The 71490-nt window shown below is 40.6% G+C and overlaps 6 protein-coding genes across 6 annotated transcripts in view; 5 read left to right on the top strand and 1 right to left on the bottom strand.

The window, feature by feature from the left end:
* fam131c (family with sequence similarity 131 member C) overlaps positions 1–6086 on the top strand; it is a gene marked incomplete at its 5' end in the record, with an annotated part of 13427 nt that extends 7341 nt beyond the window's left edge. The window contains 3 exons of the mRNA XM_084553204.1: positions 3818–4063; positions 4350–4439; positions 5585–6086. Of these exons, the coding sequence (XP_084409330.1) occupies positions 3818–4063; positions 4350–4439; positions 5585–5853 (605 nt within the window). The 3' untranslated portion in view covers positions 5854–6086. The remainder of the gene's footprint in view (positions 1–3817; positions 4064–4349; positions 4440–5584) is intronic.
* Positions 6087–9212: 3126 nt separating this feature from the next.
* On the bottom strand, positions 9213–22164 carry clcnk (chloride channel K; the record flags this gene model as incomplete). Its single annotated transcript, XM_084553314.1, has 19 exons — positions 21768–22164; positions 20835–20966; positions 20604–20732; positions 19737–19876; positions 19547–19624; positions 18233–18308; positions 17702–17827; positions 16883–16967; positions 16482–16583; positions 16129–16213; positions 14474–14626; positions 13775–13844; positions 13512–13622; positions 12968–13184; positions 11628–11761; positions 11179–11249; positions 10683–10763; positions 9508–9594; positions 9213–9251 (listed from the first exon to the last, which is right to left on the bottom strand). Exons 1-19 carry the CDS (start codon positions 21916–21918, stop codon positions 9213–9215), a joined length of 2067 nt encoding a protein of 688 aa, XP_084409440.1. The 5' UTR covers positions 21919–22164.
* Positions 22165–28125: 5961 nt separating this feature from the next.
* hspb7 (heat shock protein family, member 7 (cardiovascular)) lies at positions 28126–34181 on the top strand (the record flags this gene model as incomplete). The annotated part of the gene is made up of 3 exons (XM_084553418.1): positions 28126–28291; positions 32485–32609; positions 33231–34181. 3 exons carry the CDS (start codon positions 28126–28128, stop codon positions 33408–33410), a joined length of 471 nt encoding a protein of 156 aa, XP_084409544.1. The 3' UTR covers positions 33411–34181.
* Positions 34182–35645: 1464 nt separating this feature from the next.
* Positions 35646–44593, top strand: zbtb17 (zinc finger and BTB domain containing 17). Its single transcript, XM_084553315.1, has 15 exons — positions 35646–35850; positions 36581–36832; positions 36959–37138; positions 37931–38266; positions 38396–38485; positions 38796–39070; positions 39175–39317; positions 39411–39711; positions 39836–39923; positions 40659–40775; positions 40895–41015; positions 41205–41335; positions 42046–42309; positions 42447–42536; positions 43473–44593. The coding sequence occupies exons 2-15, from the start codon at positions 36628–36630 to the stop codon at positions 43874–43876; spliced, it is 2745 nt and encodes a 914-aa protein (XP_084409441.1). The 5' UTR covers positions 35646–35850; positions 36581–36627; the 3' UTR covers positions 43877–44593.
* A 332-nt stretch (positions 44594–44925) lies between these two features.
* ddost (dolichyl-diphosphooligosaccharide--protein glycosyltransferase subunit (non-catalytic)) lies at positions 44926–49860 on the top strand. Its single transcript, XM_084553316.1, has 11 exons — positions 44926–45235; positions 45752–45862; positions 45958–46044; positions 46137–46240; positions 46352–46446; positions 46747–46840; positions 47313–47461; positions 47951–48098; positions 48196–48316; positions 48449–48555; positions 49136–49860. Exons 1-11 carry the CDS (start codon positions 44941–44943, stop codon positions 49283–49285), a joined length of 1461 nt encoding a protein of 486 aa, XP_084409442.1. The 5' UTR covers positions 44926–44940; the 3' UTR covers positions 49286–49860.
* Positions 49861–50283: 423 nt separating this feature from the next.
* LOC311494169 (tumor necrosis factor receptor superfamily member 14-like) lies at positions 50284–59703 on the top strand (the record flags this gene model as incomplete). The annotated part of the gene is made up of 6 exons (XM_084553079.1): positions 50284–50292; positions 56928–57021; positions 57318–57443; positions 57726–57881; positions 58937–59018; positions 59125–59703. The coding sequence occupies 6 exons, from the start codon at positions 50284–50286 to the stop codon at positions 59321–59323; spliced, it is 666 nt and encodes a 221-aa protein (XP_084409205.1). The 3' UTR covers positions 59324–59703.
* Positions 59704–71490: the final 11787 nt, after the last annotated feature.

The raw sequence follows: 71490 nt of genomic DNA on the forward strand, positions 1-71490 counted from the left end.
GCTGCTAACAGGGTTTATTTAAGGGTGGTTTAATGGTAAGAACAAACTTGTCTTTTGGAATAATCTGTAATCCCACACTGTTTTAGTCCTAATTGCTTGGTGTTTTTGTACCGTTTCATTTATTCTTATTGGTTTGGTCTGCCACTGCTTGAAATAAATACTAGTTGATTGCTTGCTGGTAAACTACAGTATTTACCAATTTATTCCCTGAGGATGACGATGTTTTTTCCAGAATTATTCCCATGTGGTTGGTGAATAACAAATGAATGCAGCTCCAGCGTCTCTGTTTGTTCATCTGTCTGTGTTTGCTCATGTGCTCAGCACCTTCCCACACAACAGTTGGGGGTCATGCTTCACATGATGCATTATGTGTCTATTTTTATAAAGCGACTCTGGTTACTTTATTATGCATGTAAGTCCCTGCTTATTGTAGCAACCAGATAAAAGAGTCAGAGAAATCCAGTAAGTCCTCACTGCAAGCCAGGAATCTCAGATAATGTGTTGAAAAGCTTGTTGTCTCAGAAATGCTGGCCAAGGCTGAACTTGTCTTATCGGGTCTTTCATTTCCCGGTTTCTTTTGTAGTTGAGTCATATTTTAAGAAACGTTTAGCCTGCACCCTGGACATTACACCCCACACATTTTATGCAGATTATGATTGTTTGATTTCTATACCCATCTCAATCAATCAGTCTGATTTTTAGTTTGAACTGGTCAGTATCAAAAATGTAAGAGTGTCTCTTTTATGTGGTTTTTGGTTACATACAATCTCTGTAGTATCAGTGTAGATCAAATGAGCCAACTCTGCAGTTACCATATGCTGTACAGAGCACTTTAGTGTCTTTCAGCCTATTGTTTTGGTGATGTTACTTTTAGCTCAGTCTCTTCGCTCTCATCAAACTTCTTTCAAGACCCAACAGGACCCCACCTATAATAAGCCCAGAAGTCCACCATCTAAACAACAGACAGGCGAATGCATGGTTTATGCTCCTACGTCAATTTGATGCCATAGCTACGGCGACAGTCCAGACCCTGACACTGTAACTTGACATGCACCTCCCCAGAGCTGTGATTGGTCCACTTGGTAGCAGCGTGTTTCCGGCTGCTTCTCCATCTCCGCAATTTTCGAAATGATTGTTTTGGATCAATAAAGATGGAACACATCGAGTTAACTGAGGAAGTTCGGAGACACAAACATTTGTATGACTTGTCTTCGGCGAACTTGCAGTGAAAGTTTCAGTCGCCATTGTTGAAAGTGAAGCAGGAAGTAGAAGCAAAAATGAACCTGACTGACAAAAAAAAGACAGCGCCGACTAGTGTTTGGGTGTTGTTTTTACAGAGCGAGCCAGACTGATGAGTGATTGCCATAGGCTACGTGCATACGTTACGCAGGTTAGACTTCGCATCACTCAGAGTCCAAAGTTGGTAGAGACCAAACATAGAACAAAAAAGACTGTTAATATACTAATTTGTCAGATGTTCTGTGTCTGTTTTATTACATTAAATTATAAAACATTGATGGTGGCCTCATTTATTTATAATATGTTTTGGGCAAATGACCCCAAGAATGACCCCAAGAAACAATATTTTAAGTGCCCCTCTCAGCCTTGCCTAGCATGTGATATTCCTTTCTGGATCTATCGCGGCAACAATCTTTACTAATAAGGGAGGTTTGTCTGCATGCAGCCAAATATGTCGAGGGGGGGATGTGTTTTGCACTCAGTGCTCTGCTCATTGCTGCTTGTTAAGCTCATTGCTTTCAGTGAACAGTAATAACTACATATGACTCAGTCAGGCATATCAGCAATATTTCTCAACTCCGCTCATCTCTTATCAGGACTACGGGGACTGAGAACATTTGAAAAAAGAATAATCTGAAACGGTAAATGGATTTTTAAGCATGTTTAGGCTTTATGTTACCTAGCTGTGAAGGCTCAGAGAATTTTTTTTTTGTGTGTTGTTCACACATAGGCTATGCAAATGTGACATATTGGATTCAAGCTGTTTATGCTGCAGCTTAATAATAGGCATGCACAGAAACATGCTGTCAGTAGCCCAAAACAGCTCGGTGTGCATCAGCCCCCTGAGGAACCAGCACTACCTTAAATACTGTTTCTCAGCTGCACTATACCTACAAATACACAGCGAAATCTTGACTGGCATTCCACAAACCACTGCGTTCTCAAATCGCATAAACATATTAATATTCTGCAACACGCCACGTCAACCTACTACAGTCTTTTTCATAATGCAGTGTGGACAGTAAGCATGAAATAACTCATTTGAAAAACAAATGGGATTTTCCTACTGTGCGCACGCATCTATGTAGATGCAAAAATAGTTTTCTCACCATCAACAGCCTCATAACAGAGTCGTCACTGTGTGAACGCAGGGTGAGATAGTGTTGGGTGTCACAAAGTAAAAGAGAGCAGAGTCTCTAGGTACTCAGCTCAAATGAAAATAACATGAATGTGATGTTCTTCTGTTCTTTTAATGAACTCAGGCATCAGACCTTGGATCAAGATACATTCCTCCTTCTGAGATGTTCTTCCCTTTCCCTTTCCATTTCTATTCCTTTTCTCATCTCTAAACATATTACCTTAACCTTTTTCCTCTGTCTCTTTTCTGACCTTTACCTTTTCAACATTTCCTTGTTCTGTCCTTTTAAATCTGGTTAATTGTCCTGTCCTGTAATGCGACCTGGGCTTGTGGTCAATATAATTTCAACTCATCCTTTCCCAAGACCTTTCTGCCCTTGTCTCCTGTGATTAAATGAAATTATGGCTTCTTGGCAGCTTTGCCCTGTGACTCTGACACAAGGGACCAACAATCAGAGACCAGAAGGACCTGCAAATGACTTGTGACTTGACTGTCCATCTGAAGACTTAGCCTACATGCATTTCTGAAAATTCTGGGTCTGGGCAGAAACTCTTAGACTTTTGGAAACAATGATGCAGACACCTAACCATGCTTCCTTCTCTGATTCGTAGACCATGCAACTTTTGTCCAGCCATGTCAAAACTGATACATTCATAGTCAACTTCTTTTCAACTAATTACTATTACACACTTCTTTTTGGAATTCACATTTATATAATAATTTATATAAAATTATGTCGTACATAAAAAAAATTTGACCCAGAGGACAACAGGAAGGTTGAAAGATGTTAGTGTGACTGTAGCCTTAACTTTAGCTAGCAACACTTTTTAATTCTGTCTCTAGGCAACCAGTGATCAGAGATGACGATCGCAACTGAAAAATATGATCAACCTTTTTTGTTGTATCTTTGTGAATGGAAAGTTAGTAAGTTAATTTCATTTTTCATTTGTATAAATACTCAAAAGTAATCCCTTTATTGGTTTTTCATCAAGTTATTGCATATTGATTTCATTATAGGTATAGGTGCCGTGAGTTATGAACATGAGAAGGTACAATTCTGTTCAAAAGCAAAAATAGGTGCTTTTTCACTCTCATTTTCAATCGTGTCTAATTTGCTTTTGGTGGGTCTCTACATCAAAAAGCAGCAAATGCTTCTTTTCATGGTTCATTTAAAAAGAGAGTAAATGAATTATACAATGACTCATGTATTTTGTCCATCTCTCGATAGTCTGACTTTTGTTTTAGTTTAGATTTGACCTACCCTGTCCATTACTGTAGCGTTTGTTCACCCTTCCTACATCTATCTACACTATTTCATGTGGCCATTTATCTTCAATTCTTCTCAGATGATCTTCCATCACCCATCTTTTTTGCCTGGTTGCCCCTTATCTAATCTATTTTATCAAGATATGTCCCTCTTCTTCTCCCCCCATTATTTAGGCTTAGTGGCCACGATAAAGGAGCATATCACCAAGCCGACAGCGATGGCCCAAGGGCGAGTTGCTCACCTGATTGAGTGGAAGGGTTGGGGTGGATGCGGCGAGGCCGGTGGAGGCGGGAGAGGTTGGAGCGGGACCTGGGGTAAAGGAGGTGGAGGCTGGGGGGGCATGGGGGCCGAGCTGCAGGAGGATGAACAATTCTACTCCCAAATGACAGATGAGATCAAGGAAGCTCGCTTCGCTGCAGGTAAGACAGCCGGATGTGTTCAGTTCTAGAAAAACAAGATGTGGTCATCGGAAATGAAGTGGTGCTCTGATCCCTCTCACGTTGTTTTTGTTTGATTGGTCTTGTGCAGAGGGAGCGCCTTCATAAATCAATAGCCCTTAAGGCGTCCCATGACAGTGACTCAAGTCTTGTCCTCTCATTCAATTTGCCTTTATTTGTGACGTTGGTGGACTTGGTGGAAAACAACAGGGGATCGACTTCTTAGAAATGTAACATAAATTGTGTTTGTTTGCCCTTTGTTTCTCAGGTGTGGCGGAGCAGTTTGCCCTGGCTGAGGCTGCCATGAATGTGTGGTCCATGAACGATAACTTAGAGCAGCCGTCCACCAGCTTACAAGGTTAGTGTATCCCTGGAGCTTTTACTGTAGTGTGGACATCATTTTTGTTTCAATACAAAATGAACCAAATGATTAAAAACAACAATGTCATTTTCCAGTTCTTCTGTGTAATAGTCTGTGCCTGGGTTTGACTGATTATAATCCTCAAGTCAGCATTTTGCCTTAAAGTCTTTTCTTTGATGTTGAAAATGGATTTCTGGGACAAATGAGACAAGATGGATTAAAGAATGAGTTTCTGTTTCACAACATAGTGGGGATGGTGATGTCAGCTGCTGTTGTTTTTTTCTTAAAAACTAAAGGGCTGCCATGAGAGAATCCTGTCTGAGGTGTACAGCAAACTGCATGACACAGTTCTTATGACCAGCATGAAACTCTTTATAAGGTTTTTGTATTTCAATGAGTGCCTTATTTCTGTGGTAAAAGTAGACTATTCACCAACAAAACCAGGCCTTTACTGATACAAGAAGGTTTATTAATGACAAGACCTGAGGGATATTTATGGAGGGATGAAAGGCGTTCAAGGGAAAGAACAAAAGGGGTGCAAGTGAAGGCATGACAGAGAACGAAAGCAGAGATAGATGAAGGTCATTGACTGGAGGAACCCAGGCAGTGAGACTTGGGATGGGTTGCACATCTCAGGAAGCTTTAGCACCTTGTCTCCCCTTCAGTGAATGAAGGATCTGGATGCAAATCAAAGAGATGATAAAGTCAGGTAGGATTAGCTGGTAGAGAGACGTTAGACACTATAGTAGGCATGGTCTTGTTCCAGCAAGTTCACATGGTTTTGTTGAAGCCAAGTCACATCTGTGTGTACCAAACCATCTTTTAACTTGTATCCATATATGGTACACCCTGCTATAAATGGGACCTCAGTGTATATCACTATCAGCTACCTGCATGCACACCCTCATGAATTTCTATGTACTTTTCAATGGAATGGCTAGGCTATCCAAGATTACATTTACAATTTGTGCAGCTGCTGGTTCAGAGCCGTGGCACATTTTCAATCCAATTCATTCCACCTAATTCAAGGACTGTAAATGTTGACGGTATGTTATTACAGAGGAAATCCAGCTGTCACTGTTTATATTTGTTCTTAGTATTCAAGAAGCAGCCATTTGACTGATATTGTTATCCCTCCTCAGCAGCACAGAGGCACTTCTTGTCTCAGTTCCTGCTTGATGGAGGAAGCGTTGGTGTTCCGCAGCACTTGTACAGCATTCACACGCAGACTTATGGCAGCAACAGCACGACCACCCTGGTCCCACCGCAGCCGGGCAACTCCATTTCCCCGATGTCCAACACTCAGCAGGACAGAGATCACCCCTTTGAGGACAGCACTGTGACTGCAGAAGCTGCTGTCCGACACGTAGACAGCAGCTCGCTCTCCGAGGATGATGTTTTTTACAACTAGACTTGGAAAGAAGCCCAAAAACAATTTTCACTGCAATCTCCAGTCTCAGTGAGAGATTGAGTCTTGACCACCAGCAATGAGTGATTCAAGAAATAAACGCAGACATCTGTGAGATATTTCAAGAGGTGACTCTACAAATTACTGGAATGATTTGAGAGCCCAGTCTTCAGACACAAAGACTTCAAATAGTATTTTCTCCTTGGTTGAGGCATATACTTTTGTGAATGTACATACTGTAGTTCAGCAGTTACATTTTAATTTTTTATTCAAAAACTTTACAATTATATGTAGAGCTGAACTGTGAAGAGTCAAATGCTGCCGATGTAAATATCTTGTTATAAAACCTCAGTTTTAATATATGTGTTGCATAAGGCTGTCCGGTTGTGTTTTGGATCATTATTTCTTTTATGTTGAATGACTGAAGAGAAGAATATGTGTGACAATAACACAGTGTGAAGCCTACAGAGAAGATATCACCGAGAAATTGAAAATGTGTCTCCTTTGAGATTTCTCATCTGAATTAGAGAGAGGCATATATCCAATTATCTGGCTGAATCTCAACCGTGATTAGCTATAATTCACACTTTTCTGTCTGAGAGCTGCAGGTGCAGGGGAGTGGTGAGGGAAAAGATGAGTGTAGGAAAGGAGAGGGGGAGGAGGACACATAATCTGTCTTTGGTCTCTACATGCATGACAGCAGTGCTGTGTGTCTGAGACTGAGACAGCTGGTTGGAGAATGGAGGTGTCAGTGTTTCCTGTCATGACATTCTTTGAGTAGAGGTTTACACAAAGTGAAGCCGTGCTGTGTTCTGGCTGTTCCCCCTTTTGTTACTACAGCGCTCGGAAAGTCTGTAAAACGAAACAAAAGGCTGCGCATGATGGCTTCCATCATGAAATCCTCGAGGAGGACAGGGACCTAATTTGAAGCCAAGAGGAACCGGGGCTGTTTTTCAGGACTGGGGTTCGGAGACATGGGTCCGGTCTTGGAAAAACAATAATCCCACAGCCAACAAGAAACAGAGCCTTCTCAACAGACACAGAGATGGCACGCCCCCTGCTGAATGGAGACTGGCCCTTCTAGCAGTTTCATGTTAAGCATACAACTAGATTAAGTACCAATGTTCTCATAAAAAAACACATCCTGTACCTTCACCACTACCTCCACTTGGAGCTCCACAGAATTCGGTGCACAAGTGACCTGCAATATGTGGCCACAAAAGATCTTGAATGGCACTTCTACTTCTTTAAATAATTCTGTAGACAATTCCAGTTTTAACAGAACTGAAGGAGCACTGGTTAGCAATAAGGTCTCATAGCAAAACGGGTTCTGAGTTGAAACCTACCAGTAGGCTCCAGCCCCCCTCCAGTCCTCTGAAGCAGGGGTGTCAAACTCATTTTAGTTCAGGGGCCACATACAGCCCAATTTGATCTCATGCAGTCCAGACCAGTTACATAACAGCACAATAACCTAGAAATAATGACAACTCCAAATTTCTCCCTTCATTTTAGTGTAAAGAAGTACATTATTAGCTAATAGCAGCTGGTGCTAGCTACATAGCTTCCTAGCTTATGTAAAAAAAAATTATTCCTTTTACAAAAAATATCCTTTTACAAAACATTTTATGAACAACCTGGAATTTCTTAAGAAAAATAATTGCAGTTTCAGTGCATTGCTGCCATCTGCTGTTTACTTCTGTGTCTCAGTGTTGTGTTATGTCCGCAACGCTTACTAAAACCATAAAACCCTTAGTGGACACATTAGGAATAGCAGTTACTTTTATTGAAAAATTGCAGTTACATGTCTTCTATGTAATTTCACATTTGCAAATTCATTCTGCTCACCAGATTGGACCCTCTGACGGGTCAGAGCAGGGGTAAAGCAATAGAAAATTAATGAATGAATGAAGTTTGTGAATACAGTAATATTACAAATATTTCCAGAAACCGACACATACCAGGAACAGACTACTTTTTGCTTCTGCATGTTCACATGTTTGCACCAACAAAAGGTAGCAGGAACAGACATGAAGAAAGTTTTCTGTTGTTGAAGAATCCTTTGCTGCCACCATTGCCCGAGTCTGTGGATATTACAGACGAATCGGACAGGGAGGAAGAAGATGAGCATGATAACGCTGTCTGTTAAGTGAGGTCGTACATGTTTAAGCTGAGACCTGAAGACAGCAATCTTGTTGGTGAAAGAGGTACGCATTGATAGAATGCAATTCATTGAGTGCAAAATTTTTATATGACTGAGTGCAGGATGAATCATCCACATTTTTTTTATTATTTTACAGGAAATGACAAACTCACACCTGATATTATTAAGAAAACCTACAATATAAAGACGCATAGTGCAAGACATAGCATATCAAATTATTTGATTTGATTAGAAATTTCAGTCAGGAATACATTTAGGGAGCCTCTAACCACAAGCATCACTGCTAGACACCAATATACTAAACAACTAAATTAGATATTATTATCTTTCTTATTTGAAGGTGTACTCAGTACTCATCCTAAGGAAGTTTGAACTGTCTATGGCAACATTTTCATACTGAGATGCATGGGAACAAGGACTATTTAGAAGTGGATCACAAACATCCTTGAGGTCAGAGGTTATCAAACACTGCGTTGAAGGGCAGGACATAAAGTAAATGTCTGTACTGGTCACAAATAGGAATTGCTAGTAATGAAAAATTACTTTAAAAATTTAGCTAAAATTGCAATCCACCTTTCCATAACTGACTTCAATATGTACTTCCTGTTTACATCTTCAAAATCTGTTGAATATGGAATTCGTACTTCTGAGAGATTTGTGTACAGTTAATTTATTTTTGATATTACTAGTGTTGGAGGGAGTGCAGTTGTCTCACTCAGGTCAGAGGAAGGCGCTACAGAGAAACACCCCCTGCTTTAGAGCATGGTCTGCCCTGAGAATACACAATATGAAGTTAAACTTCTCTAACAACCCACATGCTAATACATGGTGAACAGATACTGACTGAGGAGTGTGGTTTAGCAGGAAAAACACACCAGCAGGGATCATTGTTTTACTTGGTGTAGCTGAATGCCCACTGGATATTATCCTGCGTAGACACACTTATAATTTCACAAACTGAGTATCAGTTAATGAGACAGTGCAATCTCCTCTGTGGATAAGAATCCTGCTAATTTCAATAAAAGCAAGACAATAATTCCTGATGAATATTTATCATAGGAGACTGCAGCTAATGACAGTTGACACCTGGGGAATGAAGAAGGGTTATAGCTATTAGTCACAGGCTTTGTTTCAAGTTAATTAGACTTGTGTGTTTGCTTGAATATGGTCACCGGAACTGTTTATTTCCCACTGGTGTGTCTTAGATGTCTTTGGCCAGGTCCTCAAGTATTCTCTTCATCTGGTTGCGAAAGCAGAGAATGAGGCACAGAGGGAGGAAAGGAAGAAGAGGAAGACAGCTTTGAATCCGTAAGCAGCCATTTTTACACACTCCATAATTCGAACAAATCCACATGGGGTCGTGATCTTGTTAATAAAAAATAAAATTGTATTTGGAGTAGAGAAACAGCCCCAGAGGAATATTACAGAAAGAAAGCACCGATAAAACATTTGTGAGTGTGGGTAAGTTTGAATGCACACATAGCATGCAAACATACCTCTGGCCATGTGATGATCCCAACTAGCCTTCCTCTGTCTGTGACAAAAAGGGTCTGGGCTCTGAGAAGACTCAGTATACTGTGGGCCTGGAAGGCAGAGCATATGGTTTTAATAGAAATGTTCGACACTTTAAATATGCTTTTTCTTTGTATTTGGTTTGCTTGGTGGCAGCAGAAGCAAGCTGCAAACACAATATTGACTTTTTCATTGATGTGGCTTTTTATTTTTAACAAGCAGTTAAAGAGCATTACAAGTTATGTTCATGGCCGCCTGTTGAATTTAAGCTCCCATTTTTTAGCTGTATTTTTGGGCTCCACCACCTCCTGAGGCAGATATCCGGCCCCAGAGCTGCTGGCTGCCGCCATATGTTCATTAGCTTGTTTCAAACTGTGTCTGTGGGATGTTTGGTGTTGAGTGGGGTAAAGTCTTATTTTATTGTTGACATGCTGCAATGAACATAAACAAAACTTAATTTTTGGACTGCACAGCTGATAAACGAGATGCTTTATGCACAGACATGGAGTCAGGATGCCAATAGCCTAGCTTAGCAAAGAAACGGGAAAATGCACCCCCTAAAATTTTGCAAAAATGTAAATGTGATCAAATTTATAAATGCTGTTGTTACATAATTCTCACATCCTGTGCATTGTACGTATGTAACAATATACCCAAGTCTTTTAATGTTTAAGCTTGTCCATCCTTCCAGTCCTCATGCTAAAAGACAATAATAAAAATAACATTAATCTTTAATAATATTAATGCTCAACAAAGACATACAAATCTACAATCTACAAGAAACAATGACATAAAAAGTTAATAAAAAAATTATATATATATATATATATATATATATATATAAACAATATAACACACAAAAACTCCATTCAAAACTCAATTAAAACTCAATTATAACCAGAAAAACTCTGCAATAAAAATATGTTTTAGGTTTAAAGGATTTAAAGGAGCTCTCTGACCTCTAAAGGTAAGTGCCAGAGCATATAGTACCAAAAGGCCATGTAGAGCTTTAAAAGTAACTAAGATCTTGAAAACCTATTTTAAAAGACACTCAGAGCCAGTTGACACCTGTTAGAACCAGAATGATAGGATCCATTCTCCTGGTTGTGTGGAGGTAGTCCTCCTTTAGATTCATCTATGCTGATTGAACTTTCCATACCTCCTGAACGGTGTTATGAGGCGATAGCAGGACAGAGGCGGGATGAATGCAGCAGACTTCATCAAGCTGTTTCTCTAGTCTCTGCAGAGAACAGCACAAACAGATTCTTTTTGTATGCATTTTCTGGCATATGTACACTACATGTCATGCAACAACATTCAGTTTTAGTTGTTATTCATGTTCTCTTGAAAAAGTAATTTCATACTTTCAAAAGCTTAGCTCTGGTCTTTGCTGCAGGCAGTTAAAGATATTTTTGATAAGCAGCTCCATTTTCATCAAGTATTTTTTTGTGACCAGACAACGCTTCACAAAATGGATTTGAGTTGTCACGCACTGAGCTTTTACGTCAGCCGGCAGACCTGTCTGTACATCCTGCTCCTGTTTTGCAGCAGTTTTATATTCTGTCAGTGTCAAATGGATCGTAAAAACATGACCTGCTTTTTAAACAGCTCTCTGAACTCTGCAGATGCCTGCTGGTACACATCCAGGCTTTTACCTCAGTCTTACAGTGACGCAGGATCATCAGCAGCTCTGATCGCAGAACAAATCCCAGCAAAATCTGCGACTCTTCAACACAAGAGAGGAGAGGAAATCAATTTTCGTTGCCACAGGCGGTGTCGCAGTTTAAAGTGTGCGCAGCTTTCTAGTGCTTGTGAGCAGTCAGTTCCAAACGTAAAGTCATCCATGTGATTGCTGCTCAAAGGCTCCGCTAGACGACCGAATATTTTCTCCCAATTGTAAGCTCCTCGGTGAGGCACTTCCGCGCAGTTGAATTGGTATACCCATCAAGAGGGTTATAGTTTTTCATAATTTCTCTCAGTCGCCTTGCTTTTTCTTTCAAGTGGCTCATCAACATGTGTCTGACCAGCATTTTATGACAAAAACAAATTATGACACTGCAAGCAGAAGATCAGAGAACATTATTAACTATATTGTTTTGCGCACCATTTGTGTCCACAACAGGGATTTGTGTTTCGGTACAGCTGTTGAGAGCATGCTGGACCTCCACGGGCCCTGCAGCTGTATGAAGCTGCACCAATTTCCCTCCCAAAACCTGCCCGACTGGCGTGGAGGGAAGTCTGCAAAGAAGATGAATTGTGTCACACTAGGAACAAAATCGGCACTTCTCTGAATGAATTTACAATTATATTATCAGGTTGTAAGGATTCTTAATTTGAATCGATTTTAAGGGAATAACAAAAGCTGTTTGTTCCCAAGAGCAAACAAAACAACACAACAGTCGTCAGGTTGTGTGTTGGGTTGTGCTGATTGGAAGGTGGAAGAGTTTCAAAGCAGAAAATAAACTTTTAGTTGTTTCAAAACCAAGCGTTTTTCGATGTCTTGCAGACACAGACCTCTCTAAGGTATGCACGAAAGCCACGTAACCTTCAAACTCAGCTGCAACATGTTAATTCTTTATTTATATCTCCAAGCAATGATTTTCAAGGGTGAAGAGTGTAATAGACCCCAATACAAAGTCTCCACAAAGTGTCCACATTAGATTCAGCTGTAATCATGTAGACAGTAGGGAAGATTTTTCAGGAACAAAAATAATCCATTCCAGAATTTATTTTTTTAAATAATTAAAGTGCAATGAGTATTCTTACTTGTCCATTTACAATTTACAGATGTACATGATTGTACAAAAAGTAATCATAGTAAGTGAATCTTCTTGCAGGTGGACTGTCAGGATAGTAAATCATGTTTTGAGCATCTGGTCCACATACGTAAGTGTTATTTTCCTCTGTCTGCATATTCCTCCCTCAGAGCACAAATTAGGACTAATAGATCTCTAGGTTGCTAATAGCTGATGGGATTCTAGATCAATACCGGTGACTCAGCCATTACTTGACTGGCCTCTGAGATTTTCACAAATCTATTCAGTGGCCTGCAGCGTTGCTGTGACGGAGCATTAAACAGTCTTTATCCTGCTTACTTATTCAAAATGTCAATTACGTCATGTCTGTGAGTCAGTTATTAGTCTGTAGTTTGGCTGAGGCTGAAGACGAATTCAGACAATAGTTTTTTTAAGTGTTTTGGTGGAAATTGTGGCCAGGTCTTAAACTGAAAGTCAGGAGACTGCACAAATCATAATGTGGCAATCACCAGATAAAATATTTCTCACACATATTGAAATCGTTGATAGCCTATTATGACAAATCATCTTCAGCTCAGAGCATACTGTTTTAGTTGTCATATGGACTATGGAGTACCACAGTTAACAGTTTACTTTATCTTCATCTCTGTGTGTTCCTTAAGTCTGTCTGGCTCTTAGTTTTACTTACTGAGGACACGCCTTCGTCAGAGAGGGTAGGTGTGGGAGCCTCTTGCTGATAGAGAGGGCGTCGTAGAAAGACGGACGGTGCCCAGAGCGTGCCAGGGCATTAGCCAGAAGAGTGGATAGGAGGATGGGTACAGCATGGCTGAACTGGCCTGTTAACTCTATAGCCAGGAGAGCTGGCGACAATGTATGTGTCGCAGCTCCAGAGAAGGCAGCTGCACCTACAACACAGGAATCATAAGGGTCTAATGATGGTGTGAACTGCAGTTCATAGTTTGACCAAAAGCTTTGTTTCAGCAAACGTGTTATACATATTAAAATTCACGTTTTTGCTGAATATAATGCAAGATTTTATCAGATTAGAACAAATTTACATTACACGCTTTAATAGCTTTTTTTAGATCCTGATGTGAAAAAGATTACTTAAAGATTAGTTTTCTGGAATAAGATAACAGTAATTTAAGTCTCAAATACATGAAAGAGGGATGTTACAACTTGTCATTACTAAAAGTATCAGCACTCAAGAGCTACTGATCAGGGTTTTCTACCAGCAAGTGCATAGCCTCCAGGATTTACAGAAGGCCACAGCTGGCCTAAAATCCCTCCAGTGGATGACACATAAGCAAGTCCTTCTCCAAGCAAACGGCCAATAGCTGCACCTGGAAATGAGAAGTCAAAACAAATCAGTAGCTTATATTTCAGTTGGCCGTGGCAGGAAGAACCTCATAGTTTCCACAGTCCAAAAGGAGGATGCAGTGAGACAGACTTGTCATACTAATATTCCAACTTGAGTCGCCCCCCCTTTACTCACCGTAGATAAATACTGGCATGAAGTATCCAGCTGGCAGAGGCAGAGTGCAGGCGAGGACCAACATCCACATCTCAAAAAGAACAACAGATACACAGACTGTCAAATCTCTGCTGCAGCAGATGACTCACTGCCAGTCTGTGTGTAGGGAAGTGTTGCCAGCGCTCTCAATTTTGCAGAAATGAATACTGAATGGTGCACATTTACATTTCTCATTTACATGTGGTAATGGGAGAAAACCTAGTAAATGGTAAATGCATTTGAGTTGCTTTAAACTCGAAACTGCGATCAAAGCTGGGCTATTTCTCTTTTTCCGCATCAGTAAGAATGGTGTTCATCTTTTATCTGCTTTGAGGACAAATGAGAAAAGAGATTTGTAGTTTGGGGATCTTGATCAATAATGCAGTCATTACATTGGCTGCGGAGATGTTTTGCTGTTAAAAGTCCCTGCCACCTGCAGCGTTGCTATGAGTGAACATCAAGTATCACAAGACATTTCAGCTTGAAAGGCTGAGTTGCCTTTAGTTTGCTTTCTCTATTGTGAAAATGTCAATTACTGTATGTCAATTATGGGTCATTGTGACCGGGCCCAACACAATAAAAGGAGTGGGCGGCTGAGCCTGGTGCCTTGCTCTGATTTCTATTTATTATCAGGTGGACAGAGTTGAAAGATTCAGTAATTGACCTTTGAGTTGTTTGTACCTTCATGAGCAGAAAGAAAGCCAAAGAGAGGCAGACGGGAGTCCCTGATGAGCTCCACTCCAACAAAGGCTCCAGTTGCACAGATGCATTGTGGGATTGAGAGCTCCACTGCCTGCTATCCAGTAGTGAAGTGAGGAGCTGCGCTGTTGTGTACTGATTAACAGATTAGTGACATTTACATTGCAGCCTGCATGCATAAAAAAGCTCATATGAAACAATAAAGCACAGACAGACCATGGTTAATGTATGTGTTTGAACAAATGTCATGAAAAGACCAAAACCTCATCTTTGAAAATTAGGAAGATGAAAATTAAAATGCGCTCATGCACACTCACCCACAGCTTAATTTGAGGCAGTCATTATGTCAGATGAGTTTACAGAATCTTTAAAAGGTCACGGAAATAAAGTTTTATGAATAAAATCTGTAATCAGGCTAAAAGGCCTGTGATACTTATTAATAATAGACAAAGCTACAGTGGGGAACATTTGTCTCCCCCTTCTGGCAGTGAGAGCAATTACACAAACACTGTTGTCACATGTTTTTGTCATGAGCCAACAGTTCCTTGGTGCCCTCTGTTCTTTCAGAGATCTCCAGTGAGGATAAACTCACAAAACTGATCATCCGTGTTAATCCCTGGTATTGACTGCTATATTTTTTCTTTTCTTTTTTTTCTTTTTTCTTTTTTACGCTGTAGTTCTCCCTCTGAGTTTCTCTTTTTATCGAGAGCATACGGAAATTTTCTCTGACATCTTCCTTGGCTTTTCTCCAAGGAGGCTACTAGTTCCCTCTAACTATGATCACCTTCCTTTTTTAGCTTTTTCAAACTGATCACTGATAGCTAAGAATGTGTGACCACCGATGATCCAGTGCAGGATTGTTACAACCAACACCAGAATATAATGCTGGCATATTGTGAAATTAACACAGATTTACCTGAGGCATTGTGTGAATTTGTTTGTATGAAAAAGTCCTGCATTGCAACACTTAGGCTTCACATGTAGCTTGACAGAGACTGAAAGCTGTCTAATTTGGAAGCACAACAGAGTGAATCAGAGCTTTGTGCGGTGACAGAATGTCTGTGCCAAAGATGTTATTATTTATGTATTACAGAGATGCGGCTATAGGGGCATGTTGTTGATTAGCTTCTATGATGAGTGGAATGAAGTAGAATGCATCAGGAAATACTGCATCTACAGCAAAAAGGAAAAGAAGAGGCTTGCAACAGATGGCGTGACCCCCATAGAGCCCTGATCGCAACTTCATGGAGTCCGCCTGGGATTACAAATAAAGACGGAAGCGACCGAGACATGCTAAAATAAGAAAAAAAACTAATCAAAATAACACGTATCACAAATACAGCGTAGCACCTAATAGAGATGTTGAAATAAAATGGAATTTTAGTGAAGCTGTTGGGGAATAGGACAGCAAAAATAGGACTGACTCAAAATAAACTAATAATGAACCTTGTAATGAAGGAACAAGTCAGACGTGTGGTTTTTTTTTATGTACACAACAGGGGAGCTTTATGGCACAGAAGACAGGTTTTTGGTCTTTTCATGAGGAATAATGAAGATTGTTTGATCCGTCCAAAAACTGATTGATAATGTAGCTATCGCCACAAAAAAGCTACAGAATAAATGTTGGTGATTCCCACCTTAGATGCCATATATTGACCAGCAGAGTGGGGAAACGTCACTGATGCCAGGAAGAACGCCACCATGCCCGAGTATAGTCCCTTCCTGCAGAGAATATGTCACACAAACAGACATTTAGATAATTTCATGTTAAATTTAAGTAAGTTATGATCAACTGGTAGGTTTGTGTGGCCCCTGTGGGATTTATATATATCTTTTTGGAGTGTGGTACACTGCTTAGATTTGCTTGTGTTTGTGATATGAAAGCTGTCAAATGAGACAGAGACATCCATTTAGATGCAGACTGAACTGTCTCTGAAGATGACTCATCACTGCATCACAGTCTGTCTTTCTCACTGTAAAGAGCTCTCACTCTGTCGCCAGCATCTTGATGAAAACAGGCTTTGTTTTGATGAAGTGCAGGATCCACCGATGGCAGAAGAGGTAGCAGCAGCTCACAGCCCCACACAGCAGCCTGTTTCCAGACAGTCACACAATCCACAGTGAGAGACGAGGAGCTAATTTTAATCCAGGAGGCAACAGAGTATCGGAAGTCATTACACTTGTGGAAGTGATGGGAAGGAGGAGGAGGAGGCCAGGAAATGATCAGTACAAGAAGAAAAAGTCTAAGTGGAGCAGTGGGAAAAGAAAGCAGAACTGGTGTTCATTATGACTGAAATGAATATGAACACCAAATGTCAGTTTTGTTTGTAAGACAGACACAAATAAAGGACTTCTTGTTTAACTATGTAGATGCTGTCAAAATAAATTTACCCCAGGAAAGCAAACAGCAGTATCTCCAGCGGGTAGAAAGGCAAAGCAGTGGGGAAATTAGTTTTGAATAATGCCTGGAGAGTCTCTGTGGACATAAAACAAATTGAAGTTAGCACTCCAGTTTCTCCCACAGACTTTAGAATGTAATATTTCCTCCCATTATTACTAGAGGCCTTATTGAAATTGTTAGTCTGTCAGTTTTAATGCGTCTGCTAATTGTGGCTAAGCTGAAGTTCCCAGTCATTGTGATAGGTAGGTAAAACAGCTGTGATCATTACTGACAACGGGAAATGATCAAGGCATTAACTTTCCTATAAAATTATTTTAAAAAAAACATCAACCTTAGAGTGCCGTAAGAGAAAACCAAACCAAACTCCATATGAAATGTTTGCATTTTAAGATGACTCTTATTGGCAAACATATATCCAGAATAAAACATAAATTATTATTTATTTTTTTTATCATTTATTAGGGTAATTTGTTGATTTCAGCAGACACACCTTAAATATGAAATATTAATAGCTGTACATTTTATATTGACACCAGGGGCAGTTACATGCTGCAATAACAGCTCCCACTAAGCTTTGACAAGTAACCTGAGGATTTACTAGCACACCAGACTTTGAAAATCACGTTTAGATGGGCATGACTTTGTGAATGACCAGGGAATTATAGTCTTCATACTGCTGGAAGATGGCATAAAAGCAAGCTAACGTTTATGTAGAGGTGTCCATATACATTTTGGGCATATAATGTACGTAAATCAACATTTCACAAGTCTAAAGTGAAGAGGGGGTGAGTGTAGTTAATTGCTGTTACCGCCATCTCCACTCCACACTGAGAACAGGCGGAAAGTCAGTGCTCCACAGGCAGCTGAGAAGAAACATGGGCAGTAATGTCTCAGGGCAAAGTGAGAACACATCACCTCCACCGCGAACAGAACACCTAGAGGGCGACAGGAGAGAAGAGACAGGCGAGCTGTAGGTATTGTTAAGTATATGGAGCTCAACTTTTGAGATACCTGTAACAAATAGCTTTACCCACTGAATGTGTGGCTATAGGAGTGTGCATATATCTCAGGAGCTAAAAGACAGTCTTGTGTTTTATGTAAATTGTGACATTTTGAGTTTATCCTGCAGCATGAGCATAAAGAGAGAGGCAAAGGCAGAGGTGAGAAGATCAAAATAGGTGATCAAAGGAAAAAAGGGTAAGAGAGAAAGACTGATGCACATGGTGGGGGAGCAGACGAGGGGAGAGGAACTGTGAAAATGGTAGGTAGAAATGAGCACAACACAGACAACGTGAACAGATATATAAAAGTCATGGCCTTCTTATTACTGTCTCTCTCACCGCTGATGGGAGCTCCAAAGCAGCTGGCTACTCCAACTGCAGCAGCTACAACCAGCATTTCTCCGTCTTCTTTCTCCTGGAAGAAACGAACAGTGTACTTCAATGTGTTCTCTCCTTTCAAACCTTTAAATCCTGGAAGTAACAGTAACATGGATTATGATGTTCATGTCTTTATTTCTTTGCATATAAATAGTCATCTAAAATAAGCTACTACATTTTTTTGCCACTTGGTGGCAGGACCCAACATCTGAGAAGATATTACCACATAATGTTGCTACGATGAAACTGTTGTCTATTTTTAACATTATCATTTGTAACAGCAGAAATGTCAGCAATAAATTAGACTATCTGTGTTGTTTCTTGACTTCCAGTCTTTTTTACGACCAAAGAAACATAATATGAACATTACTATGACATATGCATGCTGCATTTCAGCACCCATGGAAGAGTTTTTGGATGCATGTATGTCTCTTCCACAAAATAGCCTTGACTCAAGGCCTGCTTGCTGGTTTTACAACCTCATATGGATGAAGTCTGCAGACGTTGGTCATTTTTGAGTTAATATTATGTGGGCAAACTACTATAACCAAGTTTAAGAATTAACTCTAATGCGATGATGTGTTTTGCAGCTTTTGTCACCAAAATGTCTCACTATGTGTACCAGCTGATCACTTTGTCAGTCGTCTGTTTGGTGTTGGGCAAGTTGAGTATTTATGGCTTTTTTTTTTTGTAGGGTTGAACAGAGCAATTTAGAGACAAAAAACAAAACAAAAATAAAACCCCAGAACAATCACCTAAAGAAGAACACTATACGTAGTAAAGTGATCCATTGTAGTAATCTTGAACATTTCAGACTTGGTGGATGTGGCACCTGTAGTTACTGATGGTAACAGAAAAGGCTTTAATCCTTCAGCTCCTAGAATTCTGAGGGCAGAAAAATGACCTACAGTTGTTTTAATTAAGAAGCTGAGCAATAAATTGTCTTTTCATATACTCCTGTCATCTAACATAACACTGTGGCTGCTCTTTCTTGTTCTGTTAAGATATCCATTTCTAAAGATTACATCAGCTGTGACTTAACAGAGGATTTTTTTCAAGGAATGCTGCCATAGTTTGCACCACAATGCAGATATGTATATGTATATGACTTGCAAGACACTTATTTAAATAAAGATCTTTGAAATATAATATAAAAACATTGATTAGCACAGCTTTATTTATAACGGAAGTAAACTTTTTCAGTATTTGTCCAACTAGAAGTTTGGGTAAAGTCTTCAAAAAGTCTTGCTTTTGAATTCCTTCACTGTGGTTTACCTTGTTGCTGGCTTGTATAAGAGAGCACAGGTTGTTCACGTAGGCTCCCAGCATAGTGGAGAGATGCACAAATGGGCCCTGGTGTTAGGAGACAAACACAGGAAATATATGTCGACACACAATTACCCACACAATTATTATGTATATGCATATTTTGAATGACAAACAGGTATGCTGATTTGTCTCTCACCACTTTGCCTAGGAAAACAGTGCTGCCGGCTGCCAGAGTACAGATAAGACCCAGGAACTTGGTAAACATATTAGTAAGAGACAAGTAATGGGGCATTTTAAAGCCAGCCAGCATGGTCCTCACCTCTGGTATCCCTGAGCCTGAGGAGAAATAAAGCAACAAGGTTTGTGAAGGGATTTGGAAAATAAAGGCCTGCACAGATCCTTCAGGAACACTGAACCATGTTTCCTTTAAATACATTAAACTTCAAAAGATTTCTATCAGACTGATAAAATGACAGTTGACTTTACACACTTCTCACACTGTATACATCTCCCCTTACTGAATTCAAAGATAACATCACACCTGACTTTTTCTCAGTGCCATTCATTTTAGATGAGAGAGAAACGTGTTTCAAGAGGAATTGAGGAAATTGAGGAAAAGAAATACATATATTTTTCCCTCTCCTTGTCCCTTTACTGTGACTTCAAATTACAATGTGGCCTTGCAAAGTCAGCTTATCTGATCCTCTTTGTAGTTTGCAGCTATGTGCCATGCATAATAATGACTAGTGTTCAAACGACTGAATGACAAAAGCAGGTATTTCTAACATCTATGAGTTCATGGAGAGCGGGACTTGATGTTAGTTCATTTAGTCAGATGAACAATTGCTCCTACCTTTTGCGATATTCCTTTCTAATGCACTTCAAATAAAAAATGCTGAGGACAAAATCTACAGATTTTTGTTCAAAAATTTATTCACAATGAAATCCGTCCTTTCAGTAATTCATTCAGTAAACTGTCTGCCTCTTGAGTAGCTGAGCCTTCAAAAAATAGGCTCTGAACAGAAATTGCTGTCTTTTTTCTTCTCTGTGTGTCAGGACAGACCTGTGGAGAAGGGACAGATGTTGTGGGAGAACGATGAAGAAACGGCACAGAGGCTTGCTGGGTAAAGAGTCCAGCAGAAGAACTGCAGCAGAATGTTTCCCTCCAGCTGCATATAAAGCCACTGGTGAGCTACAGTGAGTTGCATGAGAGAGAAACATTGATTATTGTTTGTATGCTTTTCTCACTCGGCCTGCAAATGTTACGTGTGTGTGTGTGTGTGTGTGTGTCTACCTCTCTGCAGCTTTGTTACACTGACGTCCAGGAGGAAGCTGAGGATGGCAGCCAAAATGCCAAAAGCAGCGTAACCATACCACTCTATCCTGCACACCTTTCCCAAACAAAACGTCACCTTGAAAAGGCACTCTAAGGACACAAAACATGTCAGGTTTAATTTGTATCTGAGACCGGTGAGAATACAGAGACTTTTCTGTGTGTTGCGATAAAACAATAAGCCAGAGAGCAACTTTAGTTGATTATTCCAGAGCTCAGGATCAGATAGAAGACTGTTAACAGCAAAAACAAAAAGGACAGGATCACAATAATATGAGAACCACTTCAGTGTTGTCTTTCTGACACTGCTCACTTCAGTAGTGCATAACAATAATTTAACAATTATTGGTTCAGCTGTTCCTTTTTTGTTAGGAATATATGGTTATATATCCTTTTAGTAAAATACAGCAGATTCTGAAAAGTGAAAATTATGCCACCATTTAAAAAAAGCAGTTGACACCACCCTGTAATGGAATATGCAACAAATCAGAAATGTGATATAAAACTCAACTCTTCAGGCTTTCATCATATGTGCAGAGCATGCAAATTAACTGCATGTGATCGTGATAAAGTATGAGTATTAACAAAGTATAGCATTTCTAAATATCATTCCGTATTTTGGTAAAAACACTAACATCTTCTTTCTTCTAGCAACACGTCATTAAAATACACTTTTAAATAGCTCCAGATATTGTCTCATCATTAACGTCTTCTAGCATATTTTTGTCCTTGAACTCAGCAACAATCTAAAGCTTCTGAGAGGTCAAACAGAACTCTAGTTTTTGTGTAATATTACATGCATAATGAAGATATTAATAGCTGAGTAGCTTCTCTCTGATGGATTGATTTGGTCTGTACTGATCAGATTTGAGTGATTTTTTACTTCACTCTGACCTTTGACAATTGCACGGGGCCGTCTGAAGGGCTTCCATTGATTAGAGAGGAGCGGGCTCATATTATGGGATGTTAGCGATTGATGTTCTTGCTGTTGGCCGTTGTTCTCTCCGTCGCTTTCAACCCCAGGGGACTCGTCCAGGCTTTTCATTTTGTCTTGAAGTGTTTGGTTATAGTGTGACAAATACAGTCTCAAATAAACAACGTGAATAAAGATCAAATCCAGACATACATGTAGATATCTCAAGACAGGTAGCCTTACCTTCTAGTTGCACCTGAAGCATCTGTTTTTGCGATTTTGTCTTTTTAGTGTAGCTGAGCTAATACCTGGTTGGAAATTGACCTCTGTTAAGGTATTAGCATAGAGGTGATGGAGCAGTCATGGTTGAAAGAGCAGTTAATGTTAACTCTTTGGGGGAACATTAGCAGTTGTCCTTCGCTTGTCTGGGCAGCGGAAAAGCAGCGTGAGAGAAAACATTTTCATGCTTCTTTTTAATAGAATTGTGGTGATCTTATCAGCTGGCTGCAAAAAAATAATTCATTCAATTTAATTTTATTCATATAGCGTCAATAACAATACAAATTGTCTCAAGACGCTTTACAGCAAGCCTGAAGGCAACGGTGGCAAGGAAAAACTCCCTTTTAACAGGAAGAAACCTTGAGCAGAACCCAGCTCATATGGAGGGTCCCATCTGCCTAAGGCTGGCCAGACAGAGACAGAAAAGAAGATAATTAATTTTATGGTATCTCTTCCACTATAGTATAATCCCATAAATTTAAACACAAGCTTAACAACTCATTTGACCGCCAACTATAATGATAATGTAATGTCTTTGTTACACTTTCCAAAGTCAAAAAGGAACTTTTACATCTAATAATATATCCTCAATGAGTTTTTTTGTTCTAGAAAAGTGGAAAAAAAACGAAAAATGAACAAATGATTGCTGTTTAAGATATAATGGTTTATAATTGTTACACAGATTGTACATTTACTTTATATTTTCATAAATCCATCAATTGTATTTCAGTTTATGATTATTTTCATATTAGTTTGAGTATAAGCTCTTATATCTTGATATCTTAGTCATAAAATTGTTTACATTCACATATGAAACAGATTTTTGTATAGTATCATACTGAATTTGGCGTGGTGGTTAGCACTGATGGCTCACAGCAAGAAGGTTCCGGGTTTGAATCCATACTGACAGGGGCCTTTCTGTGTGGAGTTTACATGTTCTCCCTGTGTCTGCGTGGGTTCCCTCCGGGTACTCTGGCTTCCTCCCACCATCCAAAGACATGCTGGTTACAGTAGGTTCATTGGTGATTCTAAATTGGCCGTCTATCTCTCTGTGTTAGCCCTGCGATGGACTGGCGACCTGTCCAGGGTGTACCCCGCCTCTCGCCCGATGACAGCTGGGATAGGCTCCAGCAGACCCCACGACCCTCAACAGGACTAAGCAGTTACGGAAGATGGATGAATGAATGAATGAATGAATCATACTGCATCTTGTGCACCTTGCTGAGAGATGCTCACTTGTCTCCTCTGCTGGCTCCTCCACCACTCCTCCCACTATAAAAGGTGTCAAAGGTAGCCTAAAGTAATGTGCTACACTTGAAGCACTGAGCTCTAAATGAAATGTGTTTCCACCTTCTTCCAGAGGGAAGAGAGCTGTTTTCCCCCATGCTTACTGCTGAGGTCTTCTTCTATCTTCTGGATTTACATCAGGGTTAAATTTGTTAAAATGATCGTATTTTTTGCACCACATCTTGATTTTTGGATAAAGTATACCATGAACTTTGTTGGACTCAAGCCATTGTGCCCAAATCCATCTTTATTTTGTTTTCTTGAACTCCCTATACCTGCATTTTAACCTTTGCAGATGGGCTCTTTTATAATAAAGTATTTTAACCACACTGTTTGTTTGTGCTTCTGAATACCTTCAAACCCAATATCTGACCAAAGTCACAGCTAAACTGTGAGTTCAAACCTGCTATTAAGCCATGTAAAACTTTGGAAGCTGCAGATGTGAATGAAAAGTTGGGTAATGAAAACCAATTTCACTTTTGACACTTTGTCATTGTCATATATTGATCTTGCTGCTTTAATGGTATTTTGTGGCGTTTAATGTTTCACAGAAGCATACTGATGTTTTCCCAACGTTTTATTATTTTCTAGAGTTTTCTTGAGCTTGCTTTTGTGGGATGGTTCCTCCTTTTCTTGGCTGATCAGTGGATTAGTGTGATTCAATAGGAACCCACTCAAAAACATTGCTCCACATCACTACTAGTGGTTGAACGTCACAGGATGTCTTTAAACCAAGTCACACATGAGGCACAGATGCTCTGAACAAACAAACATGATTGCACAGTTGTAGAATAATCAAACACGCTTTAGACACAAGGTGGTGAATTACACGGTTTAGCCTGATTAGTTATCCTCTGTTATTACCATGAGGGCTCGGTGTGATTAATGTTTTACAGCTCAGATGCATATGAACAGATGTCATTGCTGTGACCTTCCATATGTCATGGGGTGTGATGGGCTTCATAGAGCCTCATCTAAAAAGACAATTGACGTGAAACAATCATCAGAAATCCTCTAGATGTCTGACACTTTGTAGGAAATCAAGGTTTCGCTCCAGTGACCGGCTGAAGGTCAAGGTAATCATTGTTCACATCCTGGAACTCACACACACATTAAAATGAACCCTCAGTTAATGTTTACGTTCCTCAGGTTTGCCTCCCACTTATGCCCATAATTATCACTTGTGTTATCTTAGAGATCTGAAATAGACATGCTGTGAGTGTCACTCTTTCACACACATATGCAGATACAGACTGCTTCAGTGTAAAACTTGTTTCCATGGGAACAGCACACTAGGATGACTTGAGAGGCAAACACGGGATTACTTTACTCTTGTCAACGATTGTCGCTGAAGCTCTGAGAACTTCTCCTGTAAATAAGAAAATAAGCTAATCAATGTATGCTACACCGTTTCCAAAACCTAAAACTGAATAGATGTTTGCAGAAAAAAACATAAAGCATTATTTGGAAGCAAAATGTCATAGGTTAGATGCATATCTGTAACCTGTGAGGAGAAAAGCATGAACTGTATATAAATATGGGCAACCATGAGATGACCTTCTAGCTCAGCCACAGTCTGTCACAGTGGGAGGGATTTGTCCTTCTGTCCACAATATTATGTAACACCCAGCAGCTGAAGAAGACGTAATCCAAGCACGTGAGGTGTGTGGACTGGTCTTTGTTAGATTGTGGGGACACTTTGTCATTGTAAGGACATTTTGGCAGCTTTGCTTTGCAGGTCTAAGTTTGTTAAGATTTAGTCTTAGGGTAAAGGTTGTTTTTAGGGTGAGGGTAAGGGTTAAGGTAAGGGACTTAGTTAAGGTGGTAAGGGTAAAGAGCTACGGAATACATCATGTCAATGTTCCTCACAAAGACAGAAACACAAGTGTGAGCGTGTGTGTATTTATTGTATGTGTGGAATGTACACACAAACACACATGTAGAGGTTAGTCAATGTCAGTGGTGTGACAACATGACCTGTTCCCAGAAAGGAACAGAATCACACAATAAATATAATTTATTCTGGTTCTAAATTCACAAGACACACATTATGTATTTGTCTATCTCATATTGCTTTGGCCTGCTCTACATATCTGAATGCCTTAAGGTAGTAATCACACTGGATGTCTAAACAAGCCCATGTGTTGAACTCTACAGCACACCTCTTAGATTACGATGATGTGATTCTCTGGACTCTGTACACTTTCTGACCACAAGCCTGCTTTTCTGTTGTCAATGGCCACCACTATTTTTGTTCAAAATGTCTTCAGAAAACTGAACAGAAAAGGATTCATTAATCTTAAAATGTTTGCTGACCTGAATATTCACTATCTTAAAAATGACTTACAGTCCAGATGTAAAATGGAAAAAGGAGCCACTCTGTATAATTTTAGAAAAACACATTAGCCATTATTCATTTAAAAATGTTAATTCAAACAGGCTTAAATGTTGACTAACCTCTTGTCGTATTCTGAACTTGAGCTTCTGAATTGTTTCATTTCAGCCAGTCTGTCTCTGTTACTACGATTTCGATCCCCTCTACTATTTTACTCTTTCTTGTTGTCCGTCTTCTATAATCGCTCTATCCGACACACTCATCTTTGTCCAGCTCTTGTCGAGAGCTCACAATCATTGCTCATCCCGTTCATCCCTGGTGGAGCTTCCATACATACACCCCTCTTCCATAAGCAGAGTTTCTCTGGGATAACAGTCTGGTCATCGCCTTTATAAGAATCTGTTACTATTATATATTTTATACAAAATGTTATATAGCATATAGTTTTAACACACATTCATTCTCTACATTTGTATACAACACTATATCAGAGATATTTATACATATACACACAATATATCTCAGGTCTACTCCATACTCCTTGTATATCCTGTTGCCCTATATTTTTATATCCTTATTTACTGTATACATTGTTTATACATCTTATATTACCCTATATTTTCATATCTTTTTATGTTGCATATATGTATGTATATATATATTCTTGTATGTTCTATACGTATTTTACATACTGTATTTTCGTCTGATTATACTAGTGATTCTTCTGTATGATATGTGAAGACAGAGGGCAGAAAATATTTTTGCCAATCACTCAGAATAATGTTCCTTTCTTAAGTTTGGTTCATTTCAATAGTTTATTCCTGAAGACAATATTTTACACAAACAGTTGGAGAAAAGAGGGAAAGAGTAAATATGATGCGAGCAGAATAAATATTATTGAGTAATGGGAAAAAACAGTGAACAGCATCTTTTTGTATCTTTATATATCATACATATTTTGCCATATTTGCTTTGGTGCAAATGGTAGCTCGATCATAGGTGCAAAACACCTATGAATGATAACCAATTTTGAGTAAAAGCCCCTGTGGACCAACAATACTACTGCTGTTACCAGAGAGGGGAGGAGGTTCTGTGTGCTCCCCGGTAGGGAGGTGGTGAGTTGCTGGGCTGGATTTAGACCTTCAGGAGGGGGCTCTCAGCTCTATACCGATAAGACTGGAGGCACATAACACGGTGTCCTGTCATTTGTAATGCTGGGTAACATTTCAGACTTCAAAATGACCTCACTGTGCAGCGGACTGCACTGAATCTCACTTTCAGCGGATATTGGATGTTAAGAACTGAGGTTCTGATGTAAATCAGGCATAAAGCAGTGATGCGATGTGTGTGTTTGACAAATTTCGGTGACCTACTGTTGATATGACGAAGCAGAAGTCAAGTAAGCAACGTCAGACAGCCCATAAATGGATTTTAATGGATTAGCTGTCAGCGGTGCTAACAAGAGAAAATAGCAGTGAGTGTTTTCTAATCATGATTGGCTCTTCATGCAGATATTAATAGCCACAAAGCAACGTCACTACTAAGTCCCCTGCCCCCACTGATGGCTTTGTGTTCAAGTGCATTCTTTCCATCTTTGTTTTGCTCTTAACTTAACCTCTGAGATAAGAGCGAGAGCTAACTCCTATTTATAATTTTCTGTTTGATCCCAACAGGAGGTAAACAGCATGTTCATCTGTTGCTGTGTGTTTAACATAAAGAGATTAAATGAATGAGCACATCACTTGAAGTGGGATTTTATTTGAGAGAAAACTCTTTAATGAGAGAAGATCATGCTGTGGAAACTCTGGACTCTCATTTATTGGCAGAACCACGGGTGGATCCAATTCCAGTCAAAGACATGGCGCTGAATATTAAGAAAGGAGAAGAAACAGATGGAGCAATGGAGCACAGGGGGAGTTAAAGAGAGGATAGGAAAGCTATTTCAGGGATGGTGTGTCTGGAATGACAACTGTTGCCCCCCTCACCCCCTGCTCTTTATCTACCTCTCTCTATCAAATCCCACTCTCTCTCTCTCTTAACCTCAGTCTCTTCAATGTGCAGAACTTTTCCAACCACAGACTCTTCTCTCCATCACTCTGTGCGTCTCATGATAAATATAGAACACTATTATCCTTTCCCAGTGAGCTGTGACACACGTGCCACCTGCCAACCCGACACAGGACAGGACCGGACAGTATATAAAGGCCACAAGTGAGAGGCCCGCTGGAGAGTAGAAAGATAAGTTTGACTTGCAAGTAAGAAAACAACAAAAAGAAAGAAATAGGATAAAAGGAAGACAGAAGAACTGTATTATACATTTCTAAGTTTTGATTCTGTGGAAGCCTCCCAGAGCAGCCACAGAAGAATCAGCTCTCCCCACCTCCCTCTTTGCTTCCTTTACTCTCCTCCTCTGCCTTACGCAACATTCACAGCCATCCATGAGTGTGACCAACTCCTCTGCCTATCGATCGGAGCGTAGTTTCCACCAGACTTCGTCCTCAACTTCGTCCTCTGGTAGCCCATACATGGAGAAGAGCCGGGGACTGTTCGCCGAGGACTTTGGATCCTTCATGAGGCCCGGGAGTGACACCTTGGGTTTTTCCAGTAAGTTGGAAGCAAATTTGTGTTTCTGGAACTCATTTTAGATACAAAATGGGTTTAAAAATAGCAGGTTGAAGTGACAGCCTTGACCGTGAAGTTGATTTATGTTTCTGCTTAAAAGCTATTTGTGTAGTGTGTGGTAATTTTCTGCGTGGTGATACTTCACGGGAAGAAGACAACAGGTAGGACTGAATCCAAAAGGCAAAATGGTTCTGGTGTGTTTGATGTGCTGTTGATGGAAAGACTACAGACTTTTTGTTTGACTTTTCTTTTTCACAGAAGTTGCTTTCTGTGTCAGGTTCTTTAAAATACACAGTAAGGTAACATTTCACTGTACCGGTCATCTTCTTCTCAGTTGTGTGTCTAGTTGCTGTCAAGTGCTCTGTATGAGTTCACTGCTGGTGTGTAAATGTGCGACATTTGATCTTTAAGTGGACTCACAGCCCATGTGCCCCATGCGTCAGGGGCAGAGCACCATTGTTTTGGTTGGTATCCCATAGGTGCAGAGCAGAAGCTTTCGGGTGATAAAAGAGAAAGCAGGAGAGACACACACATACAGTACATACAAGCCCAAGAATGCTGGACTTACTGCCAGCAGTGTGACTTCACACACCGAGTATTTGGGATGACGCCTGCTTAAGGAATGACCAGATGGTTGCCCGGTGACCAGGGTACACACATAGACACACACTCCAAACATCACACTAATGTCAGAGCTAATATCACTCACACACTCTCATCTCCAGTCTGGTGGTGTGTGTTAGTGAAGTCATGTAATACCACGTAATCCATTACTGAGCTCTGAGTCAGTGAGGACAATATACTGGACTATTTTCCTCTACAGAAAAGATAGATAGAGAAGATAGCGATAAGACAAGATAAGACTTTACTGATCTACTTAGCCTCTTTTAGATTATTATTGATTAATTATTGATTTTTGTGGTATTAATTTCCACTCTGGTTTCAGCAACCATGTCTCCGAGGTTTTTTATATGGAAAACTCTGATGAACCAACTGTGTGCCATGTACCTTACACCAGGAGGAAGACAAAGTTACCAACTAACTATGTGAGAGTAGTCAAGTATTGAGAAGTTAATTCATTCATTCATCTTCTGTAACTGCTTGTCCTCTGGAGGGTCGCAGGAGGACCGGAGCCTATCCCAGCTGTCACTGGGCGAGAGGCGGGGTACACCCTGGACAGGTCTCCAGAAGCTTCTTGCTGTGAGGCATCAGTGTTAACCACCACACCACTGTGCCGCCCTACACTATATTATAGACATACACTATATTGCCAAAAGTATTCACTCACCCATCCAAATAATTGAATTCATGTGTTCCAATCACTTCCATGGTCACAGGTGTATAAAATCAAGCACCTCGGCACGCAGACTGCTTCTACAAACATTTGTGAAAGAATGGGTCGCTCTCAGGAGCTCAGTGAATTCCAGCGTGGTACTGTGATAGGATGCCACCTGTGCAACAAGTCCAGTCGTGAAATTTCCTTGCTACTAAGTATTCCACAGTCAACTGTCAGTGGTATTATAACAAAGTGGAAGCGATTGGGAACGACAGCAACTCAGCCACAAAGTGGCAGGCCATGTAACATAACAGAGCTGGGTCAGCGGATGCTGAGGCGCATAGGTCACTAACTACCTCCAAACTTCATGTGGCCTTCAGATTAACTCAAGAACAGTATGTAGAGAGCTTCTTGGAATGGGTTTCCATGGCTGAGCAGCTGCATCCAAGCCATACATCACCAAGTGCAATGCAAAGCGTTGGATTAAGAATGTGATGTCACTTAAGGTCATATGCGTGTAAAGGAAGATGAGCAAACATTTTTGGCAATATAGTGCAAATAATCACTGACTAGTGCATGGAGACCAAAAAAAAATAAAGAAATGTTGGTTTGCAGAGCCTGGATAGCTCAGTCGGTAGAGCATCAGACTTTTAATCTGAGGGTCCAGGGTTCAAGTCCCTGTTCAGGCTATATCTTTATATGAGTACCTCAACCCTAAACTGCTCTTTCTACTGTCATTCTATGTTGCTGAAAAAAAAGAGTAAAGCGTAAGAATTAGTTCAGCGTCAATTCATTTCAGATATTGTTCAGGTCAGTTAAGTAGCAAAAGACATTATTAATCAGTTTCTTTAGTCTAGAACACAGGTGTTAAACATGCGGCCCGCCAGTGAGTCTAATCTGGGCCGCAGCATGAATTTGCAAAGTGCAAAAATAACATGCACTACTTTGTCCACTGTTTTAGTACTGAGACCCAGGACCCAGGACTAAACAGCAGATATGCCCAAATTTCACTTATTTTTGTTAAGAAATTTTTTTCATTCAGGATAGTTATAGAATCTAAACATTCTTCTAATTTACTTATTCTTTTTTCACTAAAACAAATGGAACAAATCCGGAGTTGTCGTCACTTATAGGTTATTATGCCGTTATCTTACTGGTCCGGCCCACTTGAGATCAAATTGGGCTGTATGTGGCCACTGACCACCAAAACAGGGATGGTTTTCACTGAGATTTTTTCTGATTGTTTTTCACAAGTTTTGGATTTAGCTAGGGTCAGTGTCACTACTGGTAGCTTGAGGTGATACCTGGACCCCACAGAAGTTAAACAGGCAATCCAACTCCTCTATATTTCCACATCAATACATACCATTGCCAGAAGGTTTCCTGTGTCTCCCAGCACAGTCTCAAGAGCATGATTCCAGGACACAGGCAGTTAGTCTAGGAGAGCTGGACAGGGCCGTAGAAGGTCCTCAACCCATCAGCAGGACCGGTATCTGCTCCTTTGTGCAAGGAGGAACAGGATGAGCACTGCTGTCTGACCAAACTATCAGAAACAGACTTCATGAGGGTGGCCAGAGGGCTTGACGTCCTCTAGTGGGCCCTGTGCACCATGAAGCTTGACTGGCATTTGCCATAGAACACCAGAATTGGCAGGTTCCCCACTGGTGCCTGTGCTTTTCACAGATGAGAGCAGGTTCACGTGAAAGGGTCTGGAGAAGCCGTGGAGAACGTTATGCTGCCTGCAACATCGTTCAGCATGACTGATTTGGTGGTTGGTCAGTGATGTTCTGGGGTTGTATACCCATAGGGGGCCACATAGACCTCTACAGGCTAAACAGTGCCTTGACTGCCATAAGTTATCGGAATGAAATCCTTAGACCCATTGTCCTGGGTTCCACCTGGTGCACGACAATGCCTGACCTCATGACGAGAGTATGCAGATAGTTCCTGGAGGATGAAGGAATTGATTCCATTGACTGGCCCCCAGGCTTACCTGTCCTAAATCCAATCGAACACCTCTGGGACATTATGTTTCCAGGTTGTACCTCAGACTGTCCAGGAGGTCAGTGATGCCCCTGGTCCAGATCTGGGAGGAGATACCCCAGGACGTTGCCAGGCATGCATACAAGCACGTGGGGGCCATACAATCTACCAAGTACCAGTCTGAGTGGCAGCAATGAAATTTCCGCATTTTTTTTTTTCACTTTGATTTTTCTGGTGTCTTTGAATACGCCATCTGTGGGTTCATCATTTTAATTTCCATCAAACGATGTGGTATCCTTTGTTCAAAAAACATTACCCAGTCCATATCTTAAATTGCTCCCCGGGGACAAATTAAGTTTTCTAAAGTTTTCTAAATCTGAATCTATACTATTTACTTCTTACTATTGATGCAATGTGTTTTTAGGTATGCTGGTTGTGCTGGATACCAACTTTGTTAGATAATTATGTTTAATAGCACCAGTCAGCAAAGAATTGCATAAATGAACTTTTTTTTTAAACTATATTATGCTGTCAATCCTAATGTATGAAAGAATGAGATGTAAAAGGTTTTGCTGGTTTGTACCTACTCCACTGCACTGACCACAGCAATCACATTCACATTGTTTTATGAAATTGAAATTGTGTTTTATCATTGTAAACCCAGGTGCTGTAGGTAACATTACAAAATCTATCAGTGACATGATGTAGTCTTTGAAATCAAAGCTCCTAACCAATCTTACCAATTGTAATTATGACCAACCAATAATTCCCAATCCAGAAAGATGTGTTTATACTCATTAACGAGTTGTAGAAAATAAATTGGTAGGGATGTAGAAATGTAGATATCTAGTACCTAATTAGACTCCCCATTTCCTTACTTGTTTTAAAACCTTTCCTCACTTTGTGGTGATTTCAGGTGGAGCTGGAAACATCAAGACTCTTGAGGATTCGTACCAGTTCACAGTTGACGTGCGAGACTTCTCCCCTGAAGATGTCATTGTTACCACATCCAACAACCAGATAGAAGTTCGTGCAGAAAAGGTGAGCAGCTTTTGGAAGTGTAATTTATTTATTTCCACAGTTTAACCCTGGGACTAACATCATATTAAACAAGGTTCTGTGGTAATTTAATTGGAGCTTTTAGACGGCAGGAACTGTTGGGTTTTTGTTTGGTGTCAGCACTGCGGGAACTGGGAAGAATTGTAGTTATGGCATCACAGACTGCTCCCATTCCTGACATAAATTGTTCTCTTTCATGCCCTCTGGCAGAAGATCCAGGAGACTGAAAGCATGCACCAACAGATTTAAAAGCTGTATAAAACCCCAAATACTTACTCTGTGGTCCTAGTGCAATATTTTATTAATCAACGACATTGTTTTATTCTCATGTTGCATTACTTATTGACATCTTTTATATTATTTATTGACATTTTATGTTTGCATGCGATACACATAAATGCAGCACCAGCAACCACTATTTAAAGTAAAATATGTAATCACTGGTAAATGTTTTACTGAGAATGTACATGACTTGTTATATGTTGCACAGGTGGCTATTATATTACTTAAGTGGTGTGAATGCAAGCCCAGACAATCCTCAGAACGGTTGTGAGCAGAAGAACCACTAATCACCTCAGCCTTCTCCCCCTTCTTCTTGTGCAGTTGGCCCAGGACGGTTCAGTGATGAACACTTTCACCCACAAGTGTCAGCTACCTGAAGATGTGGACCCCACCTCAGTGACATCATCCCTGGGCACCGAGGGGACCCTAACGGTCCGGGCCCGGCGGCACCCGGCCAAACACGAGCTTGTACAGACCTTCCGCACCGAGATCAAAATCTAGAGTGGGACCCACTTCCTCACCACTTCTCACTTGTTGTTGTGTTTTTCATGCTACTTCCTGTATTTCATGTCTTCTCTGTCATGATTCTACTTCTACACAGAGCAGGCGCTGTGCTCTGTAAGACAAGACACGTCCACCTTCCATGACTGCAACAATTTCTGTTGCTACTCGTTTATATACAAGTTAGTTCACCCCACACACAAGCAATAGGTCAAACCTGCACATGACATAATGAGACACAGGGGCTTGGAGCAGCACTCTAATTAAATGACCAGTTCACTATTTCACTCCTGTCTTGTAATATGTTCTAAAACCAAACACTCACTACTAAAAATGATGGTTCCTCGTTAATAATTATTTATTATATAGTATTACTTGTGTGCATAAAATGATCCTGCTTTGACAATAAACATCGACCTTTTGATCAGACAAATTATATTTATCAAAAGTACAGGCCTGGAGTCGGGGCAGAGTTGCACCAGTTAATTAGAACAGAGAAATGAGAAATCAACTTGGATTTAATCATTTTCATTTGGGTACTCCAGCTTCTTCCCACCACTTCCTCCCACCTCCCACTGTCTAAAGATATGCTCGTTAGGTTCACTGGTGATGGTGTGAGTGTGAATGGTTGTCTAGTCTCTCTGTGTTAGCCCTGCGATAGACTGGAGACCTGTCCAGGGTGTACTCCGCCTCTCGCCTTATGACCGCTGGGATAGGCTCCAGCGCCCTGTAACCCTTCACAGGACAAGCAGTTACAGAAGATGAATGAATGAATGAATGAATGAATGAATGAATTTTCATTTGGAAAAAAAGATAGAGGGATCTCTTGTTTTTTGTTTAGTTTTTTTGTCTTGAGGTAAACAGTATTTCATCTTGTAGTATTTACTTTTAGACCATTTAGATGGTCTTGAAAGTATGAGTGGCCTGACTCTGCGGCTTTCTCCAACATACATTTGGATTAATAAACTATCCAGACAGTGGTGAGGCAACAGGGGGCACCAAAAGTCAAACCATTCTCAAAACTGATGTGAAGCAGAGCAAGCATTCAGTGACGGTACAGATGATAGACTGTGCTTCTTTTATCAGTCTTTTGTCTGTGGAAGTATTTGTGAAGCATTGGTCCTCCTTTCATAAGAAATAGATTTTCAAAGGAGCTCCTCCATTCATTCATCTTATGTAACCGCTTGTCCTGTGAAGCATCATGGGGGGGCTGGAGCCTATCCCAGCTGTCATTGGGCGAGAGACAGGTCTCCAATCACAGGGCTAACACAGAGAGACAGACCACCATTCACACTCACACCTACGGCCAATTTAGAATCACCAGTTAACCTAATGACAATGTCTTTGGACGGTGGGAGGAAGCCAGAGTACCCATGCAGACACAGGGAGAACAAGCAAACTCCACACAGAAATGCCCCAGACGGCCAATGGATTCCAGCCCATTTAGAAGTCTTTGTTATGTGGCTATAATTTACTCCATTGTACCTGAGCCATGCTGTGGCCACCACACTAAAGCATGTAACAAACATGTCTATAACATACCGTAGTATATTTTAAATAAATGCTTACCGTATTTCCTTGAAGAGACATGGACTTCGTATAATCTACATTGATTTATCGATACCCAGTGCTCCGTAATATGATTCATTCTGAAAAATAAACATTTAGGATTTTTTTTTAAAAATCAAACCATTATGTATTATCGCATTTTCATATATTTTACCAAACAGCATATGAATCAAAATAATACCAAATCTTCTATATGTATATAATCATTTGCCACAACATTAAGAACACCAATCTTAGACAATCATAGCAACAACAATCTTAGCTCCATGAAGGTTATGGTATTCAGCATTTGTTTCAAATAACTGAGAGTTGTTAATTAAACTGTGTTTTCATTTTGGGGGCCCTGGTTTGTAATACTATTTGTATTGTGAAAATGTTTCTATTATTTTGACAACCTCCCCCTCATTTGGGATGGCCTAAATAATATAAACATGTTTGTATTTTATTCAGTCCAGTTTAACAGCACAACAAACTACATCCTACATACATTTCAGTTAGACAGCAACCTTCATATTCATTCGTTTTCACTAAAGTATTGTTACTATGTTACTATGTTAATGTATTTATGTAATGTGTTGATAGTGGGCTTATTACCAATAAATATATTCTATATCACGTTACGATTGCGCCATCGCGTGGTTATTATCAGCAATGCAAGTGCTCGCACTGCGCATGCTCCAAAGATACATCCGGCCGGTCCCTATCAATCGATCAAAGAGGGGAAGATGGCGCTGGATGGAGTTAGCGGGGCAGGATCGATCACCGAAAAACTCGATTGGATTTGTTTTTTTTCCCTAACTGAGTGAACACCTCCGTAACACCTGCCCGCCCTCACGTTTTGAAACCGGAGAGAAGAAGAGATAACGTGGAGGTAATTCACGAGATAATTTCCATTAAAATGGCGCTACTACTAAGAGAAAAGAGCGAGCAAGCTTTGAAAACAACGAGAAGCGAGGACAGGCCCGACTCATTGGTCCGCCATCTTGTCCCTTCGTAACGTTCATGTAGGCACGCTAAATTAATCCCTGATAACAAAGCTGCAAGGATGGAGGAATTGTAATCGATGTATTGCACCGTCAAACCAAGCTGTCAAAACTTGTAGAGAAGTTTTTATCGCAAAATATGTGCATGGCCATCAGGACACAAGTGGAAGTTTAATTCTGCTGTTACGCCGGATAATATAAGCGCTTGTGGCGTTTATTTAGCTGACGTTACATGTTATTATTTCATTGTAACTGATTTAGATAGCTGTTGTTTTTGAATGGTTTTTTTTTGTGTTAAAACGCAGTTTGGGTTTTAATTCATGTAATATGTCCTAGGTGTTTGTTGTTGGGGTGAAGATATATAGGTGCAGTTATTGAGTGATAATATAATAAATCCTGGTAGATTTCTGTATTGACACATTAGTTTTCATTGAAAACTGTATTTCTATACCTCATATAGATAGTGATGGTTGTAGCGTCACTTATACACAGGTGATATAGAGTTTTCTTAAACACTGATTCTGTTTATTACATTAAGAATAAAATTAAATGGTAAAATGACAGTGAAGCTGACTCTCAGCCTGAGCCCATCTGACACTTGGGATGTTTTATCCTCAGAGCTTGTGCCTGCCAGTGTTGTGCGGGATCCTCAAGCCTCCAGGACAATGGAGTTCCCATGGCACAGCGAGAAGGTTCTAGAGCAGCTTAACCGGCAGCGCAAACAGGGCCTGCTGTGTGACTGCACCTTTGTTGTGGACGGGGTGGACTTCAAGGCCCACAAAGCGGTGCTGGCAGCCTGCAGCGTCTACTTCCGCACCCTCTTCCTGGATCAGAAGGATGTGGTGCATCTGGACATTAGCAATGCAGCAGGTGGGTTCCAGTCATTGTTATGTATGTCAGTGCTCTGACTGTGCACATCGCCATTTCAGCAGTTGTAACTGTCACACCATCTCTGCTGTCTAACCACAACTTTTGTCTTGCTGATTATCACTGCAGGTTTGGGTCAGGTCTTGGAGTTTATGTACACTGGCAAGCTGAGTTTAAATCCACAGAACGTAGAAGACGTGCTGTCTGTTGCTCACTTTCTACAGATGCAAGAAATCGTAAACGCAGGTTCTGCATACCAGTCGTTGTCAAATTCAGCTCCATCCCTCATAACCCTGGATTTTGCTGTTGGTAAGTACAGTCATAAAGTGTTTGGGGCTTTTTACAGTGAAGATTGATCAAACGAATTTCAAGAAGCAAGAATGGCATTTGGGGCGGGACAGTGGCGAGGTGGTTAGCACTGATGCCTCACAGCGAGAAGGTCCCGGGTTCGAATCCATGGGCCGGCTGGGCCTTTCTGTGTGGAGTTTGCATGTTCTCCCTGTGTCTGCGTGGGTTCTCTCCAGGTACTCCGGCTTCCTCCCACCATCCAAAGACATGCTGGTTAGGTTCATTGGTGATTCTAAATTGGCCGTAGGCGTGCGTGTGAGTGTGAATGGTTGTCTGTCTCTCTGTGTTAGCCCTGTGATGGACTGGCGACCTGTCCAGGGTGTACCCCCGCCTCTCGCCCGATGACACCTGGGATAGGCTCCAGCAGACCCCCACGACCCTTAACAGGAATAAGCGGGTGCAGAAGATGAATGAATGAATGAAGAATGGCATTTGTTTGAGAACAAAAGCATCAGTTTTCTGTGTTGAATGTAAAAATCCTACCACTGTACCTGAGCTGTCACTTTCCACAACATGAGGTCTGTATTGCTGCTGACAAAGATTCATTTCCACTCTCTCCATACCACGGCAGACATTCTTGTTATTTGACTGTTGTTATATTATCTTGATAAAGTTATTTGTAAGATCCATATGTAGTGTAGAATTGGGTGAAGTGTTATTTATTAATTTCTGATGGATAGTCAACATTTTCTACATCGTAATCAATGTATGAAATGGAAATTAAAAAAAACTCTTTCATCTTTCTTAAAACAGATGAAAAAACAGGTGAAGGAGAGCAGAAAGAGAAACCTGACAATCAGCAGTCAGAAGTGGCATCACAAGCAGAGGAAACTCCTCTGAGCACTCCCGTCATAGAAGATAAAGAGCCCACACAAAGTCAGGACGACTTAAAGGAAGACGACTCTGCTAAAACAACAGAGACCGTTTCTCAGCCCAGCCCCACCAGAACCCACTCGGGCCGTGGACGACCCCCCAAAACCATCCCACCTTCTCCTCAAAAGAAGGTACCTGTGAAGAATGAAGAAGAAAATGCTGTGCAAGATGTACCTGGATTTCAGGATGACCCTTCTGATGCAGACTACGCGCCCAGTAAATATAAATTTATACAAAGTCTTCTAAAGTTTCCATTTATCAGGCATCCTAACATGTATTTAGTTTTTCACATGACTCTGTCAGTGTATGCTTTTTAACTAAGAGGTGTTTTCAATATATCTACAGAATCACAGTTAAAGCCTGCTGGCAGCTCATCCTACATGAGCTCTCGGGGAAGAAGGATCAGAAAACCTCCTCGGCGTAACTTCCCACCTGGTGAGCATGCTTTGCTGAAGCAACTTAAACAACACCCCTTTTACTAAAACTTCTCCCAAGTTACCAACAGACAAAAACAGGAATTCCAGATGATGTTCAGATTTATTAGAAATGCTAAAACAGTAATCGTAATTTCGTTGTATGTCGACATGCAATGACAATAAAAGCATTCTGATTCTGATTCTCCTAGTATTACATCTTTTTCAAGCAACTCCAGGTATCATGACAAATGTCTTTGTGGACCCCTGCTTTGCTGTCATTGTTATTCCAGTCAAGCCTGTATTCAGTTTAGCATTTTTTGTCTTCATAGACAATGACTCAGAAGATGAAGGCCCATCAAAGGCAAATACTGAGAAGAAAATTGCCGAGCTGGCAGAGGTGGCTGAAGGGCAGGAAGATGACTCATGCGAGGCTGTCAATGGGGAGGCCGATGATGAAGATGGGATTGAAGAGGAAGATGATGAGATCAGCCAGCAGGCGGAAGGAGGCAGTTCAAGCAGCGAAAGAGATGGGAAAGCTCAGTCAGCGTCTATGAGCAGCAGATCTGAATCCAAACCTTACAGCTCAGTGACACACAAATGTGAGGTGAGAAATATCATATTTACAATTTGTTACTGCTTCACTTTAGTGTTTAGTGTAGTTTTGTTTTCTATAAGTTGTGGAATAGCAGCAAATGTGCCTCTTTCTAGGACTGTGGGAAGAAATTCACCCACACAGGCAATTTCAAGAGACACATGCGTATCCACACTGGAGAGAAGCCATTCAGCTGCCGAGACTGCAACAAGGCTTTCTCTGACCCTGCAGCTTGTAAAGCCCATGAGAAAACTCACAGGTGAATTATTCATTTGATTCCCAGTTTACCTCCCTAACCCATTTCTTCTGTCAGTAGGTTTGTGTGTTAAATTGATCTCTGGTCACCTCCTAGCCCTCTGAAGCCGTACTGCTGCTCTACTTGTGGAAAGAGCTACCGACAGATCAGCCTGCTCAACCTGCACCGCAAACGGCACACGGGCGAAGCACGGTACAGCTGCGAAGTGTGCGGAAAACTCTTCACCACTTCTGGCAACCTGAAGCGACACCAGCTGGTGCACAGCGGTGAGAAGCCATACCACTGCGACTTCTGTGAGAAGGCTTTCTCCGACCCCACCGCCAAGATGCGACACCTGGAGACGCACGACACTGACAAGGGCAACAAGTGTCCACACTGCGACAAGCGGTTCAACCAGGTAACTACGTGTTAAATAATTTGCTTTACAAAGAGGTTATATCTGTAAATGCAAAAGAATCAGATTTACATGGATACCATTATATTTAATTGTAAAGGAAATGTTATTGTTTTATATTTTCTAGCTGGGGAATCTAAAGGCTCACTTAAAAATCCATATCACAGATGGACCTCTCAAGTGCAAGGAATGTGGCAAACAGTTTACCACGTCAGGTAAGAAGACGTTCAGTTGTCTTCATTTACACTGTGATTGTAACTTCTGACAAATTTGCAGACGTACACTTTTTTTATTTTATTTGCTCAATAAATTCTACCAAATAACTCAAAACATTCCAGACATTGCAGAAATACAAGGATGTTTTTTACTGAAAGAGGTGGAAGTCGCTGCTTTCTTTTTTCTGGGTAGTTATAGAAAGCTGCAGTGACATCATTTATGTGACATTTGGATGTGTAGTCTTTCTAATTACATATCTTCATAGCCTTATACTTGAACAGTTTTATGACAACCTGTGACTTTCTTGACTAAATTGGCTTTTTAATAGACAGACGCGATATGTGTAATTCATGACACAATTTAGGAACAGGAAAAACGGGCAAGTGGAAGGACTTGAGCAAATTTGACAAGTTAAATTGTGATGGACCACAGAGCAATAGAAGAAGAAGTTGGCCTGCTCTGGTGTGTCAAGCTTTCTTTTACGTTACATGGGTGGTGGGGTGGGGATTATATGGCACCAAGATGCAATAAACATACTGTTGGCATTGGTTTCCTCCATCAGGTGGTGGTGACGTACTAAACCTGTGTAAACACTTCGGAGATAGGTAGTTTTAATGATGTGGCTGATCGTTGTGTATTGCATATATGCTTTTAGTTTGTAAGCTGTTATCTAGAAGCAGTTGGTTTCCTTACTTTGAGACATTTTGACTAACGTGTGTGTGCTGGCTTTTCAGGAAATCTGAAGAGACACCTGCGGGTCCACAGCGGGGAGAAACCATACATCTGTATGCACTGTCAGAGAGCCTTCAGTGATCCAGGAGCTCTGCAGCGGCATGAACGCATCCATACAGGTACTGCCATATAGAGAGACTGCAGAATGAGGGCAACATGTTGTGATATTTCAGCCTGAAAGCCCACATGGACATTATTTATTTGCCCCTTGAGTTAAACAGTAATGTATATGTTATAGGAGAGAAGCCTTGCGTCTGTGGTGTATGTGGAAAGGCTTTCACCCAGGCCAGCTCCCTCATTGCTCATGTACGGCAGCACACGGGAGAGAAGCCCTACGTCTGTGACCGCTGTGGCAAAAGGTCAGTGTGGACGTGTGCCTACATTCAGTAATCTGAGGTTATCGTACAGGATAGGCAAAATTATGAAATTAAAGCAGATTTGGTCACATTATTATTTTTGCTATTTATTTGCGAACTAACTTGTTAAAGGTGTCCTTAAAGGAAGCCAGATGAAGGATCTACTGTGTCTTATATTTCTCTGACTATCAGGTTTGTGCAGTCCAGTCAACTGGCCAATCACATTCGCCATCACGACAACGTCCGCCCGCACAAATGTCAGATGTGCAACAAGGCTTTTGTTAATGTGGGAGACCTGTCGAAGCACATCATCATTCACACCGGTAAGGACAGAATTTGAGTCAGATAATTATGCTGCTTCAGGGCAGTGGTTCTCAGACACTTTTCTGGCATGTACCCCTTCAGAAGCCAAAAAATGTATCTGTGGTTGAGAACTAGTAGTAGTAATTACTCAACTCAGTTAGGATCACTGCTGAGTGAAATATGACTGTAATAGTAGAGACAGATTTATTTGAACTTTTTTTTAACTTGGGTTTTCCCAGTGGCCTTCCAGCTATTAAGCTTTTCATAATATGTTGCGGGAATTTTAGTAAAAATACTTTTGTAGTATTGTTTACACAGATAAACATGGTGCCTTCAGCCATTTGTACACGGCTTCCATGGATGAACCATACTCCTGGAGATCCCCATATTTTTCCTGAGAGTTTGGGGGATTTTTTTTTAAATCCCATGATGTCAAAGAAAGATGCAGGTAGTTTGAAGGTAGACTTCAAAATACATCCATAGCTACGCCTCCAACTGACGCACATGATGTCTGTTAGCCTGACAAAAGGCACAGTCAGCTGAGTGTATGTAAACTTCTGGAATTGTGATATAATCTGTAAACAGTTAATTGTCATGAATGAAGTAGTTTTCCTAACCGACTTGTCAAAACTATAGATTTTTAACGTGACATCTGTAGAGTAGTTAAAAACAGCTCAGGTTTCACTCCTCAGTCTTGAGTTGATTATTTCCGTCTCTCTTGTTGTCTCAGGGGAGAAACCTTTCCTGTGTGATAAATGCGGTCGAGGCTTCAACCGGGTAGACAATCTGCGCTCCCACGTCAAGACTGTCCATCATGGCAAGGCCGGCATGAAGCGGCTGGTGGTAGCTGGGGGAAGTGCAGACGAAGGAGCTGATGGATGCACAGGGTCGTCCACCTCTGACAGCGAGATCAACATCGTAACCGTCACCACAGAGGATATCGTCACCCTGGCGACAGAGGCCCTGGCAGCCAGTGCTGTAGCTCAGCTTACAGGTCAGTTATCTTCAGCATCTTCACCGCCGTGTTCAGTGTTTTGGGAGACTTGACAATAGGTTAAGACTTCTCAGTGCAGCAGACCATTGTACTTGGTGAAAGATGAAGATAAACGTTTGTCGTGTGTCTGTTAAAAGTTGTTCCAGTGGCCACCTCAGTGTCTGCAGATGAGACCGAGGCTCTGAAGGCTGAAATCACCAAGGCAGTTGAGAAAGTTCAAGAAGCAGGTAACACTGATATTTTTTATGAACACAGATATACTGTATGTAGCAAACCATACAAATATTAAGCCCAGGAATTACCCAATTGAAACACAATAGGCTCTTGGACATCATGGGTTTGGGACAGAAACCATATTGGACCATGATCTTAGAACTGGGTCCATGTAATGTGGCCAACCTCTTTGATTGTATGTAATATAAGTGTATACATTGTCAACATCAACTATAAGCACATTTAACTGGCGAAAATATTTTTAACAAACCACTACAACAGAGACGTTTTGGTATTACAGTAAAGTGAAATTAGCCGTTTACCTTTCTGGGAGACATGTGGAAGCTCTGAAGTGAACCTGAGGCCTGAGTTCTCCCATCTCTGAAATGATATGGATACGTATTATGTTGTCACATTCTCTTTTTGATATTTACATTTATAGGGTGGCAATTTTTTGCCAATGCTGATGTCTGTCTGCCATTGAATCAGGCTTTCCACTATCTGTAGGGATGTGCACAGGCACCTGCATTTGATTTGATGCATTAGATTGAAATTGAAGGTGATATGATGTTCAAAAAACAATCTCAATTTATCTATCCCTAAGCTTTCCAAAATACTATTTTAATAATATTTTTCTGTGGATTTCTTATTCACAGTGGCTTAAAAGCCACATCCATTCTTTACCATGGAAACAGAAGTTAAGAAATTAAACCAATATGTTTGTCAGTGTTGTTTTCACTATTAAGATTATGAACTTCAAACCTATTGTGATTACTTACTAAATGTTGTCAAACAGAAGTATTATTATTGTATGTATGGTACATTCTAGTGTTCAGTCTCTTTTACTCTCTGAAACAGAAGTTTTCAAACCAAGGTAGGCTTTTGAACTTTTAGGAAAACAGAACGAGAAATAGGAATGTTAACAGCTTACTTTGTTCTTCTGTTCCCAGACCCCAACACACAGATCTTGTACGCTTGCGATTCATGTGGTGATAAATTCTTGGATGCAAGCTCCCTCGCTCAACATGTACGCATCCACACAGCTCAGGCCTTGGTCATGTTTCAGGCAGATACGGACTTCTACCAGTACACCACTACCACCACTGCTGAGGGGGATTCTGCTGCAACATGGCAAGCGAACCCCGAGCAGGTCATCCAGGAAGGAGAGCTCATCTTCCGTACCCAGCATGGAGAAGCAGAAGGAGGGGTGGTTGGGGGGTCACAAGAACAAGAAGGGTCGGGAGAGGTGGTTCACGACGAGAGAGGGGTAGATGATGAACAGATGGAAAAGCTCACAGAACTCCAACCAGATGGAAAAGATATGGAAGAAGAAAAAGAAGAGATGGAATGTTGAAGACAGGCATAGTAATGTATGAAATGTTGCTTGTAAGAGAATACCGCAATGTTAAAAATAAATATCAACTGGAATCACTTTAAAATATATATATTTTATCATCAATATTCACACCCACAAGTCATGTTCTTCCAGCAAGCAAGGTATGATCCAGTGATTCTGATAGATGTTGAGAGTTTTTCCACAGATGCTTATACAACTTTGTATAGATTGTTTATTTTTAGACTGAAATGCAGGAGTGTTCATTTTCATTTGTATAAAACATTTAGAACATAGTGTTGTCTTGAGTGATGTAAGAGCTGTGTTATTTTTCCTTTTCTGTGATAAGATATGTAGATTTATCTTAAACTGTCAAATATTTTATTGTACTTAGTTGAAGTATTTTTCATGCAGACCACGTTAGAGAGCAGTCATCTACATGGACACACGGAATATGTTTTGGCAAACACCGCAAACTGTGCTTGTGTGATATTTAAATCATTTTTATGTATGAGATAAAAATTATGTGTTGTGATGTCAAACCAGTCAACAGTTATCTGTTCCACATAGATATCAAGGCAGTTTTTATTTCTTCAGTAAGTTTCCCGGCAGCAGTGGTTTTGTGTAATTGTGTCATCTGTTTGTATTAAAACTCATCTATTCAGTAACAGTAACCTTGCTTAGATTCACGGGAAGTCACTCTTACTTCAATAAAGGATCATCACTGTTTTTACAAAAGGAATATGTGTCACTCTATGGAGGCTGGAGTGGTTCTTTGTAGACATTTAAAGTAATAATATGGATGAATTCAATGAGGAACAGGCCTTAGTTCGCAGGAATATTGCATAATTGTTTGAATTATACATTTACTGGATTATAATTCTTTTCAGCCTGCACAGGTTTAGATGATAAACTCATGAACGCGTTAAACTGTTTTAGTTTTGATTTAAATACCTATGGTACATACAGTATCCTCATCTCCAACATATCCCAGTCCTGCCATGGCTGTCAGACCTGTACTGAAGCTCCCATCTCATTGGCTGACAGGTAGTCAGGGGGACGCGTTCCTCCCTGTGATTGGCTGAATGTCGCGGGTCAAAGTTCAGTCGGCCGCTGCTAACGCTGACGTCGACTTCTGCAGCAAAATGGCGACGTTGACAGCAGTCACGCAAACGAACCGGTCCGATTCTTTAATATCGTCCAAAAAACGGAGCGGGATGATTACCCAAAGCAGGTTCGGACTCTTGAACAACAATGTCCTCGTGCTCCTGTCGTTAGCTTCTATGCTGCATTGTGCTTTGGCTGACGGCAAGACGCTGGTACTGCTGGACAACCTGAACATCAGAGACACCCATTCAATCTTCTTCCGCAGTCTGGCAGGTCGGTAAAAGAGTCGTTTTTTAAATGCATACATACTCTTGTGAATGCTGTTTCACACCTCACTTGTATCATGTCTCTTTAGTGTAATGTGAAGCCGTGCGCAGGCAGATTTGTTAAATTTTGATTTAGCACAGTTGTGCTCACATTAGCTTAGCTGCAGAATGCTAGCTGTGTCTCACCAAACTTCTGTCACTTAATGTAGACACCATCTTGAAGCTGAGATTCATGTCTGCCCGATTCAAATAGCCGATTAGAATATTTACGTGGTTATTAACACGACGTTAACATGCGTCTCGCACTAATACGCTGCAGATTGCCAAAGCATCTCAAGCTGTTTTGCTGAAAAGCTTTGAAAGCAGTTGCACCGGTGTGGCCATTCATTTTACCAACAACTATCCTTATAAAGATAGCTTATAGCTCAGGAGCTTTAATGCAGTGTAGTTCCATGTTGTTCACTTCAATGCTAAAAGTAATGGCAAGTGTGAGTGTTACTGATGATGTCTCTCTCCTTTGCAGACCGTGGCTTTGACCTCACATTCAAGACTGCTGATGATCCCTCCCTGTCTCTGATCAAATACGGCCAGTTCCTCTACGACCATTTAATCATCTTCTCTCCATCAGTTGAGGGTAAATTTCACACGTCTCTTTTCAAAAAAAAAAAAAGAATTTGTCTCGTGGAAGCTATCTGTAAAATGACCTCCATTTTTTAATGTTATTTGCAGACTTTGGTGGTAATATAAATGTGGAGACCATTACGTCCTTCATCGACGGCGGAGGCAACGTCCTGGTTGCTGCCAATTCAGATATCGGTCAGTGTATTTCTGGCCACTCCTGCTCCAGTTTCATGTCATTTCTAAAATTGGGACATTGCCATTCATGTTTTCTTCTTCTTGTTTAACAGGGGACCCTCTGAGGGAGCTGGGCAGTGAGTGTGGCATTGAGTTTGATGAGGAGAAGACTGCTGTGATCGACCATCACAACTTTGACGTGTCTGATCCTGGAGAGGTAAACTGTTTGGTCTTCAGACTGCAGGCACATTAACTCTGTTTCACATACTCATTTGTAGGAAATGACGCTTTATTATCGATATTTATCAGTGATCTTTCTTGTCTCCAGCACACCCTGATTGTCGCAGACCCAGAGAACCTGCTGAAAGCTCCCACTATTGTTGGCAAACCCTCCAATAAACCAGTTTTATTCAAGGGTGTTGGGTAAGCAAGAATCTGATTTGAATAGTTTTACAATGAATCTAATGTAAAGCCCAAAATGACTAATATACTAAATATGAGTTTAATGTGAGAGGATGCTGGCATCACTTAATATCTATTTGATAAATATGATGGTCACAGTTTTTGTCTTGGTTTCAAAGTATATTACTCTGCAACTACCTCTTTTGGTCATGTGCTTATCTGTGGCAAGGCCTGGTGTCAGAAGAGGTGATGTTGTATCTGTTTTTTATTACACAATGCCAACCACATAAAATGTAATATTACATCGCCTCCTTTTTCCAGCATGGTTGCAGACCCAGACAACCCTCTGGTCCTGGACATCCTTACGGGTTCCTCCACTTCTTACTCCTTTTTCCCTGACAGACCCATCTCTCAGGTAATGTTACTAACGCTGCTCAGAGGGTCTTTTTTTTTTTCACATGGACAATATAACTTCAGGCCAACTGAAATCCTTCTCATCATAGATTCCAATTTAACTTTTCACAAGGGTGTGGTTTTGCTCACCGTGGAGCATCAAATCTTTCAGGAGTACAGCAGAAGAAGAAGTTTGTTCAACAACTTTATTGACGGCCTTCTTCTTCATTTCCGCCATCGGTCACTAGCTTTATAAATGCACATGTCTCAGTAGAGAATATGAAGCCATACATGGCATTGTCTCTTTAAAATTACTGCTTAAAACATACTTTTTTACTTGAGTTCTAAGTAAGTTTTAATTAAGTTCTTAACTTTATTTCTCTTTGTTATGTTATTTAATAGTTTTCTTCTTCTTATTATTATTATTATATTCATTATATGAGGAAATGAACTACAGAAGTTGTGACATGTTTTATTTTTGTTAACCTCTTCAGTACCCCCATGCTGTTGGCAAGAACACCCTGCTGATTGCCGGCCTCCAGGCTAGAAACAACGCCAGAGTGGTTTTCAGCGGCTCCCTGGATTTCTTCAGCGATGCCTTCTTCAACTCTGCTGTGCAGAAGGCCACACCCGGTTCACAGAGGTACTCCTCACTGTTAATATACCTGCTCTTTATTTCCCTGCACATACTTGCTTACTGCAGGGTCCAGGTACAAAATCAGAACGGTCATCGTTGACAGCCTGCTTATGTTTCTTTAGCCATGTGAATGTTACTACATTGAGATGCTTACAGTATGATTTGGTAAATGGTCCTTTTCTACCTATTGATACTCAAAGCTTAGTTCATAGACAACCTGCTCTGCCTACTGAGCCACAGTTGCCTCTTGATGCACTGAGCCTGCGGTTTATTATATTTTAAAAACTTAACAATTTAACTCCTCTAACCAATCTGTAATAGAATAGTCTTAAATTTTGACTTGTAATTTGTAACGACTGTTTTATTCTGAGGCCCAATATTTTTAAGTTGGCGGGTGACAGCCATGACAAGATTAAGCAACATTAAATTTGTGATAGGAGCCCAGATATCAGCACCGTGTTGAAATCCTCTCTGCCTTCTTGTGGTGTTTGTCAGGCATGAGCAGACAGGGAACATGGAGCTGGCCGAGGCTCTGTCTCGCTGGGTGTTCAAAGAGGCCGGAGTCCTGAGAGTGGGCGCTGTCACCCATCATCCCGTGGGAGAGACCACTCCCCCAGCAGCATACACCATCACAGACCTTGTGGTGAGTTTTTTTTTTTTTTTTCTTTTTTTAAATGTTCAACCTGCCATCGTCTTAGCTCAAATGAGGAGCTCAATCACTGTTCAACTTTCCCATGCAGGAGTACAGCATCGTCATTGAGATGTTGTCTGAGGGCCGCTGGGTGCCCTTCGATGGAGACGATATCCAGCTTGAGTTTGTGAGGATCGATCCTTTCGTCAGGACTTATCTCAAGAAAAATGGTATGTTTACAGATTTTTTTTCTATTTATGTACTCAGTTCATGTTTCCAGCCTAAATGTGTTGCGTCCTTGAATTTAAAGTCCATCATTATAAACTTGATCCACTATAATCTCTGCATTGTTTTTCTACAAGGAGGTAAATACAGTGTCCAGTTCAAGCTGCCTGATGTGTATGGAGTCTTCCAGTTCAAAGTGGACTACAACAGACTGGGATACACACATCTCTACTCCTCCACTCAGGCAAGTTCAGCAGTTTATCTGGGCTTACCCAAATAAAAATACTGGCATGGTAGCGGCACGTTTCTAGAGCTTGAAACATATAGAGTACTGTACTTTAAAAAAAATGGAAATTGTAGATGGATAAAATACTGTCCTAATAATGTCCTTAGAGAGTAGCCTGTTACCAAACTTGAAGTCCTTGTCACCCACTAAACACAGAGATGCATCGATCAGCAACATTAAAACCACCAACTCTGTAGTAAATAACACTGATCTGATTATGATGTAATGTTTCTCTGGAAAACCCTGGGTCCTGCCGTTTTTGTAAATGTTAATTTCATACAAAAAACCCTGACTATTGTTGCAGACTAAAGACAATTATACAACAAAACAACGACAACCCGAAGGACATAATGTTCACTTGCTGCCTAACATATATCCCACTGACAGGCGCCATGCTAACCACATTATCAGTGTTATTTACTTGACCAGTGATTGTGGTCATAATGTTATGGCTGATCTGTGTACTTTATAATGCATGTAACATCCAGGATGTGATGTATGGCTTGCTAACGTCTGCATTTGTGTTTCTTCTTGATAGGTATCAGTGCGTCCCCTGCAGCACACTCAGTATGAGCGCTTTATCCCCTCAGCCTTCCCATACTACGCCAGTGTCTTCTCCATGATGGCTGGACTCTTTGTCTTCAGCATAGTCTTCCTGCACATGAAAGAGAAGGAGAAGTCAGACTAATGCAGAGAAACAAGGGGAAGAGAAAACAACAAAATGGAATTGAACGTGAAAAGTTGAAATTGAAATGTCTTGATGACTTGAGTCTTCATGCAGGGACTTGGACTGTTTCTGTTCTCTTACTGGGGCACTCAACTAATCTGTGTCGGGGGCCAAAAGGGGTGCTGACTGCATTGGGGTGCTGTGGTGGGGTTTTGTTTTGTTTTTGTACCTTAAGATCACGCAAAGGCCTATATATGTTGTGAAGTCAGTCAGCATTTGTAAGTTGTTTTACATTTGATAAAATGATCTCCCAATTAGAGAATTTGTCTTGGAACAGGGAAGGAATCCCTATCAACATACAGTTTCTTAATCAGAAACTACATGCACTGAATATGCCAACTGCTCCTTTGTTTTTGATAGGACTTCCAAAAAAGTTGGACTCATCTTAACAATAAAATACTGACATTCCACTCAGTAGAAACGTCTGGCCTCTCTGTCTATTATCAGTAGTGTGTGTTTTTGAGAATGTTTTTCGGCTGTGAGAGGTCTGAGTTCACTGGCTGTTAGCTTGCTAACCACTGATACCTAAGCTGTCACTGTTGAATAAGTTTATTTGTTTTATTGTTTGATTAGAAGACAGTGTGACTAAGTGAAGAAATGGGCAAAAACTGGACATCCAAGCTGAGGTATTTCTGATTGTCAACGTGCACTTAAGACTTTTATCTAAAACTTTGACCTTTATTTATTTGATTTGTTTGATGTGGTTTATTTAAAGCCATTTGGGAGCCATAAGAGCCACCTTTTCTACAAAAGCCAAAGGAGTTCATTCTTTGAAAAGGTCTTTCCATCACTAGTAGGCTGCACCCAAGGAGCAAATTGGGGATTAGGTGTTTGGTGAAGGCACCTAAGCCATAGACATGAAAGATATGAACCTGTAACCTTTCAAGCTGCTTCTTGAATAAGTACACTGCAACTCCAGCAACTGAATAGATCAGTGGACTGTTAGAGTATCATTCAGGATGTTACGGGTAAGTATCTTGTCATGTCTACTGAAGCCATGAAAGCTTCTTAATGTTCCAGTAGCTACTGTACATGTTGCCATCAGTCAATGGTCATGAAAATAATACATAATATATACCCAACCAATTTAACTGCACAATTCATTCTTGTTGATGGGAAGTGTACCTTTTGCAAAACAGAGCATGAAAGTCTAATTCACTTGTTTTATGAGTGATCATTATGTGCAACATTCTGGAAGGACCTTAAAAGTTTTTTAGTAGGCAAAATATCACAGGTCATAGACAAGGAAAATGTCATCACCTACTTTGAATGTAATGAGAAATACTTGTGCTTCAAGTCTTTTTATTTTATTAGGAAAACTCCATATTCATATTCATTGTATGTGAATTCTCTTAAATTTGTCACGAGCAAAATAGGAATCTCAACAATGAAAATACACAAAATGATTTAACTCAGTTTAGTTATTATTTTAATCCAATCCCTTTTTAAAACAATGTTTATATTCAGATTTTTCTGTGTATTATTGTGTGATTTTTTTTTTCCGTTTATGAACTGCTATGACTGAATGTTGTGAACTGTTTTTGTGCTATTGTCTTCATGATTTAAATATATATATACAATACAGTTAATGGTTGTCTCAGAATATGGTTTTCTCTCTGAGCTCAGGCTCAGCTCAGTATTTCTTTAAACTGATCAGCTGTTGGTAACATTTTTCTGTCGCTGTAAAACCTCATGTTTTCTCTTTGTTATTGGCGTCTCTCTTCGATAAATTGCTGTATGAATGAATGACACAAAAACGAAAATTCTGATTGGTCTGATGTAGCGCACCTATTTTGGTGGATAATGTGTAATTCATTTATGCTATTTCACAAAGTATACATATCTTTTTAAAGATAAAAAAAATAGAATAAGCCTTTAAATCCAATGAAAAGAAGTATGTGTTATTTGTGGAATGTGGTAATAAAATTCAGCATACCTGGGTGTTCACCTTAACACCAAACTGGACTGGACTCACCACACAGATGCACTCTACAGGAAGGGGCAGAGCAGGCTCTACCTTCTGAGGAGATTGAGGTCATTTGGAGTGAAAGGGGCACTCTTGAAGACCTTCTATGACTCTGTAGTGGCATCAGCCATCCTGTACGGAGTGGTCTGCTGGAGCAGTGGCATCACAGAGAGGGAGAGGAAGAAGCTGGATCAGGTCATCAGGAAGCCCAGCTCTGTCCTGGGCTGCCCCTTGGACTAAGTGAGGGAGGTGGGTCACAGGAGAGTCCTGGCTAAAGTGTCATCCGTGCTGGACAATGAGTCCCACCCCCTGCATGGTGACCTGACAGAACCGAGGAGCAGCTTCAGTGACAGACTGCTTCACCCTTGATGTGTGAAGGAAAGATACAGAAGGTCTTTCCTTCCTGATGCTGTTAGGCTCCACAACGAGCACACCTGATACATGTGCAATAGTATTACACCACAAGGCGTAAAAAGTTCAAAACCCAGTCTGTGCAATATTTTACAATTCAATCTGTGCAATTTTGTTTTATCCTATTCTATTTCATTATTTATCTTTTATATGCTACTCTTTTTACTCTTATTTTTTATTCTGCCCTTTCTGTATGCTGTTGCAAACTGCAATTTCCCCATTGTGGGACAAATAAAGGTTTTTCTTATTCTTATTCTTAAAATAGGTGTGCTACATCAGAACAGTTTTGTATATATACATTTTCTGTCTTCTTCTTTTGATCAGGAAGTAAATATTAATTGAGGAGCCTGTGAGGGAGCTGGACTCCCCCACCTGTCAGGTCAGATCTTTATTTATTTGAATATTTACTTTTAATTAGAATATTTATATTTAACTATTTAACTGGATCCTGTTTAGTTTAATACATGTACTTACATTATATACTTTCCTCCCAATATGTGTTCCAATCAAGTGTTTGTTCGCCCATCCAGGTGGCATCCCCATAAACACATCCACATCCACATAGGCACTCACATTATCAAATGGGCAGGCAGAGCACCAAAAGAAAACAAATATACACAATACAAAAAACAGACAGGGACAAAAAAAAAAAAAAAAAGACTCAAACCAAACTGTGTTGATCATTATGGACATAACATCAACATTGTGGACCTCTGACACAAGAAAGAAGAAAAAAGTCCCAACAGTCAGAATACGGGCACTGAGGAGACTAGGACAGCAGTCAAAGAGAAGAAAAGGAAAATAAATTACTAATAAATAAAAAAAAACACGGAGTCAGGCAAAAGGCAGGCTCTTGATATGAGTTATGAACTGTGACAAGGTTCTGTCATATTTTTCCTCCGACCCGTGCACTGTATAGGTACCCGAGCCAATCCCAACATCACCTCTCTAATCCAATGAAAATAGGAAGACGAGTTCTTCCCCTTCCAGTTCAGCAGTATCAGACGACGGGCACGCAACGAGGCAAAGGCAACTGCATTTTTGTGGAGGTGGGAGAGCTTTAGCTCATCACGAAATACACCGAAGATAGCTATCAAAGGGTCAGGTTGCAGTGTTTTGCCAGATTTCGCTGAGACTGATTACGAGCCCCTAAAGGGACATGGGGGGGGGGCGTGAAACGTTTCTAGTGAGCACGAGATACTTTTCTGGTGCACACGAGAAAGTAGCCTATCTCGTGAGCACGAGAAACCTTAGGTTACACAGGTAGGGCTCTCAAGTTTTGAAGACAGGCAAGAGTGACATCCACCAACCCCCCCCCCCCCCCCCCCCCCCCCGTCCGCCCGTCCGTCGTCGCACACACTCATTGTTTGTGTCAAACAAGTTGTGAATTTGTTGTAACATTACAACAGGAGTTGACTTACTCTGTGCTCAAAGTGTTGCTTAGGCTGCGTTCAGACTGCAGACGAATCTGATTCAAATCTGATTCCTTCTCATATCCGATTTTTAGGGCTGACTGCAAGTGTCCAAATCGGATATGGTTCTGTTCAGACTGGGCCACATTCTTCACCGATCTGATAGGTTGCTGTAGCAACGAGCGGAAGCGTCATTCGCGTAAGTCAGTGTTTTTCAACCTTTTTTGAGCCAAGGTACATTTTTTTCATTGAAAAAATCACAAGGCACACCACCAACCGAAAACGTTAAAAAAAATGAAGCTCTGTAGCCTAAAGTAACAATATAAAGTCATTCTTGTCAAACTGTCTTGAATATGAATCAAATAAACACAAAGAAAAAAGTCTTATACCGTATTTCCTCTAATACTTTATTTTACTCAAGCGCATCGCGGTCCAGGCCTTTATTGGAAGGAGGCCAGAATTAGAGGCAGGCCTTAATTTCTATTTGAGCAAAACGAACTACGAGTAGAATGAATAAAAACAAGATTTTGTGTCTATTTGAACCTATAAAATACTAGGTTCATTTATTAAAAACGTACAGTTACCATAACATGGTATGCATACAGAACATTAACAACAAATGAGCGGCGCGACGCGGTCAGAGCGCACTGAGGACAGTGAGTCCGCTGCCGGTCGGCAGTCGCGCCGGGAGCGAAGGGGCCCCGTCCCTCCCCGCACGGAGAGAGGGCGCAGTGAGCACTGATTCCACGACCCCAGGGAAGCGGTGAGGTGAGATGTGGGGGGTCGCTGTAAAGCTCGCGGCCGGAGCCGACGAGCCACCTTTGCCCCGAGCACTTACAGGCCGCGCACCGCCACGGAGGAAATGCGCCCGGCGGGGGCCGGCCGACGCCGGGGAGAGGTCCCGCTGAGGGGATCCTCCCACACCGTGCCGCTGAAATCCTGACCCGCCGGTTCTAATAATAGCCCAGGCCGCTATTAGAGACCGGCCTTTATTTACCTCCGCTGACAGCGAGACCCGGCCGCTAATGGAATACAGGCCAATATTTTTAGATCAATTAGGTGAAACTGGATAATTTGCCACGGCACACCTGACGATCTCTCACTGCACACACTTTCTGCCGGTTCCATAGTGAGAGAGGAGCGACCAGAGAAATTTTGGGCGCTGCGGCATATTAAATATATTATAAATATTTTTTCTGCGTGAGAAATTCAATGTGTGGCGGGAGTGCGTGACAAAAGACCGAAATGAGTGACTGTCACGCTCAATGCGTGACACTTGAGAGCCCTGTTTACCGTTCAATAATGCAATCGCTGCTGTCTGTCCCATAGAAGAACATGACAGCCAGCGTATGTTTAGGAACTAATTGGGTTTACATGAACCACGTGACAGCCATAGCGGCGACATCAAAGAGTGTCGCAACTCTCTCTCTCGATGGCACTGGGCCCAGCGACAGCAGTAACAGCATACACGATACCCTCTCAGTGCCATGACTGAACACCGGCCCAAAATAAATAAATAAATAAAAATAATAATTGAACACCGGCCCTCGCGGCCCGAAAGTTAGACCGGCCCACCGGGAATTGTCCCGGTCCTCCCGATTAGTCACTCCGGGCCAGGAACAGCTAGAAATCAAAACAGAAACCTTGCTACTTGAGTGTGGGTGGGTGGGTGTCAATGTGTGAATGTCTGATAACAGAACTGAAAGAGAAAGAGAAATTAATGTGTGAATGTCTGATAACAGAACTGAAAGAGAAAGAGAAATTAAACTTCTTCAAACAGGTCGACTGCTGTTAACGTTTTTCTGGAATCCTTAAGGCTGACAGAAATTAACTGCATTTTTCCGTGGATGAAAGTGAGCTCTGGGTGTTGAAATCAACTCATCTCTATTCTCAGTGAGACGATGTCTTCAGTTCAAGAAAGCCTTCTACCTGCCGTACAACACAGGACTTCGAGGAGAATATCTTTGAGACCTACAACATTGCTGGTAAAATTGTTTCTTGCAGAAAATGAAAATTAACTTGTATTAGACATGAATCACGATGCTCCCCATTTACGCCTCCTGTAGCTACTAAGAGAATATTTGTGGAGTAAGTAAAATTGATGTGAGTTTTCAAGCACTTGTTGTGGGATAGAAGGGTTGCATTGATAACTCTAGTGTTACTGTATATTCTTTATATTCAGCTGTATAATGCTGTGGGAGTTTAATGATGGTTTGGTTTGAGCTGAAATGTGTGATTGTTATTTATACACTGCCTTACCAAAAAAAAAAGGTCACACACTCTAATATCTTGGATTACAGCACGCATTCGCTGTGGCATTGTTTCATTAAGCTTCTGCAATGTCACCAGATTTATTTCCATCCAGTGTTGTATTAATTTTTCACCAAGATCCTGTATTGATGATGGGAGAGTCTGACCACTGCACAAAGCCTTCTCCAGCACATCCCAAAGATTCTCAGTAGGATTAAGGTCTGGACTCTGTGGTGGCCAATCCATGTGTGAAAATGATGTCTCATGCTCCCTGAACCACTCTTCCACAATTTGAGCCCCATGAATCCTGGCATTGTCGTCTTGGAATATGTCCGTGCCATCAGGCAAGAAAAAATCCATTGATGGAATAACCTGATCATTCAGTATATTCAGGTAGTCAGCTGACCTCATTCTTTGGGCACATAATGTTGCTGAACCTAGACCTGACCAACTGCAGCAACCCCAGATCATAGCACTGCCCCCACAGGCTTGTACAGTAGACACTAGGCATGATGGGTGCATCACTTCATCTGCCTCTCTTCTTACCCTGATGTACCCATCACTCTGGAACAGGGTAAATCTGGACTCATCAGACCACATGACCTTCTTCCATTGCTCCAGAGTCCAATCTTTATGCTCCCTAGCAAATTGAAGCCTTTCTTTCTGATTAGCCGCACTAATTAGTGTTTTCTTAAGGCTACACAGCTGTTCAGTCCCAATCCCTTGAGTTCCCTTCACATTGTACGTGTGAAATGCTCTTACTTCACTATTAAACATAGCCCTGAGTTCTACTGTTGTTTTCCTTCAATTTGATTTCATCAAACGTTTAAGTGATTGCTGATCACTTGTATTAGACATGGGTCACGATGCTCCTCTACTCTTACACTTCCTATTCCTCTTGTATGAAGAGAACAAAGGTTAATAAAGGTGATATGAGGGTAGTATTTCAAATGATGCTGATTTGAAACTTTTCAAACAGATGCAAAAATTGTTTCCAGTATTGGAAATGCAGTTCACATACATCCAACAACACAGAGTGAGCTGTATATTCCTGAGCACTTTCTAATTTCTTATTTGTTTCCTGAATATGCTGTACGTACTGGATGCTGGTCAGCAGAGTTGACTGTCTGTAAAACATTTTTAGGAATCACCTCTGACTTAACAGTGCACACTGAAACCTCTCTGCATGTACATACCAGTTCATGCAATAACTTTACTTATATCGACCCTAACTACAACACAAATATCAAAAACTCTCAAACTCCAGTTTGGTTCGTGCTGCAGACAGGTCCTAGGCTTAACACTTTCCTCTGATCAAGCTTGAAGTTAGGTCTGGACTGAACCATCCCTTAGGTACGCTACTATAGGCCTAGGCAGCTGGGGGACGATGCACAGAACACCTGTCCTCTAATCTCTTCTCCCTCGTACCAAGCTCCTATCCTCTAATTTCTTTCTCTGGCACAGGGCTCCTATCCTCTAAGAGATGAATGGATCAAAGAAACATTGGGCTTTAGCATGGGAGATCACTGTTTCTTATGTTGTCTCTATGGACTACTCTTCATAGATAATCGTGATCAAAGTCTTGAGCTGTAAAACCCTAACATGTCATCCAGAAGAATATGAAACAGGGAACCAATGCTGTCCAATGTGTCCGCCTGGTAAGATTCAACTGTTTGCAAAAAAATGATTTCACTTTGGTCACTTCACATGAGTCCTTCTGTTATGCTCTTGTCTTTTTCTGTTGTTTACTGTTTGTTCTCAAGAGAAAACTGTTGTGAAGACATTATAGCTGACTAGTTATGTATACATATCTGGTAGTAGTAATAAGAATTACTGTATATTAGGCAATAGTGTATATTTGCTAAACATGCAACATGTACCTTTCAATGAAGATCATACATTTTAACTGATTAATAAATAACGATAATTAAACTGCTGGTTGTCTTTTCAACAGGAAGCACAGTTAAACTAGAATGCACAGAGTTCAGAAGTACATCCTGTCTGCCCTGCATGAATGGAACCTATATGGATAAACCTAATGGACGTACACAGTGCTTTCTATGTACAAACTGTGATACAGGTAGATATCTGTTCATATTATTTTTTTACGCAGCAGTGACATCAGTTGCTCTCAGTAGTATGTTTTTAAATCAAAGTAATTTAAGATAAGTCATTTATGCACGTTTCCCATGACTTCATAAACTGAACTGAAGATTCTGTTGTATCACATTTTCTGAAGATGACCACTAATCACTAAAGGTTCCTTTACGTCAGAAAGGGACGTCAATTATTGCTCTTTAGCAGATGAACATGAATGAATGAAATGAATAGAGGATGTGAATAGGTTCTGGTGTATTGACAGGTTCTGGTCTGAAAGCAAAGCGGTTATGTACAGGAACCTCAGATGCATTTTGTGAACCACTCGAGGGATTCTTCTGTATTGATTTCATGGGGGACCAATGTGCAGCAGCACAGGAACACACCATATGTCAACCAGGACAATACATACAAGAAAAAGGTTGGTTTTCTAGTGACCCAATTTCAACATGTTAACTGCCATAACTTTGGTTTTCTTCCATATAATTGCCTGACATGGCAATGACATGGATGGTCCCCTGCTATGCTCTTTACAAGTCAAATTAATTCTGACTATATTTGTTAAATTATGTGTGTTTATCAAAATTTATAACACCTGTTGTCTTCACGGGTCAATTTGACTTGGTTATATTTAATGGTGCAATGAGTCACACTATTGCTCTTTGCAGCACAATGAACACACACACACACACACACACACACACACACCTACAACCACTCACACACACCCACTAATCCATTATTACTGCTGCTGCAGCCCCCTATCAGGGACCAACTGGCTGTCCATCACACACACACACTCGTGCTGTTTTTTCTGGGTTTATTATTTTATAAAGAAGGTCAAACAAAGAGTTTTAAAATAAATGCTGCACTTTGCAAATTGTAGTTGTTTGCCCTGTTATTTATGAAAACAATTGCAGCAGTCAGTTTTGACCTGGGGGTGTCCTGGCTAATGTTTGATATATACCAATCAGTAGTTATCCCAAATAACCAATACTTTAATGTAAATTAGGTTTACTTTCATAAATACAGGTGTAAATGAAGTTAAAAGCTTTGATCATGACTTGTAATTAAGTTGGCTAAAAATATGTAACATGTCATCATAACCAGTTAAAACAGCTTGGGTCAAATTGACCCGGGAAGACAACAGGTGTGACTATTAACTGCCATAAAAAAATCAAAAAGGTTTCAAAACAATTTTTGGGTTCTAAAACTGCTCTAGCAATTTCTTCATATTAATCATTTGACACTTCGGCCATGTATTGACAAGTCACTCAGTGGACTTTGCTTAGTTGTCCTTTCATATTGATATCTACCAATTCCAGTCCAATACATATACACACCTTGCTGCTGGTTAACTATATTGCTGTGATCCAACAGTCAGATTGTGAAACACTCTGCTTCTATGTAACACTTTGATGTCTTCATGCTAGATCTGAACCAGTTTCAGCATATATTTAATATGTGTTTGTTCAGGCACAGCCTTCACAGACACTGTGTGCTCCGACTGCAGCGATGGGACATTTTCTAATGGAACATCTTGTCACCCACACACACAGTAAGTAAATCTACACATCAGGCATAGACAGGTTTGATTTCCTACAAATATAGTCAGTTTATGGTATCTGTACATTTCCTTGTAAAATATTCCTCTGTTATTCCAGATGTGAATCAAAAAACCTTCAGCTGATAACACCAGGCACTGCGTCAGCTGATTCTATATGTGGAGAAAGGACTTCAAAGCTGGCAGTGATTACTGTGATCATCGTTGTGGTGGTTATTTTATTAGTTATTTCTGGTGGATTCGTATTTTATTATGTGAAGAAAAAGAAAAAATGTCAAACAGGTAAGATTTGCCTTTAGACCTGGAAAATGTTACCACACTTCTGATGGATGATAATGTTTTCTGTCAAGTCATGACTGTGGATGATCACTATATGTTTTCTATTGGTTTTGTTTTATTGTAGGCAAAAACAAAGGAGATATTTCCAAAGAGGTATGTTTGTTTTTCACTATTTGAAACTATAGTGTCCATGTTGGTTTATTAAGAAATGGAACTGTCTTGTTTTTATTCCACTGAAAAGGAAAACCAAGTTGAAGCAGAACACATGTTGCCATTCTGAACAGTAGCAGGTAAGACAGCAGTGAGTTTTCTAACTGAAATTTGAATTGACAGTTCAAATGTTAATTCTCTATGTAATAGACATTTTTTAATTTGGAACGGTAACAATGTGGTGTTGAATGATAACTGTATATTGTCCTTTTAAATAAATGTAATCTGTTGATCCCTTTATATAATTCAAATAGTTTTGAAAGATGTTCCAGTGTCTGCACTGCAGTTCTCAAGCAAAACAGAAAATGGATCTGAGTTTGGGAACATTCTTTGGAGAATCAGTTAAAAAAACAAACAACAACAAAAAAAAAAAAAAACTGGTTGTCACATTGTCAGCTTTTTAAATCTTTATATTTTGAGACTAAAAAAAATATGTTTTTAACATGTGTCTGAAAGTTTGAAATCTAATTAAAATGAATTCTTTGCAAGTTTTGAAAGGATGAAAAATTCAACTCAGTAAATAAATTTTATAGTACTTTTCCTTTTTCACAACTGCAGTAATCGTTCTCCAACATGTTTCATATTTGTCACTGTTCTCTCTGTGTCTTTAAGGTTAGAAGGTAAATTGTAGTCTGAAAACTGCTGTGTATGTGTATAAAAAGGGTTTAAAAGCTGAAACTTATTTTGAAACTGTAAATGATGTTCATTTGCAGTCATAATGCATCATTGTTTCATAGGTAGTTTTACAACACTCACTTTTTAGAGATTTGATTGTACACTTTCAAGCTTTATTTATCCATGAAACAAGATGAAACTAATCAGCTGGTTAAACTCCAAGCATGTGTTAAAGACACAAAGGCTTGGATGACCTGTAACTTCCTACTCTTAACGGCTGTGTTTCCCTCTCTGCCAGATTAGGGAAACCGGGGCACCCACCTGAAGCAAGACCTGGGAGGGGAGCTCACCCGCAAGCGTCTGGTCTTTCTTCATGAGGGCTGGCATGTTTTAGAGGCACAAAGGCTTGGATGACATGTAACTTCCTACTTTTAACAGCTGTGTGTCCCTCTCTTCTCCTCCTCCTCCTCCTCCTCCTCCACCTTCTTGTGAAAGTCTCTCGTCTGGAATTGTGTGTTTCCGGTGTGTGGAGCACCATACAGTTAACTCATACAGCTACCTCACCTGTTATAGAACGGCTGCTGTCACTAACAGCTTTTTTTATATGCATTATCAAACTGTCACTTAACAACATCAGCTATAGGTTGTATTTGTATCACGATCAGATTCTGCATGTAGCCTACTCTTTAGTCATATGTATGTATGAATGACAGATGTATGTTACAGAAGATGAATGAATGAATGAAATTAATACACTGGACAATAGTACACTGAAAAAAGTGACTTTTTGGTGCGGTAAACTCTATTAGAGTAACTGTCATAATTTCTACCTCGTATTTTTAAGTTTCAGTAAGAACTAGAGTTTCTTAAGTAAAAATAAACATTTTATTAACGTAATAGATGAATTATGGGGAAGAGTAAGTTTTACTTCGGTTTCCTCATACTATTTAAATGTTTAATATTTGTATGTACATAAACCTAGAAATACTACATAAACTTTACTCTGAAAGTAGCGTTTTGAAATGTATGCACGACGTATGCACACAGTAGCCTACAGGGCTGGCTCTGCTCCGGACTTTGAAGGATCGTGTAGCACGTACGTCATTTAAGTGGGAGGGCTGCTGTTTTTCCCGATAAAAATAAAAAGCACCAACGTAACAGTATAACGTTTATCAACTGACGTCAACATAGTAGAACATGGTTTGGTTTTCTGTTAAACTTTTGGCGGAGACACTGAAGTAACGTTACGTTAGTGAATTAACGTTTGGGAGAAACGCCCCAGAATAGGTTTTTTGTTGGAGCTGGATGGAATTAAACTGTCCCCAAAAGTAAACACCTTGAAGTTGAGTTGCTTTCCTAAATGCACGTCATGACCTTGTCATCCTAGAGGAGAAAAATGTGGCATCATGCATGGACCCTTGTTGAGCATGTAGCATCATGCATGGACCCTTGTGAAGAAATGCCAAGAATTAGCACTGAGTTCCAGTTCATCTTGGTTTACTAGTGGGAAGTTGCCTGTCATAGATGTTTTTCATTTTTTTGTCAAATAAGGTATCTGTTAATTACAGTAATGATTTTATTCTTCATCTAGAATGGTTAGACACCTTAAGCTGTTCATTTTTAATTGATTCTGTTGATTTTATTTCATTAAAGTTTTAATTGCATCCTTAAAAGTGCACTAGTCTAGAGGACTGGTTTAAATGTTGAAATTGCACTGTTTCAAAGTGTAGGTTTGTAAGATTTTAATTGCATATTTGAGAAGTGACTATTTTACCAGATCTATGTTGGATGTGGTGTATAATGTGTAATACTGTGTATTTGTTGTTTACCAGTCATACCAACCTTTCAGTAGTATGATACAAATTTAAATACCTTTTGCTTTTACATCTTTAATTTACTGTTAGTACAACTTCTAATGCAGTACAATATAATGCACTTTTACTATTAATGCAGTACTTGTACATTCTGTTTTTGTTTTTTGTTTTTTTTCATTTAAATAGGATGGGGTAGACATAATCCTTACACCACGGCTCAAAGTTTAAGAGGCTGTTTCTGTCCTGACCCTCTCCCAGAAGTTGTTTTGAGCATGTTTGTGTGTGTTAAACGTTCTTGAATATCTGAGTATTATATTTCTGTAAGGTAAAAGTTATGTGATATGTGATAAATATATATTAAATGCATAGAGTATTGGTTAAATTTATTTGGTAACAGGGCGGCACAGTGACGAAGTGGTTACCACTGATGCCTCACAGCGAGAAGTTCCCAGGTTTGAATCCATGGGCTGGCTGGGCCTTTCTGTGTGGAGTTTGCATGTTCTCCCTGTGTCTGCGTGCGTTCTCTCTGGGTACTCCGGCTAACAGGAATAAGCGGGTACAGAAGATGAATGAATGAATAGTTGGTAACATTCCACAACAACAAGGGAAAACTGGCAATGATTACCTAATTTTAGTGACAAGCAAAAGAAAATAATTAAAATCTACTAAATTACTTCATAACAGCAAATACTACAGATATATAAAATTTACTTAAAATTTTGAGTAAAATTATGTTCCTGCCTATGAAAAACAAGTAGACATTACTTAATTTGTTTAAATAAATGCAATTTAAAACTTGGATGTAATTAAGTAAATGTTACTTAATATCTTCACAACTGTTATGTTTTATGGTAAGTAAAATTTACTTGATACTGGCAAATGAGTGTTACTTGATATTGCAGCATTAAATTTTACTTAAATCATTTGCGTGCAAATACTTACAATATATTTTTTAAGTAAATCTTATGAGTTGTTTTTTTCAGTGTATTAGTCTCCATTTGCAAACATTTGGATAAAAATGGATTGTTGTGAGCAACTTGAAGTGTGGTACTGTGATAGGACCAGACTCCACCTTTGCAATAAAATGGTTTGTGAATTATATCCCTGCTCGATATTCAATCAACTGTAAGCCATATTATTAGAAAGTAGAAGTGTTTAGGAACAGACACGAAGTGGAAAACGTCAAATCAGCAGAGCAGGATTAACAACTGCTAAGGCGCATGGTGCGTAAACATTGCCAATGCTTTGTTGATTCCATAGCAGAAGAGTTTTGAACTTCCGCTGGCATTAATGTAAGCACAAAAACTGTGGTGGGAGCTTCATGGAATGGGTTGTTTGGTGAAGGCACCTAAGCCATAGACATGAAAGATATAAACCTGTAACCCTTCAAGCTGCTTCTTGAATCACTACACTGCAACTCCAGCAACTGAATAGATCAGTGGACTGTTAGAGTATCATTCAGGATGTTTCAGGTAAGTATCTTGTCATGTCTGCTGAAGCCATGAAAGCTTCTTAATGTTCCAGTAGCTACTGTACATGTTGCCATCAGTCAATGGTCATGAAAATAATACATAATATATACAAAACCAATTTAACTGCACAATTCATTCTTGTTGATGGGAAGTGTACCTTTTGCAAAACAGAGCATGATAGTCTAATTCACTTATTTTATGAATGCTCATTATGTGCAACATTCTAGAAGGACCTTAAAGGTTTTTTAGTATGCAAAACATCACAGGTCATAGACAAGGAAAATGTCATCACCTGCTTTGAATGTAATGAGAAATACTTGTGCTTCCTTATCAGTCATTTGATTTTATTAGGAAAACTCCATATTCATAAAGACAAATACATAAGTCAGCACCTTCATTCACTGCATTTGATTTGTATGTGAATTCTCTTAAATTTGTCACGAGCAAAAGAGGAATCTCAACAATGAGTCAGTTTAGTTATTATTTTAATCCAATCCCTTTTTTTAAATAATGTTTATATTCAGATTTTTCTTGTGTATTATTGCGCAATATTTTATTTTCGTTTATGAACTGCTATGACTGAATGCTGTGAACTGTTTTTTGTGCTATTGTTCTCTTCAATTCATGATTTATATATATATATATATATATATATATTACGGTAATGGTTCTCTCAGAATTAGGTTTTTGCTCTGAGCTTAATGATGTTATCCCATCCTCTTTCCTGTTTCCATAGGTCTTGTACCAGGATCTTTGCTCGGGTTGTAAAGGGAGTCAGATAGCCCAAAGGATCATATTGACTTGCCAGCACTCTGTATATGTACCTCATTGTAGGTTGATAGTAGGTGACAGATTTAGTTTTGTAGCTCAGTACGTCTGTCAGACAATTCCATTGGAGACCTAATGTCAGTTCTTTAGGGTCTCCATTCCCTGAGAGCCACAACTCACTTGTCTTGGACTTTGCATCTGGTGGAAGGTGGTGTATGACAGCTGGATCATTAATAGCCAATTGTCTAATGTCAAAGCCACCCTTAGCCAGCAGAGGTCGCATCTTGTCAATGAGTGGCTTGGCTTGGTGAGAGGATGGAAAATTTTGGAGGCAGTTATCAACGTAAAAACATTGTTTGACAGATTGAAGAACCTCCTCATTTCCATCACAATGATCTTGGACATGTTTGTTGACTGCATAGATGGCGCAGCATGGGCTACAGGTTGTTCCAAAAGGCAAGACTTGCCATTCATACACGCTCGGCTCTTGCTCCAGCTCCATCCCTCTCCATATAAAACGTAGTAAAGACTTGTCTTCATTCAGAAGGTGCACCTGATGGAACATAGCTTTAATGTCTCCACAGATTGCAATGGGATGGCGGAATATGAGGAGAACCCCAAGCAGAGAAGGGCCAAGTATTGGACCAGGCAGAAGACATCTGTTCAGATTTTGTCCCATATACTCAAAGGAGCAGTCAAATACAACTCTGTGCTTGTTGTTGTGTTCAACGATATAATGTGGGAAATACCAGATTTCTTTAGGTTGGTCTTTCTGCTCAGTAGGAATTTGCTGAACATAACCAGGCTGCACCAGTTTATCCAGTTCTTCTTGATACTTTTCAGACAGTTTGGGATCCTTGGATAAGCGTCTTTCTGTGGCACAGAGACGGGGCAGGACAGCTTCCTTTGGAGCTCTAAGGACAGGCATATTAGGGGATCTAAGTAATGGAGTAGCATAGCGCATTACACCATCTATATTTACTCTCACTGTCTTAGAATTAAGTAGATCAATGGCCAATTTATCCTGTTTTGATCTTGTGGCTGTTCTTTCATTTACATAGGGCAAAGTGTCATTTGCCAAAGTCTTTCAACATTCCTGAGCAATTCACTTTTGAAGCAGGTACAGGTAAAGGACAGATTTTGCTGGGTTTGGATTAAATTGGCTGGTCCCTGGAGTGCCCATCCAAGCCTGGTGTGTACCGCCAGTGGACCACCAGGGGGCCCCATCCGTATCTCTTCTGTGGCTGTGATTAGAGGGGCATAGTCTGAGCCAATAAGAACAAGGGGACATGCATGGTCAATGGGCTGTAATGGTATACCATTCAGATGGTGATATTGCTCTTGTAGCTGCTTCAGAGGGTATGTGTGTTGTGACAGCCCAAGGTTCTCTGCTGTGAATGCTTGATTGATGACATATCTTTCATTTGGCTGGTCAAGAGGGGAAATTTCAAAGGACACAGATGCCCCATCCAGCTGCACTATATCATGTCTTACAGTGCATAGGGAGATGGTTTCAGGCCGAGTGGCGAGGCCCAAATGTTGTACGGCTTGGGGGAGCAGGATAGACCTGTCTCCACCATCATCAAGAACTCTGTGCGTTTTAAGGGTTTTCTCGCCGTTGTGTATGAGTACATTAACGACCTTCCGCATTACTTTACGAGAGCGATTAGGTTGGTCAACATAGAGGAGCTCGGGGGGGGGGGGGGGGGATGCAAACATCACAGTGGCCGATTTAGTTATATGGAGATCATGGAGAATGGTTAAGTGAATCTCCTTACAAATGTTACATGGCCTTTTCAAAGTGCATTTGTCCATTTTATGTGTTCTCCCACATTTAGTGCATCTCCCTTTCTCACTGAACCATTTCTCAATGTCAGATATGGAAAGTTTTTTAAACTCTACACATGCGCCAAGGAAGTGATCCCGAATGTTACAGTAGGGGCAGTAAGGTTTAGGTTTAATAGTAGCATTAGCATTTACCTTCTCCTTGAAGTGTACTCTCGATGTGCCATTTTCATCAGAGGTTGACAAGTAGACAGAGGAGACTTGTCTGGAGGGCTGACGTTTTCCAGTTTGCTGTCTTTCTTGTCTATGAAATTCCACAGCCTTCTCTGATATGCGTTTGGCTCTTGATTTCAACTGTAGCCAGGTCGAAAGGTCGAGGAGGGAATACGTTTTGGTTGCCTGTCCAGTTAGAATGCCTCGGTTAATGCAGTGTTCAACAAATCCATCTCTATACTGTACAGGGAGTTTACTGAGAAGTTTATCCACATGAGAGCCACATTTTAATTCAGACCCTGTAGGGCCCTCTAGTGACAGCAGCATTCCCACTAGAGCATGGATAGAGAGAGAGAAATCCTCAAAGGCCTCAACATCACCAATACGAATGACAGGGGAATTCAATATTATTCCAATCTCACTCTGAACTAACAGCCTTGGTTGACCATACTTCTCCTGCAGCGTTTGGAGGGCAGTGGAATATGGTCTTGTGTCATGCATGCAGGATCTGGCCAGTTTGTGAGCTCCTGGATGTTGAAGATGTTCTAAGAGGATCTGGTATTTATATTGCTCAGTAAGATGGGAGTGGTTGTCAAGGAGGTTCTCTAAGGCCATTTTCAACAGAGCAAAATCACTTTCTCGACCACTCTTAAACACAGGGATTGAGGGCTTTGGTATTCCATAAGCAGAGGCCAGGACCAGATCCATAACAGTGTGGGGTTGTGAGTGCACAGAATGTGGAGGCTGAGATAATGTCTGCATGGGTGGTGAACTCCCAATGAAGGTGGGCTGCACAGGGTCAAGCGTGGATGCAGATTAATTAGGGGCTTGGTCTAAGATTAAAGTAAGAGGTGCATGATGGTTAGAGAGAGATGGTAGTATGGCATCAGCAGGCAGAGGGGGAATGTATGACTGGACAGTAGAGGTGGTAGCCTGGACATAGGGTAATGTTTGCGGTAATGGCTGAGGCATGGGATGAATCTGAGGGGCACTGGGATAGGTAATTTGTGAAAGTGGGGGAGTTGAATCAGCTTGGGACTCAGCATATCTCATGTTTACGAGGGCAGGAGTAAATATTCTGGAGGGAGGAAGATCATAAAAGGAATCAGAAGCTGCATGATCTTGAAGAGATGAGGATATTGGTGCAGAAACTGCAGCAGGGTGATCATCTGAGAGATTTTCTCTGATGAAACTTGAAACAAGCTGGGCTACCTCCAGTTCTTGCTCCTTAATGCGGATGCGTCGCTTTGTTGCAAGTTGTTTGACGATGTTCTCTCTCTTCCTTTGTGCATCCTGTTGTCTTTGCTGAGCATCTCTGGCTTCCTTGTCTATGAATGTACATTCTGTATCAAGCTCCTCATCCTCTTGTTGTTGTCTTTTTAACTCCTCCAGCTCATCTCTCCTCTTATTTTCCTCAAGGAGGCTGACTTGGAGATCACTCAAGACAGAGGTATTACTGCCTCTAGAAAGCCTACTTATTTGAGAGGTTAAAGGAAGACTGGAAGCTGGACCGGTCTTCTTGCTACGAGCACCACTGCGTGTGCTGTGGGATTGTGTAGATGTTCTTAGCTGCGGTGCATGAACTCCATAGTAGTCAGGGGGGCGCCTCTGCCTTGTGGGTCTCCTTTGGCTGATGGGCCTTGTGAGAGGGTTATCTGGGATTGCGTAGGAAACTAATGGCAAAGGGGGAACTGATAATTCAGGTGAAAGGGCAGGCTCTGTGTGGAGAGCGGGTGAGGATGGCCTAGGTGACGTTTGATACAGTACAGGAGTAGCCTCATCCATGTTAGGCTGGGTTAAATCTTTTCCACCTTGGTTCTCATCCATAAACTCAGGAGAAGCCTGCACGTCATCAGTAATCAGTTCATCAACAATCTTTAATTCAGCCATTTAGGTTATTAGGTTATGTGGAGTGTGGCTCAGTATCCGGCTCGAAGGACCAATTTGTTGTGGATATCACGGTTCAAACTGGAGCCACACAAACCACCAGGAAACAGAGGTTGCTTTTCTTTTAGTTTATTTGTCTCATGCTTTAGTGCTGATGCTACCAAGTGCCATGGTTAATGAAGCGAGTCAAAACACACATGACAAACTCTGTTGAGCACAAACACATGCAGAGTCTGGAGACAAAGGGAGAAAAAAAAGGAAGGCCTTCTGCTTCAGACAGGAGGATTGAGATTGCAGTTTGTAACAACAATAAATGAGAGAACACATCTTCCTTTAATGTCAAACTACTGTGTCGCAAAGCTATCATTTGGTTTAAAAAATAAAGAAAAGAAATTGCATTTAAATGAGAAGATGAGGTAGGAACATTAAGTGCAAAACAAACTTAAGGTCAGTAAACGTCAAAAAAGCAACCCCTAGCAAGCTAACCTCCTGACGACCAGGAAAAAAAATATTATCCCATCACAATTTTTTTTTTTAATTCCCCAATCTTTGTAAGGTAATTAGAATGCTGGAAAAAAATAAAATAGGTTTTTATTTTTAAGATTTCATATAACTGATTGACGACATTTTCCTTAATGAGAAAGAGAAAGGTATCAAAGCCCCACCCCTTTACATTTGTTATCATTGCAAAAGCTCTAAATATCCTCTGTAGATAGGCAGTATTAGTCTTAAACCTTGGCTTTAACATCAACACATATGCACAAACCAAAAGCTTAATATAAACTGTGGACAGTGGTTGATTGACAACCTGCACTATTAGCTTACCAGAGAGAGAGAAACGTCAGCTAGTAAACTCCTACTGAACAATAACAACAATAGTAAAAGTTAGGGCTGGTTCTAATGACTGGAATGTGTTGGTGCAGAGTGATAAAGTAAATAGATCTTTTGGTAACTTATAGGAGCCACGCCCCTCAGGTGGTCAGCCAAACCTAAAGCCCAAATTATGCTTCCGCGTTGACACAGCGCGTCCGTGCGTACGGACCTATTACGGACCTATTGCGTCCTTGCGGACCCCCGTGCGTCCTACGCAAGGGCCAGACGTGCACCTCCCAAAAATCCTCGACGTGCGTCGAGGCGACGCAACAACAACGCAGCAGCAACGCAGCGGCATTGGCTGTGATTGGTCCGCTAACTACATCCGCTGGAGACCGCTTTTCCGGTTTCCATTCATAAACATCATTGTCTCCTTTGTCGTGCCCTAATTTGCAATAGAAGTATTTCTTCCTCTGCTTGAATAATTTGGAGCTCCAACGCCAGTCTCTCTGTCTCGGTGTCCATCGTTCACTGTGACTACGACAAAAGCCGGAAGGTAAATAACTATACGAGGCGAGATACGTCACAAGAGTCTCGGTCGGTCGGTCACAAAAAAATCATAGCGCCCTCTACCGGTGTGGCATGCATTTCGACACGTAAACCCCACGCAGAACCATCACGGTCTCACGACTGCGTCCAAGCAACTGCGTGGCCATTGCGTGACCATTGCGTGATCACTACGCGGAAGCATAATCCAGCCTTCAGGTGTGTCCGCGCTGCGTGCGTGGGGGTAAACGAGAGAGGTGGATCATACCACTGGGGGGGGGGTCCTCGTTAAAATATTATTTTTAAACCACATACTTTCTTCCATTGTGCTATTTTTGCCATCTTATCATAGATCAAACCCTTTTAAATAAAAACAGCAAATTTGTTTCCAAAAAGGAACAATCATAGCCAGAATTTAGTTAAAAACAGACCTTTAACTGCTTTGTCAGTTTGCTTTCTTTTCACTAAGTTAATGTTAGCGTGGCAGCGCTCTAAATGTTTCGTTGGATTACTTGTGCTATTTCGCGACGTAAATAGATCTTTTGGTTTCGCACATAAAGTGCACTTAACTACTATACTCCTCATATCTTTGTCTCTAACAAGCTGAAAATAATGAGAGTATGTCCATCTCGACATCGAGCCAATGCGTCGAGCCTGCTTCAGCCGCACAGGAAAAAACGTTTTACAATTTGCGCGGAATTTTTCTCCTCTGCTAATCTCGCGGTGTTATTGGCGATAGTATAAAAACAAAACACCACTTAATTTTGGGTTAAAATGCAGACCTTTGTACTGAGTAAAATATCACCCTTTTTTTTTTTTTGGAATGCCTTACATTACCGCGTTACAGCAAAAAGCAATACATTACATAATTACATTATTTTTGTAACGCGTTACTCCCAACACTGCACCTGCTGCTGTGGCTCAGTAGGTAGACGAACCAGAGGGTTAGCGGATCAGTCCCCACATGCCTTGAGCACTGCTTTGTGTGTGCACTGCTTTGTGGGCTGTGCCTGAACACACACATATTAAATATATGCTGAAACTGGTTCAGATCTAGCATGAAGACATCAAAGTGTTACATAGAAGCAGAGTGTTTCACAATCTGACTGTTGGATCACAGCAATATAGTTAACCAGCAGCAAGGTGTGTATATGTATTGGACTGGAATTGGTAGATATCAATATGAAAGGACAACTAAGCAAAGTCCACTGAGTGACTTGTCAATACATGGCCGAAGTGTCAAATGATTAATATGAAGAAATTGCTAGAGCAGTTTTAGAACCCAAAAATTGTTTTGAAACCTTTTTGATTTTTTATGGCAGTTAATAGTCACACCTGTTGTCTTCCCGGGTCAATTTGACCCAAAACTGTTTTAACTGATCACACCATTCTGTGTTACATATTTTTAGCCAACTTCATTACAACTATTTACCAAAAATTTTAACTTCATTTACACCTGTATTTATGAAAATAAACCTAATTTACATTAAAGTATTAGTTATTTGGGATAACTACTGATTGGTATATATCAAACATTAGCCAGGACACCCCCAGGTCAAAACTGACTGCTGCAATTGTTTTCATAAATAAGAGGGCAAACAACTACAATTTGGAAAGTGCAGCATTTATTTTAACTCTTTCTTTGAACTTCTTTATAAAATAATAAACCCAGAAAAACAGTGTGAGCATGTGTATGTGTGTGACAGACAGCCAGTTGGTCCCTGATAGGGGGCTGTAATCCGTTTACAGCTGTATACACTGGTGACCTGCAACAGCAGTAATAATGGATGAGTGGGTGTGTGTGAGTGGTGTGTGTGTGTGTGTGTGTGTGTGTGTGTGTGTGTGTGTGCGTGTGTGTGTGTGTGTGTGTGAGCGAATGGGAAAGCACTATGTAAGCAACACACGAAAACTGGAACAGAAAGTGTTTAAGAAGGGGACTTTCCAAGTTAAAATAAACTTGCTAAAACGAAAGTATTTCTTCAGTATTGCTGGTAACTCCAGCTAGCAGAAGCTGGAATTCTTATGGGCTAACAAGAATTAACTGGGAATGTTTCCGTGCATGAA

Source organism: Chelon labrosus (assembly GCF_963514085.1).
Source record: "Chelon labrosus genome assembly, chromosome: 10".
NCBI lineage: Eukaryota > Metazoa > Chordata > Actinopteri > Mugiliformes > Mugilidae > Chelon > Chelon labrosus.

What these genes read in the sequence shown, in the direction of transcription:
- zbtb17 (XM_084553315.1), top strand. Translation starts at nt 36,628, where the DNA reads ATGGAGTTCCCATGGCACAGCGAGAAGGTTCTAGAGCAGCTTAACCGG. An exon ending in CAGTGACACACAAATGTGAG is followed by an intron (nt 39,071 to 39,174) that starts GTGAGAAATATC and finishes GCCTCTTTCTAG; the next exon opens with GACTGTGGGAAGAAATTCAC. An exon ending in TGCTGTAGCTCAGCTTACAG is followed by an intron (nt 42,310 to 42,446) that starts GTCAGTTATCTT and finishes GTCTGTTAAAAG; the next exon opens with TTGTTCCAGTGGCCACCTCA.
- ddost (XM_084553316.1), top strand. Translation starts at nt 44,941, where the DNA reads ATGTCGCGGGTCAAAGTTCAGTCGGCCGCTGCTAACGCTGACGTCGAC. An exon ending in CTTCTTCCGCAGTCTGGCAG is followed by an intron (nt 45,236 to 45,751) that starts GTCGGTAAAAGA and finishes TCTCCTTTGCAG; the next exon opens with ACCGTGGCTTTGACCTCACA. An exon ending in GTTTTATTCAAGGGTGTTGG is followed by an intron (nt 46,447 to 46,746) that starts GTAAGCAAGAAT and finishes TCCTTTTTCCAG; the next exon opens with CATGGTTGCAGACCCAGACA.